This window comes from Schistosoma mansoni, chromosome 4 (genome assembly GCF_000237925.1).
Source record: "Schistosoma mansoni strain Puerto Rico chromosome 4, complete genome".
Lineage (NCBI taxonomy): Eukaryota > Metazoa > Platyhelminthes > Trematoda > Strigeidida > Schistosomatidae > Schistosoma > Schistosoma mansoni.
In genome coordinates, this window is record NC_031498.1 from 7799036 (window position 1) to 7860584 (window position 61549).

Sequence of the window (61549 nt, forward strand, 5' to 3'; positions counted from 1 at the left end):
ACTCTGTTTTTGTCATATTTTCAGCATCCTTTAGACTGATGAATTTGTCTGTTCTAATATCATTTATTTTTCTCATCGAACTGTTGATTCGTTTTTCATTTGGGTATTATAGTCAGTCTCCAGAAGCGCCCGGTTTTACAATTGTTATTTCTTTTTCCTATGAAGAACAATCTTTATATGTTTGGAAAAACACACGATGAAGTGAAAAATAAATCATAACCTATTAGTGTTGATCTACTTTATTGGGACGTCCCTAAAAGTTACGGCTGTGTTTTTAAGCTTATATTTAGAAAGAAAACTTCTGATGAGTCCATCGGATTTGTACGATTCATATCAAGGAGTGGAAATATCTGCAATGGGTTTCAACAGTCGCACGATGAAACTGTCTGACCAGCTGGCATTAATACCATTAAATAATTGTGACTTCATTTTTGAATTTATTACACTTGACATTTATAAACAATCGTTTCATACCACCATTAAGGTTAACAAAATGATGCTTCAGTAAGAGTTAACTTTTCACTGTCTGCCACTTTGAAGAAGTTTGCAATCATATCAATAAGTTTTTAAGCGAGTTGTGTCAGACCATTTATCTTGTTTGGTCGTGTCGATATCCAGTTTTCGGGAGCCAGGACCATCATGTTGTGAAATAGCCTGCGTCTGTGTCGTGAGAGAACTGCAGCTCGTTGTCGGAATCTAGAATTAGAGACAGTATCCAACAAAAGTATGAGTATGATTTAATTTATCCTACAGATATTCTACCAGAGTTGTAAATGTGATACTGAAGACTTAAAGTCTATGTGAAAGCTATGGTCAGAGCAAGAACAACTTGGCTTTAAACTTTGTTTGTTTCTGAATGTAGAAATAATTCAATTTGTACACTAATTAAAGGAATTACAGTCGTTAAGTGGAACGTACAAATATACCGACCAGTATTGATTATCTTATCAAAATGAGTAGAAATTATGAGTCACCAATCTGAAAGGATGATAATATCGTTCAATCGGCAGGTCACGTACAAAAGGGATAGTCTGCAGACACTCCAGACCAGATTGACGTGTTGAGCGTCTAATCAACGGTTCAATTTGTTAATTAAGGATATAACTAACTGTATGGAGACATTCATTCCTATTATTTTGTCTAGACACTTGTAATTGATATCATGACAGTGAGTGTGCTTTCTGTAATTGTCGAACAAACGGATTCTTATGCCATTGTTTATCCTCTAGTTCTGGTTTGACAGCTGTGGATATTTAATTGCACTGTATTTCATTCTCCACAAGGACGTCGGTATTTCGACCGCAAATTAACTGTAATCGAAATCGAAACATATTTTTGTCGCTATATCTGTAAGCAGAGATGTTAAAAAAGCTAGATACTTGTTATGACGGCGGCTGGTTTAATTCAGAAAACCAGGATATGTTTGGCCGTGACTGTTGATTTTCGCTAATCAAATAGGGTGATTAGAACAACTTATCATCCAAACACCCACAATAAACGTAACAATTATTGCACCAACGATAGACGTTTTTGTCGGTGTATTAGGCAATTTTATATAAACGGGATCATGAGTCAGTTGAAGCTAGGCCACCATGGAAAACCTGGAAGAACTGGACGGTCGTTTCGTCCTATTGTGGGACTCCTCAGCAGTGCACATCCACGATGCTGCCTCACGAGATTCGAACCTAGGACCTATCAGTCTATCGCGCGAGCACTTGACTCATGATCTCAACTACATAAAATCACTAAAATCTCCAGGAAACCCCTCTCTGATATTAAGCAATTGTAAAGTCTATCTTAGCTTACTGATAATGAATGCTGATGGGTTTGCTTGAAATTCTAGGGATAGAGGCTAAAACACACAAAACGAAACACAAACAACACAGCACTTCATGGATCCACTGAACTTATTAGCTCTTTGCCGTACACCATCATTTTTGTGGAAACTGTTCCAATCTCGAGCAATGAGCTCCAAGGGTCTACACGTGGTTATTCATAATTCCACAACTTAGCTTCCAATTCTAGTATCCTAACCCCTAAAAACTGAATTCGGTTCTGTGGGTTCACTCCGCTCTTTTTACTGTACTCTCTTCGGTCATAGGATCTCTGGTCAGTGATAGCTTTCACGATTATTACGCATCCTTGACTTTCTACACACCTCAGGAGTACGGTTTTAGAAACAGTCACTCATGAAAAACGAATCTGTTGACTGAGATAGATAAAGGAGCCATTATCCCTTGTCGTAAGTATGAGGTTGGTGTAGTATTTATTTGCCTTTCAGAGGCCTTAGACATAGTCAGTCACATTCATCTTACGGACAAGTCGAAGAAGATTGATACTGCGGCTATTATTAACCATCTGGTTTATATCATACGCATAGGAACAGTCAGAAATGATATTATCGTCACTACGGATGGCGGTTTAAGGTCAAGGTGTGTCACTTGCTATCTATTGATAAAGAATTTTATCAAAGGACTGCTCATGGTTCAGTATTAGAACATATAGTTCATCCATTTTATATAAAAGACCCTCTCCAGCATTGATTGACCAGAACACCGCGTTTGATGGTAATGTTGGCCATTCACGCGTGAACGGAACCCGAAGAATGTTTTACAGCCTCTTGAGGGTTGATTCGACTTCAGATTTCAAAGAATAACAATGAGCTAATGTTTAACTCTGGAGTTTGTAAACTATTCCAATCGCCATATGGTCAAAACCACAAATGTGACTTAAATAATCTTCCATTAAAAATTTACTTTGAAGAGAAATTTCAGGAATCTCGGCTGTTAGTTGCTTATTGGTTCAGCATGGCATCATTAGCTTTTGGTTAGTCTTGTGGTACCACGTTTTACCCACTTCCTACTGGTTTTATCTAGCCCCACTTAGAGTAAAGAGAACTTTCAGTGTATCTTAAGTGGGACCACCAAATTAGTTCATTATCTTCCATCATAATTGTAGATGGCGTCGAGTAGTGGTTGACCATGATCACCATCACAAGAAGATTACGTGCAAGACATCGAGTTGGATCCATCGGTCAACCAAAAACCAGAAGGCTGTTGCCTGTTAAAATAAAATGTATTTGTTTGCGATCTGAAGGTATTGAAAGAATACAGAGACGTGCCAAAGTTTACAAGCGGAACTACTGAGAGTACTCGAGTTCGTGCAAGGTCGCAGGCAACGGAAAGGAAAGTGTTTTTTGAACGCTAAAACAAACAAGCACAGTAAAACAATCACTGGTACAAATGGTTATTATAACAATTGTTTCCATCATACCAATCGCGTTCTCGTCACAAAAGTAGGTCACTACATAATTACATTGTGAAGACCTTGAGGAAACTGAATATCTAATCTCTGCAGCATTGGATATTCGAAAGCTATCTCGTTACAACCTATCAGGTTAAAAAACCACCGAAAAGTCTTACAAAGCACTCTCTTCAAGTGTCAGTACTCATTCCCGTTTTTACGTGATTTCAACAATTTCGTTCAAGAGCAAGTTAGATATAACCTTAAGGACTCAGAATGTCAATTTATAAATATATTTACTATCCAAAGCCACCTATAACCCATAGTTTACAGACATAAAAGCTCATAAAGCTCAAGCTTTTACCATTCCATTAACAAGCACTTAGAGCACTTCTAACCTAAGCGAGAAAAGCGCTCAGCACAGATTTGACCTTAATGACATGAGTTGGCGGGCTTTCATCAAGCCCGTATTTGTTGTTTGCTATTCTTTACTTATATGTATTACACTTCCTTTTCTGATTTTAAAGTTGTACGAAAAATCAGCTCCAGCAATTGTCAGCGCGTGGTTTGTCGCCGGACTCTTTGTTCTAGGGGCAATACCTATATCACTATGGACCATAATTGAACACATGATCAATTATACCAATCCACTTCTTCAAAGACATATTATCAGGTTTGTCTGATGGTTGACGAGTTTCATTACAGAATCTTGTGGATGGTTCCGATTTATGCTGTTGATGCGGTAAACGTCATACATATTATCTTGACACTTGACAATAGTGGATGGCACTGATTTTCCCTTCATTTGCAATTTACTTTGACACGTTAAGAGAATGCTACGAAGCTTATGTCATTTACAACTTCCTTGCTTTCTTGCTTAATTACTTGAGGAGCGAGTTTCCTGACTTACGATACGTTATTGAGCAGAAGCCACAAATGAAACACTTGCCGCCGTTTTGTTTCTTCAGCTCTTGGAAAATGGGAAGGTAACGTTTATCATCATAATTTTCTCAGACTTTTGTTAATATTCTACTCTTATGCGTAGCATAGATCGGCCATTTTAAGACCCATTTGTTTTAAAAGAATTTATACCATCCGTTCAGTCCTCGACATTTCAGTCTCATAATTCGATAACTCTTGTATTTTTAAATAGTAGTTGTGGCATTCCTTCTGAAGCCGTATTGTCACTGTCTGCTGTCACTTCGCAAACAAAATTCTGTTACCAGAATGACATAGAAAACAATTTTGACTGTGTATCTGTGGAGTTTCGTCTGTTCTACAAAATCTTCGTGATTGCAAATAACTCCGGGGTTATTTTTTCCCTTAAAACTCATCCGCATTTATCTGCTTTCAAATGTTTGTTTAAATTACAAAGGTCTTCATTTTTCACTACTTTTTCTACAATCATAGATTAACGAGAGAAAAGTTGAAATCACTTATTGAGTCAACCTCTCATTATGTACTCAGTCTTGATTTAATTCGTTAGTTCGTATTATGAAATTAAATTGTTTTTTTGGTTTGACCTCAAATAAAAAGACACTTCAAATATTTGTGGTACTCACACCATTACCTCAGGTATCGCTTTCATTGCCCTCATCGTTTACTATGCGTGCATATACCAGTTTCCCTCCTTGGTAATCTAAACAAATTTTAGAGGTTCATGTGGATGTGCTTTACTTCCCTTCCAGGGTCAATGATTAAAAGACATGTCCTTTGGTTTGGTTGATTTTCGTCCATTAGATCTCTACTTCTAATTTCTCACCATCCTAGGTTTGCTGAACTTAGATTTGTCGTTTACTTTTTTTCTGTTCAAAGTGTGAAGTGTTAAGACTGATCTGTTTCCTAAATGTGTTTATCTCCGGTCAGCCTACTTATTTTATGCATTACGCAAATATTTTCCAATTTGTGTATTTTCTTTCTTTAAATGAATACTCATTTTCAATCACTGTCCTGTCTAAATCTTACGTTTTGGAGACAATCATGACTTAGATTTCATTTGTAGTTTGTTTTCGTCATGATTTGGCATCATTTGGTAACCCAAGACTTTTATGGTACTCCAGCTGATGTTAATTTGTGGCAAAAATATGCAAACTAGTCTTTAGTTTAATACCCAAGGCAGGAGAAACCGCAAGTGAATCCTCATCATGGTACTCAATAACTGAGCCAGGAAGATTTTTTCCTGGTCTTTAGGTCTTTCATTGATGTTATGCTTCTTTTTCTTTGTATGATGATATCATGTTTTAAAAGTATAAAATATGTCAAATTAATTCACTTGTTAACATTAAATAGACACAAGAAGTACTTTTTAGTTATGATATCTTTAAAAACATACTTTTGTTGTTATAAAAATACCGTACTCTCAGCTTGATTCATGCCACACTATTCATATCTTCAGTGATAGTCCGAATAAAGACAATCTTTTTTTCTCTGTTGCAGAGTATTCATTGACCACTGTCGTCACGGGGCTTTGCAGTACACCGTCATTCGTCCACTAACCACTGCTATTGCACTGTAGGTTGGTTTTCATATACGCGCATTTGTTTTTTGAAGACTATGCTACTCAATAACTAACTTCTGGTGGATATCTTTCATTCGTAGTGCGGTTTTATCACCTAAGTTGCAAACAGTATATGACTTCAAGTGTTCATACTTGTTTCACTGAACTGTAAATTAAGAATTGTACACATGTCTTCAGCTTTCAAGTTTCCTGATTGTTATCAGCCTTCTTGCTGTTTCTTTTATTTTAATTCTTTTACTATTGGCTTTAATCTATTCTTCTCTGTACTCACTTGTACAGCTTTAGACAATCATTTGATCTTAAAACAAATGCCATATCTTTTCTCTTAACTCCTCTTCCAACTGCTATATGGAGCCACTTATGTTCTAGGTAAATATCAAGTCAAACAACTAAAACTGCTGCCAAAGATTTATCATCTTGCATTGCTATTTTATGCTTTGTAGAATATAATACCCATTTAAATATTCACATGATCTTACCTCCCCAGTTATATCAATCACTTTCATGGTTTATGGTGTTTCTGTGTTAAATAACAGTAGTTTTGTGAGGAGAGACAATTATTTTATGAAATAACCTGATAAGGTAACGGATCGTTATATGGGTTTACGTGTTCCGGAACGTCACTGCTCCCTTGGAGTCCGTTGTAGAGACAATTTAATCTGATGACTTAAGACAGCATCATAAATAAAGGTTTTGACATTAATGCTGCATATTTATTTCAAACTCTTAGTGGCATGTATTCTTTTGTTGAAAGGAGTAGAGTTTGTTCTGTTCATTCTGTTTTATTTGTTTATGAAAATTTTATTTTGTTTGGACGCACTCAGAATGAGCCACACTACATCTAAAACTTCATTTTATTTAGTAGCATCTTATTTATAAAGATCAGTTAGTGGAATAAATTCTCGACAACTAGTAGATGTCCACAGATTTTATGTGGTTGGACTTTTTTTATTTTTACGATTTGAAATTTCAGTTTTCTGATAAAATTATATGAAATTTATCTGATTACAGAATATGTGAAATGGTTGGCGTTTATGGTGAAGGAGACTTCAGCTTTCGCCACGCGTTCCTTTACTTGACTATTATAAACAATGTTTCTCAAATCGTGAGTAACGTACTATAAGTTTTTACTATTTTCCCTCATTTGAATTATCCACTTCATTTATCTTACTCAAAATGGATATTTTAAGAAACTAACTCAAGTTTGATGTTTATTAGTTATTCATAAAGTATTCAGTACTTTTGTAGTTCATGTGCATTCGAGTTAGTTTCTTGGCTGAAATTCAGGAGTTTTTACGTCACAGCTTTTACTAATCCTTTACAATTCCAAAATCAATTCAAATTAGTTGGTTTACACGGTTAACTTGAAAGGTGAATATATCGTTAACCTCGATGGTGGGCTTTTATAAAACTATCCTTTGAGTTAATCTCAGTCTAACCCTTAGAGTTCCAGGCAAAAATAATATCAAGGTAAAATATGTTATCATATTCCCTATTTTCCGCAATTTAGATTAGAACCGGTTGAAAAACAAATATGTATCTCGAAAATCCAAAACTTTTATAACTATATGATAATGTAACATTGATCTCATCTGGCGATTCTCGAGACCACATCCAATTGTTCCATCGTATTATGAGGTACTCTAATGCTCTCCTAATAAGTGTGATAGACCTTGCTTGGTTGATAAAGTTCCTCAAGATATTACGGTATACACTTACCTAGCCCGTAATTAGAGGTTTATTAACAATGTACCTGAATGAACTAATTAGATTTCGGACCTATTCATGATTGTGTGGATCACTTATTCACTTTAATAAATTTTAGAACATGAAAATACTTTTCAACACCTGACGGCAGTTCTATTTCTTGATCTCAAGACCACATTTCAACCTTCCAAAGTGTTTTGTGGCAGTATCTGTTATTAAAAGAACTACCAATAAAATATGTTAGCTCGTGGAAGACCTTACTCTAATACTGTCAGTTGATTCATGCTATGGCGAACTATCATGTGAATCTGCCATATTAATTGGGTTTCTTCAGGGCTGTTCACTTTTTCGTAATCATTCAATTTTGTCGTAGATATTCATTTAGGTTAACAATTGCGTCGTCCGACTGGATGGTGTGTTACACTTGTTCAGCCGGTCCAAACCCAACCTACAATGGTTTCTACGTTGTATGTGTGGTTGTTTACTGTCGTTAACACTATCCGTATTTTGACGTTTTTGATTTTCATGTTAGTTCCTTGCAGCTTTGGTGTAGCAACTTATACCAATGCACACGTATGTTGGGTGCAACATTGTTAACGACTGGCTGAGGTTCATAAACATTTCTGTTTTAAAAGAACTTCGTCAAAATATTTTCAGTGGTTCTTATAATGTTTACAAATGGGGGTGGAAAAATCGTCCCATATCCCCTAGTTTTTGAAAGTTCTTCACGTGACGACAATCAGTAGTAAGATATGTTTTCAAACCAAATAAAATTCTGCCAACCACTGACTAAATGTTGATCTTGTGTCTACAAACATAAGTTGGAAAATGTAGACTTTTTTATTAATACTTACTGAGTGAAATTTATTCAGCTATCTATAACACCTGGAAGTGTTGTGTTTTATTCAGTTTAGAGTTTATAGGTTTTTTAACGGTTCTGCCTAATGAAATTTATCTTCCTACTTACAATCACTGTCTGTTATTATCACTTGAATTTGTCTAGTTGGGTTTGAAAGATATTATATTTCGCTAATACAACTATTTAGGTTCGTAGATTTATAATTTTTTCAAAATACCTCTTGTTTCATTTCTCTGAAAAATCAGAATACATTATTTTTCCTAAAGTTTTTTGTTACTTTTCTTTCAGTGGGCACTTTATTGTTTAGTAATGTTCTATCGATGTACTCGACTAGAATTAAGTCCAATGAAACCGGTCGCCAAATTTCTATGCGTTAAATTCGTTGTTTTCATGTCTTTCTGGTGAGTTTAATTACTTTTTGTTGAAAATACAGTCATCATAATTTGAACTTACAAGAATTGTATTTTATAAATGACGGTTTTCTCGACACTAAATTAAAGCAATATGATCTTTTATTCTATAGACCATCGGATGTATTTCACTGTTAATATCTTACTCAAGGGATATATGCGGAAGTAGTCAACCTACTTTTAGGGCAATATAATGTTGACTAGATCAATTTAAAAGTTGGTTGTAGATACAAAACACTAGTGACCGATTTTAGTGCGTATTTCAGATACTGAGTGTGTTAAAACCAAGAAATCTTAAATATAACTTGATTGAAAGCAACAAGCTAATTTTCGCGAGTACCATGGAGACTATGGAGTTAATTTTATCGACGGATAAGATTAGAATGCCTTAAACCTGATGATCAATTCTTAACCCTATTAGCGCTTAAATGAACTACGAAAATTGCAATCTTCAACCACTTACGTAACAAATAACATTTAATTTTGTCTTTATTTGTGCGTTGTTCTGTTCATAAGTATATCATTTTCGTGGAAGGAAGGTTATTTTGATGGCCAGTTGTGTTTTGGACAAGAATTTATTTAGAGTCTTACGTAAATAACTTGTTGTTGATGGAGAATATTTGTCGCTTAGGATGATGATATTGGAGATGTTATGTTCTGTAATTTGGATGGTTTAGTTGTGAAGCTTTCACTGTACGTCTCAGAGACATCGTCAGCACATACTTTGACGAGAAGTCATGTCGCCAGCAGTTTTAAGCTGGTCGCATAGTATCATTATTCATAATCTATCGCTTAACATTCTGTTCATCATTTTATCCATAAACGTTGGCCGTCATCTAAGTAAAAGCTATCCTCTATCAACGCAATCTAATAAACAGCTGCTTTTGGTAGCTTTAATTATATCATACGGCAGAACTGCAGTATGATAAATTATATATATATATATATATATATATATATATATATATATATATATATACGGATTATGACTTACAACTATAAATTGTCATCTACCAGCCGTTGGACTTCAACCACTGCCTCTAATCGTATACCTCTGTCATCTGAAACTCTACTCTGACCTAGATGATGCTTAGTCGGTTACTATACTATTTCAGACAATGATGCTCGAATAAATCATAATGCCAACTTTCACCTGAGATCAATAAGTACGTCGTCCACCTACAAACACTTCCTATGATTACATTTCCATGATATGAGAGGTTATTGTTCGTTGTAGCTTACGTAATCAGCTAAGATGCAAACTGACCACAACGTTCAGTAAAGGAGGGTATTTAATTCAATTATCAATAGATTCCTAGTGTAAATGCATGATATTATTGCCTTCTTTTTTTATTAAATAAAGTTTGGTAACGGTTCGTATTTCTGTCGAATATTTACAAGGTTGAATCTGTGACTCAATATGTCCCTACAAATTTCTTTATCACTTTGGTTTGTCAGTTTATAATAATGCAGAATTCAACACGAAAGCGCAACGATCCACGTCTTCACAGTCCACCTCAATTCAAGATGAAACCATTTCATTCAGAGCATCATTAATGGATTCTATCATATAGTGGAATTAGAAGTTTCTTATTTATTGGCTACTAGTTCCTCTGTACTATGAATTCAGTAACATATCATTCTTATCATCTTCTTTTGCATTTTCTGCTACAGTTTTGTCGGCATTTTTTAGTTTCATCTTAGAAAGTAGCTTATAAATTGATGCTGTTTTAAATTCTGTTTGTTTTATCCTAATAGGCAGTCCATTTTAATCGCAGTACTTGCTGCTACTGGTGTTATCAGAAAAGTGGAAGCCTGGAAACTATATGATGTCCAATCTATTGGTATTGCATTACAAGTAAGGATGAAATTTTCATAATTTGATAACGTTTTGTTATATTGTTTATGCTACTTGTTAGTAGTTCAGAGTTTTTAAAAAAATATATATGTGTTTTGATGCTTCTTTGAAGACCATTTCGATGTTAGTAACAATTACACACTGTGATGTAAACTCTGCATATGCTAGCCAAATCTATAGTTTATGCGATTGATCATTTTCTTAATAAAATGTTCACAGTATGTCTTACATCACTTAAGTTCATTAGTAGGAACTTGTTTTCTGTATCCATAGAGGATAAACTTCTTCGTCTAGTCGCCTCCATATGCATCTACCAGTTCACCTGCTCTTGTGGAGCAAGGTACATTGGCCTTAGCCAGCGCTCGCTTTCAATCCAGATACGAGAACATGTCCCAGTGTGGTTCTATAAGGGTGATATGAAAGCCTTTAGAGGTTCCATACTTGAACATCTAATCAACTCTAATCATTCTGCGGATCCACAGGTTGATTTTAAGGTTGTATATACGATTCGTCCAAATCTACCTAAATTTCTTCGTTTCCAACTCTTGTAAATAGCAGAAGCTCTTACCATCCATGAGCTCAAGCCAGAACTGTGCGTACAAAAGAAGTACGTCCTAATATTATCGTTTCCTTGGCCTTAATCTATTATTATTATTATTATTACTTATTTATTTATTTATCATTACTATTATTGGATTCCTCCCTTTAATTATGTCTCATATTCTCATTATTTTACTCATAATTGCTCATGATATCGCTTCATTTATTTCGCACCTCTATTACCTTTAATTCTTGTAACAAAAATATTTTAATCATCTTACATTTACGTTATAATTCGTCATTAACTTATGAAGTCTATTGTTATTACTCACATTACGTAATATAGTGTTATAATCTTTCGATTACATCATTATGGTCATTCCTTGCTCATATATCCTCGTGAAACTAACACTTTAACGAAAATTTTCATATATATATATATGATTGTACAGCTTGATAATAAATTCGTTGAAAAGAGATCCCTTCGCTGAACTTCGTGTTTTTAATGTCCAAATAAGAGTTGTCTATTACTTAACTTTTTAGTTATGTAACTTATTTACATATGTAAAGGATCAAGTACTCGGCTTTGAGTCTTATGGAATTTTGTGAAGGGTAGTGATGCTATCCCACTAACCAAACTGTAGTTGATGGAGCGAGGTTTGTGCTATCAACCCAATGCTTAGACCTTCAAAAGCACATTCCTAAAATGTTTGCTTCCATTCTCCATGTAAAGAAGAAATAAGATATTTTTATGCATTCCATTTCACGGAGAGCGTTGGAATTGTTTAACGTGCAATCGAACGATATAGTTCCAGGGGAGATATTTAATAGCTTTATTTATACCCTAATTTATTTGATCTTGTTTTAACATTGTATTCTTTGGCCAGACCAAAACATGGCATAAATCCATGAAGTCACTGACAAGTGAACTGAGCCATGTTGGTAGGTGTAGACTACCTGGTTGGGATTCGCGAGATGATAGCAACCGATGGTTAGAGACCTTGAATGACATGGCTCAAAATCGTTTGCAATGGCGAAGGTGTATCCACTCTTTGTGTTCTCCCAAATTCTAATCTTCTGAATTATTTGTGTCCTTTTCCTTTTTCTCTTTCCAAATTTATTTCACTGTATTATACTCCTTCAATAACATCTTCAAACCCTTATCTTTCACATAATACTTATACTCTTACTATTTCTACCAATATGGGATTTGAATCGACAACTTCATCTCTGTGCTAATGTGGTATGGCAACTCGAACTGATGTACGTACGTACGAAGTTCTACGTTGTAACTGACTGACTGACTGATTCTTTGCTTTACTTTATTCCACTGTTTTTCCTTCTTGGTTTTTTATGATTAAAAGTTTTTTAAAAAGTTAGTCTACTCTAGCTTATCTCCATTTTTTTAATCAACCACTCAAACAACCTGGCTGATAGGATTGCTTAACTTTTTATACGAACTATTTTGTTTTGTCCCTATACAGAATTTCGCTATATGTATCGAGATGTTCATTGCCGCAATAGCTCATCACTTCTCTTTCACTTGGACGCCATATGTGGACCCTAATTCGGAACCAACGAGTTGTTGTTACTCATGGCGGTCTATGTGGGATGTGTCTGATATGCGACGAGATGTTGTAGAACATGTCAGACACATCGGTGAGTTAATAATATCTCGTAATTATTAAATCAGGATGGAAAGGTCGGAACTTTTAGAACTGTTTTTTAAATTGCTATGATTCATATTTTTATTGTATGGTTAATAGACAGCTGTATTGCTTCATTTTTATATTCCCCCTATTGCAAGTTTTCAGTGGACCTATTAACTGTCGTTATGCGTTTTAATATTCCCTAATTAATGATAATTAGCTACTTACTCTTTGCTTCGCTTCTCTTTCACTTGTGGCTTGATTCTGTTTGAAGTGTGAATTTTTATTTAGTGTACTGTATAGTCAGGGATCTCAAGTTTATGATTGTATGTGCTTTGAGTCATAATTGAACCGAGTATGATAGAGTACCGATCTGCTTTCTATCTTCGTTTTTTGACTGACTAATGGGTTGGTGGGGCTCTTGCTTGATATTTATCATTCGATGTATCATTTAGTATTTGGAAGGTTACCGGTCCCATTGACGATATAGGCTAACTAAACTAATCGGTAATCGGAATTCTGTCTTTTGAGTTTAGCACACGATACCGATTAGCGTCTCACAATATAACAGTGATTATCCCCTTCTAATTCCTTATTTTATTGCTGTGATGATATCCTTTTCCTAACAGCATAGTAGGATATGAAATTACTTTTTCTGGATTTCTTATATTTGAACAACTTGTTTAGAATTAAAATGATCTCGTATTTGTGTTTTATATTCTATTTAAGACGTTTTCTTTTTTACTCAAATAACGTTACACACTCTTATTTACAATGATCGTCTTTGCACAACCAGGTTGTCAGTTATTTTTTAATACTAATTCAAAATTTAAAAAGATTCTGCTGGCAGCTTGATGAATTGATCGAATTATCAATGAGTTAAGGTTTATTGAGTTCAATGAGTTATCTTTTAGGGAGTTGGTCAGTATGAATATCACTTTTAGCACAGATTAACATCATATGGAATATAATTTTAAACGAAGTCATGACTAAATACCTATTTTATCATAGCTAGGTTGCTCCCCAAATGTACAATCAAGAGTCGTTTAGGTCTTATGTTTGATTCGGCGTGGGGTTGTAATGTCTGTCGTTGTTTCCTAGTTCCTAGTCCTCTTTAAATCGATATGAATCCATGATAAAATCCCTTTTGAAATGAATTGTGATTGCAATATCAATTATTGCTTTTAGTCTAGAAAAATTTACTCGTTACTTACTTTGGGGTTATCTCCATATTTTTTTTCAATATCGAGTCAGTCATCCATTTTAAAAATATAAGTCACTGATCCTTAATGATGTTTATCTAATTGATCACATTTGATTTTATTTAACTACAGGTCATAGTGTAAGACATTTTAATTTCTCCTCCGACCGTCAACTTTCACGTTGTCGCAGACTTTCAGGAACTTATCACCAAGTTGTATCCCTTGACGCTGATGAAGTCGATTGTAATAATATCGTATATTGTGACAACGAAACTAACCCTCTTCTTTCAAATCAAGAATCCAGTTCTGAAGTAGGAAGTGGATCTGAATTACTTCGTGTTAGAAATTCCAGTGATAATATTCAGACTGAAAAGATGGTCTAACTCCAGCACTGAAATTATTCGCTACTAACTTGTAACAGTTCTTGTAATGCTACATATTTTAAATACTTTTTCTTGTAACCCTCACATTTATCTAATATCTTCATTTTATCATGTGTAAAACAGAGCCAACAATTATAACGTATGTATATCCCTGTCATTACTTTTTTATCAGAATATCCTTGTGTACAAAAGTTGTATTCCTGCTTATCTTTACTTGTAATTAATCTGCTTGCTAAATAATAAAGTTGTTGATTTTCTCTTTTATCTTTTATTCTGTTAAATAGTAAATACTCTGATCAGGTTGTTGCAAATTTACAGGAGCATAATGTGATATTTTATTTGTTTAACGTTTCGATAAAAATAAGCTTTCGTAATTAATTACAAATATTTGTGTAATTATTATTTTCGGTCACTTTACATTTGTACTCAACTTGTATTTCAACAATAACTTCTTTGAAAATACAGCATAAAATTATAATTTTGAAGGTGTTCTAGGTGAGGGTTAGCACGAACCTAAACTTGTTTGTTAAAACGATAGATAATTGATGTATGTTGATCTAGAGTTCGTTCTAATATACTTTGAGGTATGTAAATTGAAGAATATGAATTGACATTTCTGGTTATCAAGAGCGTAATTAAATGTTTTATTGAACAACCAAGAAATTACTTACCTTCATTAACTACGGGTCCAAATTCACTTTTAAATCTGTTAGCCAAATAACATCATCCTAAAATATAAATCAGGGTCCAGGATGTCGTTTAAGTACTGTTTATTGGTGGTTCGCTGTAATATATATGCTAATCAATGTCACGTTAAAAACAACTTAAGAGGAGATGTCTTAAATTACTATTGAACTTTGCTGATTTCTATGTTTGTGTTTGAGTAGTCATGGATTTCAAAGTAATGGTCATCTCAACGAATAAAGCACTCGGTTTCCGGCCATTGACCTTAGATTCAAAACCGATTCGACCTACTTCTGGTTGTGGAAAGCAGTGGCATCTGTATTTCTTACAATAGTATGACTCATAACTGAGAATAAACTAAACTTCACCTGTTTAGTGAGTTACGTTCGTAAAATAAAAAATAATGATATTTATTTACAGCATTGTTTAGCAAAGCCTTCGTATGGTTGGACTTGATGTCATGTTACTAATCTCCCTTTTTATAAAAGGGGCAGAGATCTACTTTGCGATGATATTTAGTAAATTATTTTGTTTAATCTATGGTCATTCTATGTTTAGGCGAGACTGGAATATTTTAATATCCATTTAATTTCGATTCTAAACTTCACTACTTTGAGTTTGAAGTAAATTTCGCGCCTATTTTCCGGCTATTTATAAATGTGGGATAGTTAGTTGATGGTAGATATCTTTTTTCTGATTGTGGAATCAAGAGACTTAGGCTGTATAAAAGTATAATTTTTCTGTAACCTGTCTTTAATCTTTACCTACATCAATTTAAGCTGTTTGCCCTGTTTCACTGTACAAGCTAACAAAGGTAGAAGACTTCAGTAAGTTACTAGCATTTGTTGACATATATCTCCAAAAGACTTATAAAATTATCAATTAAGTAATTCTGAGGTAAGGCGTAGGGTTCTGAGTAGACACAGTAAGTTGTTTGATGAGTACACAAACTTCCCATCTTTCGTTACTTTCAATGCCATCTGGAATAGAGTAAGCTGGTAAAAACTAGCATATGATAAAACATGGAATCAATTCATAAAGTCAATGACTTCTGGTGCGTTGTATCATCACGTCTAGTTTTGAAATTCCAGGTGACGATACTTGTGATAATCATAATCTATGATTATGAGCGTTGGGTGACGGTTTAAAATTGACCATGGTAGTGTCACCGCACTCATTATTTGTTGTCCTCATAATCTTAACTTTCGTGTCATTTATTACTTTCAGAATGTACGACTCTTCATTGTAATGAGTACTAGTTTCTCTCCTTTGGTTCTCATTCTATAAGTTTCACTTATCTATTTGATGATGTGAGGTGTGATGAGTTGAGACGATGCATATTTGTGTAAGGTCCCACATTTTCCATAACTGATTGACTGGCTAATTCTGAGCTACAACAAACGTAACTTGTTAACCTTTGTTTGTGCAATACGCATAATAAACATTTGTTGATTTCAGTGACCTGAAGTTGTAAAACGTGAATACTGGTATTGCATTTAGAACAAAGAATATGTTTATGTTCTTGAAAAGAAAAAGTCTGAATACTAGCTTCTAGTAATAAGTTAAAACAAACTGTTCATGTTTTTCAAAGTAAGTCGACGTTTATCATGCCTATCCTCACTTATAAATGAAGTTGTGTTCTCTCCAAGGTTTTGATGATAACCCTATAATTAGATTGACCATTAGGCAGATATTAATAATGATAAATTTCCACAAAGTTTGTTTATTCCACTATGCAATATAATTCCTGGTTCCATTTGTGGGTATTAGAATTAATTTTATCCTAAGTCGTCAGATGTCAATATGAGTACCGCAACACATAAACTCCGTAAACGATCTATGAAATTCATTGCTTGTGTGCCACTAGACTTGTGCATTTTTGCGTTCCATGATAACTTAGCAATAATGATATAAGTTGAGTTGACGGAATCGAAGGCTATCCATCTCAGTTCGAGGATATGATTTGACACTTAACTAATTGGTTTCAGCAGTTATTTCTTACAAAGTTATCTAGATTAGTTAATCTAAATCCATTCTTTTTACATTACTCCGTGTTTGCTTTTGTCTGGTAAAATTCTAAACAGTATTATTTTGCAGATTTTTTTGGCGGGATGAGACAATCGAGTCTACTAAATTTTTTTGGTAAGGTGAGTACACATCCTTTTCGTTGGTAGTTGAATTTTTGTGAATAATTTGTTTCATTTTATATGATGTATTTACTATTCACCATCAGTAATTCGTTGATTTTATGTTTCATGCAAATCACAGCTTGGTGCGAAAATCGTGCTTTCATCAAGTATATTATTGATCTTGTAAAAAAGTGTTTTTCAATCTCTACATCAAATGGATTCTATGCTGTTAATCCTGTAGGCTTAAGGACGTATTAAATACCCAGTTCGAATTCATTAGACTATGTAGTTTTGAAACGGTTGAGAAGATTGTTTAATCTTGTTAAACTATCTCATCTGTCATTTTAATATCTGTATGAATAAGCCGTTACCACCTTGATTTTATGCTTTTTATTTCCACATTTAAACTCTTGAAAATGGACTACACAAAATGGAAAGACATTACTTGTATGGAGTTGTCAGTAGATATGAATAGCCCTGTGAAAACAGCGAATGCTGGAAAGTATTGTATTTAGAACCGTAACGTTTCTCAAAGACACTTAAACTTTTCTTGCGATTTTCACGACATTTCATAGATACAGTCAAGTCTCATTTACTCTTTCCAGTGGTTTGACATTTAACTTGAGGATTATTTAGATTTGCTATGTCGTTGTAATAGTAGGTACAGCCAGTCATCTATGTCAACTCTTGTCTAATTAGCGGACAAGTTAACTGAATATTAGTGGATAATCAGAATACAGACAAGAAAAGTCATTGGTAGCTGGTCGCACTGTAATGTTTTAGAGTTGAAGCTTGAGTTATAGACGGGTCACACGAATACACATCGACGATGAATATTCTGGAAGTTGGTATTGTCTAAAAATAGATCATTGTTTACACATGCATGCAGATAAAGAACCTGTTTATTCAGTCTGTGTGCAGCAACTACCCACTAACCAATTAAATGACTATGTGTTTACCTTCGTAACGTGCTCATTCAAGTATACAATTAATATCACTTCAATTGAATGCAATTAGTTGTGACACTGATTATAGGCCTAACCTGAACCAAATAATTTCCGTAGAGTGGGTTCGTATGCTGTTCGTGTTATTAGGATAACAAACTCCATAAAAGCCACTCTCAGAGTTGTAGTTTACCAAGTACCTCAATTATACCTTACGTTGCTACAGATATGGTTTGTGTTGGATGATAACTTTCACTGTATTACTTGTATAAGAACATCTCCCAAAATGTGGTGTAATGTTGCGAATTCTGGACCTGCTCTCAGATACATATTCATTATATTACACACTTTAGATAGGGTAATTTATTTACTGTCATGAATTTCTATACAACTCTAAAGCAAGTCAAAAGAAAAATTTAGAGCTATGTAGAGTCGGAAAACGTCACTGCAATCACTCAGTTACCAATGTAAAATTTTATCCTCTTACCACTGTATATATTTGTGTTTAGATTATTCTATTATGATTTATGCTGTTATAAACTCTATCGTCTTTATTTCAACCTCAAGTTAATTGCTTTTTTGTTTTAATGAAATAGAAACCAGAAGTTTCATCAGTTACGTCCTTGCATGAATCGCCAAACACAGTTGTTGGACTCATAGGTATCCTATTGCTTATTTTTATTGTCAGTGTTTTAGAATTTTTCTCGCTTATTGTTTCAACTTTCTAAATTAATCTAATTAAATTTTGCAAAAGTTACTTAAACATGATGGTTGATAGTAACTCATTATTAAATGGTCCAAATTCCAAAATAAATGAACTTCCAGACCATCTTTTCGAAAGTCATCACTGAGAGTATGTTTATATTCTGGCCCGTGCTTCCTTTTGTTGTCCAAGATATATTTCATACATACAATGTCAGTGTTAATATTTTTATAATTTGTGTTTGTAGTGAATAGTTTGTATTAAGTAAATATAATCTTATAGAAGATAAATTTTCCCTAATATCTTCGCAAATTAGATAAAATAACAATCGTAGTTAATTTTCCATCCACAAATATTTCTAGTATTGTATTTATGAATCAGAATTTGACCTTAGATTCATACTTACTTTTCTAATGTTCGTTTCTTCATCCATAGAACCAAAGCACTCTAGTTACGATGAAAGCTTCATTATTCCTGGAACACCCGATTCTACTAACAGAACTTTGGGAGTTTCATTAAGTGGTAGAGCAGCTTTAGGAACTGTTAACATCGATAAGGTTTCATCTCCAAAATTATGCAGACGGAAAGTTGTTGCTCGTCGTTCATCGCTTACAGTTCGTCGTGATGAGATTTTACGATCAAAGCTGCATGATTTACTTTCTAGTGATCCCATCGATAACAATGAAAATCAACAAATGCGTTCTAACAGACAAGCACAAGTTTCCGCTAAGCTCCGTCGAGGAAACTATGACCTTTTAAATTATGCTCCTCAGGATCAAATTGTTAAAACAACATCAAAGGACAGTGAATTTAGTGGTGAAATATCTCATCGTTATGCGATTACTAGTAACCGTGCTAAAATGATGGTTTCCACCGCATTGCTTACTTGTTCGGCATCGAAGCGTAAAGCAACTGACATTTCAAATGCACATTCCTCAGATTCATTAAATTACCGAAAGCTAAACAAATGCAGCGTTTCTAATCCTGAAGATACAAATGTACCAAAAAGGGATACAAATTCAAAACATTCTGTTACTAGAGAAGTCCACCTAAATAATGAAGAATTGTCTGCATTAGATGACATTTTAGACCAACTTGTCAAAGGAGATAACCTACCTAGTCATAAGCATATTGAGAAAGAAGCAGTCACTCTAAATCCACCACAAATATATTGTCATATTGAAGACAATACACAATCCTCTGTACATAATGAGACATTTCAGTTACTGAATCTAAGTGATTGGTCACCTGTTAAGGAAGAGTTCACTATGTAAGTAGTTTATTGTTTTTTTTTAACCGGATCTATTAAGGTCGCTCTGAGTCTTTTCTTATTCACACGGTGAAGTCCTGTATTTGTTAGTAAGATTATACTAAGTTGGAAGTAGCTTCTTGTTATTATAATCGTTTTTAATTGAAAAAATTTGATAGTTAAATTCTTATTTGGTAATAACGTAAAGTCTTTGTTCGCATCTCTTTTCTTTTGTGCTTAATGTTTCTAAAGGGTAGACAAACAAGTTGGTTAAGGAGGTTGAAAATGGTTCCGACATTATTTAAAAATCAATTTGAAATCAGAAGTCCTGATAGTTATCGCCCTTTTTTGACAGTTTATTTCAGATATAATATTTTCGGATATATGAGAGTCAGTCAGTTCGTTTAGTACATCACTATGTGGTCTATTATATCCTATATCGATGGTTGGATGCTACCCAAATTACTCAGTGATAGTATAGTAAGAAAACTTATAGGTACCTCACACAAATATTATACAACTTCAAAAATAATGTGAAATAAATGAGATAAAACAGCAACAATTATAAAACAATCCCATAAATCACTACTGAATTGAGGAAGAATCACTTTCCTTTTGTTATTGTTTTTAGCAATCTTATCATGTTCATCCAAGAAACGAATGATTGTAAGGAAAATTATATTGTCTCGGATCCTAGTTCAATAACTCACTTTGATTCTAAGTATTTGTCTAAAAGATTACTGTGGACTAAAAATGTTAATCATACACAACTCACCTTTATTTTACATTACCATTTTATCAACTACCATCTATTCCAGCCGGTAACAATGGATGGGATAGTATCCTTAAATAATCAGACTCACTATAATCACTTCAGTTGTTCAACACTTATCCTTATTAAGTTGAAACCCACTGTCATACCCCAGGATTACTTGTAGAATACAAACAATTCTAACAGATTATCAGCAGAGGAGCACAGCCAGGTATTACAAATATAAAGAATAAATGCACACAGTTATTCATTGCTCGATTATCTACAGTTAAACTAGAGTGGGCTCAATGAAACAGATAGTTTTTAACTGCGTACATCATCCCAACCTTAGATTTAGAGTTGATTAATTTTGCTTATAATACTTACATTAGTGCATGTGCTGTCATTCAGAATGTGTTTTCTTTTAGATTGTAGTGGTTAACATATTTCCTTGAAAAAGCTTGGACCAGATTGCCAGGCGAAACGTTGGATCTACTTCAAATTCATTCGCTGAGATTTTACAAATATATTATTCCTATTTAATGTAGTGGTTAACGTTTATACGTTGTATATGTCATAATTACAGTCATTGAATTCCAACTGTGTAAATGCAATTTGTGGTGTTACTGTGCTATTCAGCAAAGTGACGCATTTTCCATAGTCAAGTTTATGATCAATTCCATCAGTTCTTGAGTAGGTTTTATGGTATCTTCCACCTAAATAATTGTAGTACATTGGCGTCCTTGTGATCTACTGAAATATATCAATGTAGTTGTAAGGAAACACAAGATTACTTTCTAAAGTTTTGAAGTAGATATGAACCAAGTGTGATGGTTGGTGACTAATGATACTAACCAAAGCTAGTTATTAAGAGATGTTTTCATACGTAATGTGCCATAACTCCATATTTCGTCGCTTGTTTCATAGCTTATCAGTAGAGTATTTCCTCATGGATTATGCTAATTTTTTCTGAGTGTATAAGTTCAATTTTAACCCTATGCAGTTTCACAGTGTATGGTAATTTTCTTATTGCAAGAATTATTGATTATCCAAATGTTTCTTTTTCTTAAAAAGGTTAAAGCAACAGCGTACTGTTGACGATCAATTACTTCAAATTCCGGACCAATCATTTTTACGTGGGACTGTTGTGCAAATAAATAACAAATGGTCGGTTATCATTAGTTTGTCTAATGAAATACCTTTTATATTTACATGCTTAAGTCATCATAATTTTTTTGATGAATAATAATTTTTTTGCGTTTATGTTGTTGCAGTTGATCTTTAAGCGTCCATTGTGTAGAAAAAGATTGTAAAACATACTCTGCGATCTTATATTGCAAACTTTATCATATGAAACATTTTTGTATTTCCTAATAATCCATTTGGTGCTATGCACTAAAACTAATGGCGTGGTGTATTATTTGGTACCTTAACATGGTGATAATAATAATTTACATTTTCATCGTTTATTGTACTCTGTTGTATATTCTTAACTACTTCCCCGTTCCTCGACACAACTACAACTCATAGGAAGACCTCTCTGTGAGTTGTAGTTGATCTAAGAGTATTTTAGAGGAGTTAGGAGTTTCCAATTAACTCGGTCTCAGGAATTAACATTCTCATCTAAGTGTTTCAGAGGTTAATTAGTACATGTTGTTTAAGGATATCTTCAATGATATGTTAAAAATTTCATTTTAGTTATGATATTTATAGATTGTATGCATGATTATTCGTAAGAACACTTTAGAAATGTTATTCAATCCACGAAGTAGTATTTAACAAACTACTTCGGAAAAATTCTAACTTTATATCAGTAAGGTCATACAACAACGACAACAACAATCGCATTTGTTTTACGATAACTTCGGCATCATTTCATACGGAAAAATGTAAATAGATGAAAATCTAAATACGTTTTTTTTCTTTCATTCAACATTTGTCATTACTGATTTTTGAAAATTTGCACGACTTTCGAATTATATATTTAAACACTTTATTAGAATTTGTGTGTAACTGACAGTTTAGATATATCCATCTATTTTTTTTTGTTTTTTGCTTCCTCGTTTTATTAAGAATTCACACTGTGTGAACAAAATTCACTAAGTTGAACCACATAAACTGATTATTTTTTTGGTTCACATACTAGATAGAATAGCATAAATAATACTTCATCTGTACAACACAATTGGATATGTCAATCTAATGGATTTATCTGTTAAAAAATTATCCATTTATAATTGTTTCAGTAATTGTTTTTCCCCCTATTGTACTGTTTCGTTGTACGTATTTCGCCTTGGTTACATATATTAATTATGTTTGATTAATCAAAAAATCTTTTTTTCTAAAAATCAAATGTAAGCTCTCATTGTCAGAATAAAAGATAATCATAGGCTTTATAATTTACGTGCTGTGTTTAAATCATTACCGTCATTTATTTTAACTTTTTTGAAAGACACAAAATAACGTCAAAATACGGAAGAAAAGAAGAAGCAATGATAGTTCAGTAACGTTTTCTTTTTTCTTCAGTGATTCCATTCTCTAAAAGTTACACGTGCTCAGTGAAATTAATGTTTTTCATTTGTTTGATACACCACAATTCTTTTGAATAAACGTCAGCAAGTTAAAGAGGTAAACAATCATGAAAGATCATCGAAATTCGTTTAATTTACACAGAAATGGGATAAAAGTAATCGAGTTTAGATAAGTAACTGTGTTTATGTTTTAGAAATAAAATCAGTCAAGTGCTGTCAGAGGTATGAAATCGGTTGTTACTTCTTAGTTGCTCACGTCTTGAAAGGATATTTCTTGAGGTAGTTGTAAATGAAACGGGTTTAGTATTAGTCTGAAGAAGTAACCACAGAGCCCAAGTGCAAGTGCTTGATTCTAGTTACACATAGTTTTTGTGCATGGATTTCTTGGTGTAGTACCTCCGTACTCTAAAAAGCCTTATCACAGAAAACGGAAATCTGCAGAATAAATTAAGGTGTGCTATTTTTAGGGCCCGATTTATAGTTCTTTAACCAATCTGACCTTTTTGACAGGACCTAAAGAAACAACTGTTCTATCAGTTAAAGCCCAGCTGGGTTATCTTAGTAGATAAGTCTGAGTACTACGTCACGGTAGCTGATATAGTCAGGTAACAAAATTTGTTCAGAAAAGAGTATAAGAAGAATAACTGAATAAACATCTGGTGAAAAATCAATGTTGTAATTAAAGTTTTATCGTGCTAAGTTAAAACTCGTATAAATACGACAAAGAAAGTGATTCTTTGTGCACAGCTCATGACTGTTTATTTAGAAGTTATAATTTCAGCGATACAATAAGTTTGAAGATATACAGTCTGTTTATATATGTTCGGATATATACATTTTAGTGTTATTGAATATAGTCAGTTTTTAAACATTTTTGGGTCAGTATTTCCCACTTCTTCCTATAGTTGTTCAAATTAAAAGCTAATTTTCTATTTATACGTAAACCTACTTGTTTATGTTATGTTTTATAGTGACCAAATTGAACTAGTTGTTAAATTAGATGATGTTAGTGGTACAACTGATAATAGAACCAAAATGAATGTCATACTACGTGATTCTTGGTAAGTAATTAACTGTTCACTTCTTATCGATTGTTACTGTCTTTTTTAGTAATACAATCCATCTTCAAAAGGTTGCGTTACATTTTTTTAAAAATCTTTATTTTCTATCGACTTTCCTTGTTCAATTTATCAAGGTTGCCCTGTAGTTTTATCCGTCAATGAATGACTTAGTAGGGGAACTTGTAGAGTTTGACATCGTTCACAGGTTATCGTGTATTTCTTGAAATTATTCTGATGTTTTCTACCAGTTGAATCACTCCTTGATAAACTTCTAGTAGGATAAGTTTTAATAAGTTCACAGTAAATTTTTTGACGATACTGTTTTAAGTAACAGTTAGATATTATATTATATATTTATCGCAACTCCTTCGATTTCTCTTGTGTATGACTATATTGAGACTTCGATAAAATTAAAGCAGTTGTTCTTCTCTTAGTGGTTATCTCGAAACCCATGTCCTGGGTTCGATCCCCGACAGGGTCGTGTAAACACTGCTAAGAATTCCTATATTTAAACACCTCCCAAACGTTTTTGACGTTCATTATTTGTTTGAATAAAATCAGTCTGTGATGTAGTCCATAAAATTTTATCCTACTTAACCATCGTAAATGTTTTTCATTCATTTTTTTGAAATAAGGACATTAAATGTGTGTTGTGTATTTTATTTTTTTCAGGTTCGATACACCTATTCGAATAAAAGACATTATAAATATCATTCCAAATGTATATGGTGATAAAAAAAATCCTGTACATAATAATTCTACTGTAATCATATCAGATGATAATAATAATAGGGCTCGTAATGATTGTACGGCTATATGTTTAAATCCAGATTATTTATTACCGACTACAAAAGTTGTTAGTAGTTTAAATTGTTTAAGACGTGTAGTATTGGAATACTTTTGGGTTACTGATGGTGGTTATCGTGAAGATAATGAAATTAATGTTATCAATTCAAATCAAATATATAATTCTCAATCTGATGTAATGTTGACCGGTAGTTTAGTGCATGAACTTTTTCAAAAGGTAAATGTTTCGTTATTTTGTTATAAAAATTTTAGAAACGCCAAAATGTGTATCTATATTTTTAATCATTTTTATTTGACTATTGGAATTAGTGAATTTGAATATCGTTAAATAATCAATTTTAAGAAATAAGTCATGGTTTTTGGTGTTTCATTCAGCTTTCTGTATACTCTAAGCTTCAATACTAATTTATCTTATGAATATCATAAATGCAGATTAGTTAGTGTTTACTTTCTTAATCTGTCCAATTTTTGAACTATTTTAGTAACGTTTAAATGTTTTGATATTGTTGTTTTAACAAGCATTTCTCTCTTGTAAATTATATATTGCAATTTTTACCTATATACTTCATACGTTACATGTAACTACATAAATTTTTTTTAAACTTTACGTAAATATCACTGTCATATTTAAAAAAATTATACACATGAAGAACAATATTAGAGAGGATTTCATTTTCAGATAATTCAAACTCTTTGTCGTTATAATCAGAAGGGGATTTGTGGAGATTTCAGTATTTTTCAATGTTGAAATCATGAGTCAATTGAAGCTAGACCACAATCGAAAACCTGGAAGCACTGGACGGCCGTTTCGTCCTATTATGGGACCCCTCAGCAGTGCGCATCCACGATCCCGCACTCGCAAGATTCGAACCCAGGACCTACCAGTCTCGAGCCAGATCCCTTAACCGATAGACCACTGAGCCGGCATCCAACGGTGTTAATGTCTAACTTCAACCGATCCTTGTCATTAATTTCCATGGCAAAATGATTTGCAAAAATATCATAATTTTCTCCACCTTTTTATACTAGGGCCCAATTCATGAGGGATTCTTATTGTATTATTTTATCTTTATCGATAGATCTTGTTTCTTATCTGGTGACTGTGTTCAGTAGTTTTTTTTAGTTGTTTTTTTGGTGTACGCATTTCGATCCTATTCTTCCAATAAAATAATTTCTAAAAGTTACGCGAAAGTTCAGTAACTTCACGTATTTTTTGATTATTTAGTTTTGTCTGTTTTATGCAGTTGATTTTTTCCGTTTTATTCTTGGTATCTATATTGAGCAATAGATTAGTTGTGCTTCCTGTTACCCGTTTTTTATTATATGGCTTAACGTATGAATGGGTTGCGCAATCATCGGAAGATATGGTTATCATATGTTGTGTTATGCCTTAACTTGTCTATCTGGTGCTCACTGTTAAGTTTTAGTATTATGACTTATATTATACTACTTGAACAAAAGTAAGATATCAGATTAACTAGTCTGCATATGATGTGCACGTATTAATATTTATTCATACCGTTTATCCAAAATTAATGAGATTTACTCGTTCTTACTTCTATCACTACTTATTTACTTATATTGTTGTTTGTTTTATTGTTTACTAATAGACTTACTTAATGAAACATATTTAAACATTCACTGATGAATCAAGAAAGTTTTATAAGACTGCTTATCGAGTAGTTAATGACTACAGCTGGAAAAGTACACTAATGTTATTATCCCAGTTAAGATCACCTTAGACTTCTCTCTGGTGATAACATCTGTTACTCATGCAGCTGATTATCGATTACTATGTATGATAGTATTAAAATGTACCAGCTCCTAAATTTTGTCTCGAATAGATTTCATTAAACCCAGTGACCAAGACTTGAACTGTATAATAGGCTTTGAGTCACTGATATTATATAATTGTTATAGCTAGTACATAGCTTCTGGAACCGAAATGTGTGGAGCTAAATTTAAGTTTCAGATCTGATTGTTGGAAAACAAGTACTTATAACATAATTAATCATACATACAGTATTTAAAGATTACCACATTGTTGTATTTACGTTTGCCATTTAAATTACGAAATTGTATATTGATTTCCTTTTCAAAGTTCGTCTTTTAATCTCATCATTTTCTCTCTAAGTAAAAATGTTTCTTTCGTTGGTGGTTTTTAGATAATTTCTAGACCTAATATCCAAAGAGATGATGCTTTACAAATTGTTTCGGGGCTCATCTATCGTCCTTCAGTAGTTCTACAAATGTGAGTTCTAATGGTTAAATCACTATAACTTTTTTCCTCATACCTTTTTGCAATGTTATACATATTTTTATTTGATGATGGCCAATTACACTGTAAATTGAATTCTTATACTTTCATTAATTGCTGAGTTAATTTTATTATATAGAGCCAATTACATTGTCATTGTAACTGTCATATTTTGCTTCGAAACAGTTGTTTTAACTTAAAATTCATTTTTGGCATTGATAACTTTTTAAAGTGACGCATAACGTGGTCATGTTGAGAGTATGTGGATTCAGAAGTTTAAAATGAATATAATTTATAAGGGAATTTTATTAATTTTTCATTTTGTTTACAAAATCTTGATAATATGGGAATCATCTTTTTGTTTGTTATATTTTTCAGGTAGAATATATTTCAAATGTATAGTAAAATATTGGAAGCATATGAAAGTGCTTAGATTAGGTATATTTTAACGGTTAAAATTATTTTGACAGATACTGCACAACAAAATCATTTTAATCTATCTATCCATTGCTTGTTCTCCTATTTAAGTAGTCTATACTATAATTTAGTCTTTAATTAATCATCAGCGATTGTTCTCAGTCTGGAAAACAATTCAATTTGAGAGTTTTAATACTGTCCGAAAATAAATATCCATTATTTAACCGTTTCTACAGGTTCTTTACATGTTATCGTTTCTTGACAGTTTTTTTTTCAATTTTCTGAGTGTAGTTTGATATCAGTTTTAATAGTTGAATTCATAAGTCGATGTAAGCTAGACCACCATCGAAAAACTGGAAGCACTGAACAGCTGTTTCGTCCTAGTATGGGACTCCTCAGCAGTGCTCATCCGTGGTCCTGCACGCGGGATTCTGACCCATGGCCTTCGGTCTCGCGTGTGAATACTTAACCTCTAGACCACTGAGACAGCATCCAACGATGTTAATGTCTAACTTCAATCGATCCATGAATTCAACTATTAAAATTACTGCAATCTCCATAAACCCATTCTGATGGTAACTATTTTACAGTTCATTTTGTCAAAATAAAATTGCCGGTAATTGCTAGTCTTTCAAATTCGTTGTACAGTTTTATTTCGTAATTATTATAAGAAGTAAATTCATAAGTCATTTGTGACTATTACTTCTAACTCTTTTTAGTAAAAAGCAAAAAAGAAACAATGTGAAGTTTTTTTTATCAAGTTCATTGTTACACTTTAACTTTTGTAACCAAGGTACGCTTCTGGTATTGAACCGAAAACTTTGTTTGCGAAATTGGAAGAGTTTGTTCCGAAAATTTTTGACTGGACCCAAACACACTGTATTCAACACTTACCTTCTCGTAATGGGTAAATTATTGGTTTTTAATTAATGTTTGTTAGTATTTCCTTTTTTTGTTTATTAATAATATGTCTAATTTATTATACTATTTTATAACAATAAGACTATTATTGTAATAATTATAATCTAGAACAATAAGTATATACTTGCGATTGTACAGCTTCGAAAATGAAATCTACCAAAAAGAGAACTTTCCACTCAACCAATCTTTTCTATTTTACAGTGGTTTTGGCAAGTAAATATCAGATTCGAACTGTACTCTTCTTACTTCAGACTATATGGTCTTGTAACTCTAACATAAACTGTTAACCTCAAAATTGAGTAAATAAACATGTACTTGGTATATCAGTTTGATATAGAGAGTCAATTAGAAGTAGCCTAATGAAAAGTCCAGTCTATGACCCAAAGGTCAAGTGCATTTTATTGGGTCAATTTCCTAAGGATATATATATATATATATATATATATATATGAATGGGTATTTGTACATTTCATTTGATAGCCCAATGCACGTACTCGCTCAAGTAGTCAGTTGGGTAGTGGTTGGCGCGTAGCATACCATGTATGAGTATCAGATTTCGGACATCGCACGTCACAGCACAGTTAGATTACATTCACGTTTCTGTATTCAGAAAGGAAGTAATTATACTACAGAATTTTGAATACTTGCAATTACCAACTTATTGATAAAGAAAATTATTGTGACAATTTTCATTATTTTCTCTACCAAACCTTAATTTTGATGAAATCATGGAGACATATATATATATATATATTGGACATTGTTAAACCAGTAATGAATTTCTGTTTCTAGTCTTACTTTTAATTAAAAAGAGCAATACAGGGAATAAGGTGTGTTTTATGATTTCAACAGTGAATTGAAGTTTAACTTGTATCGATCTGATAAATATGTTGAATTGATTTAGGTCATTTATATTACACTGATTTGATGATCGTTTTGTGATATTTATTATTCATAAGTAGTTTTTCCATATCTTTGACTATCCTTCAACATTTAATGTATCATTAATGTTAGATTTCATAAAACTGTTAGTATTGACCTCATAATTAAAATGAAAGTTTAATATTCTAGTATAATGTTACGAAGATTGTTGTAAGTTTTACATATGCTTTACTGTTTAATTGATCTTCAACTGACATATTGAACTCGGCAATTTGTTAATCTTACAAATTGTTACATAACTTCATAAACCTGGTTTTCTCATCTTTTTCTCTTATTCACCTCTGTTATCATAGTGTTTTATAAATTTTGTTTCTCATTTTCAGTGTTACGACAGTTAACCAAGTGAAGGTAGAAGATGTTATTGCTATTGAAGAAAATATTTGGTCGAATCGGTAAGTCGAGTGTATATATATGTATTACTTACGCCTGTTACCTCTTGTCGAGGAGTACAGGCCGCCCACCAGAATTCTCCATCAAACTCTGCTCTGGACAATCCTTTCTAGCTGCTATTCATTCTTTTGATGTCTGATTCCAATCCCAGACGCAGTGTGTTCTTTCGCATTCCTCTTTCCATTTTCCCTTCGGGATTCCAAGTTAGGCCTTGTCTTGTGATGCAGTTTGATGGTTTCCGTAACGCATACCCTGTTCACCTCCAGCTTCTATTACTAATTTCCTCTTCAGCTAGAACCTGGTTTGTTCTCTTCCACGATAGGCTGTTGCTGATAGTATCCGGTCAACGGACATTGAGCATCTTTCGTAGACAATTGTTCATAAATACTTGTACTTTGATAGTGGTTGTAATAGTTCTCCACGTTTCAGATCCGTTATTTATTTATTTATTTATTTAATCACATATATATTGGTACAAAGGGCACCAGATACATATGCGCCACACAAATAATGAGAATGGGAAGAGAAGGAAGATGTGTATATATAAAAGAAGGAAAAAAAGAGAGTAATGATGCGAGGAACTGAAATGTACAACCAGAAGAGCTCTCTCAGTTAGGAAAGTTATAGCCACTCTTTATGAAGAGAGTAAAAGAAGGGTACGGCAGGATCGCCACTGGCTTCTATTCTGAGCCATATCTGATAACGTCTCTAGCCACTGTGTTGCACCGTCTCTCGGACCCCAGCCAGGGAGTCGTGAAGGACCAACAGAAGCTAGCCCTTTGCAGCTTTCTTTCATGCCACGACACCATGTCATACACTGACCTCCTCTCCGCTTTTTCCAACCAGTCCCAGAGTCGGCAAATAATGCACGACGTGGAATTCTTTGGGACGACATTCGTAGAACATGTCCAAGCCACCGAAGTCGGTGTTTCAAGATGGTGACATCAATTGAACACACGATGCCGAACCTCTGCCTTCTCGTGGCGGAGGTGTTGTTTACGAAAGTGAGAGAACGAAAAGCGAATGTCCGGCGCTATAACCGGGTTGGTGGATATGAAGGATCCACCTAGGGGAGTTGGAAAACCCTGATTCCAAACCAATGGTGCACATGGGCTCCAGTATCCTGAAGGAACAAATGGCGTATAAACCAATTGTTGGTCACCGGCTACCATGGGACTGCATCTCCTCACGATGCTCCACTGCCTTGTGGGTTAGACCTCTAGGTCAAAGGCTCCGTGTGTGGCCCCCTAAGAAAACCACCTGCTTCGGTTTGGGCACCCGGGCAGTATCACAGCCCTCACGCAAATTAATGAAATGACACATTTCAGATCCGTACAGTAGGACTGTCTTGACGTTCGTATTGAAGATTCAGCTTTGATATTGGTTGACAGTTGTCTTGAGTCTCATATGTTCTTCAACTGTAGGAATGAGGTCCTTGCCTTCACATCTGCATCCGATCCTCCTTGTTTATGGATGATACTGCCCATGTACGTGGAAGTTTCCACCTATTCCAGAGTTCCTCCATCAAGTGTAATTGGGTTGGTGTTCTCTGTGTTGTATTTGAGGATCTTGCCTTTTACTTTGTGTATGTTGAGGCCTACTGGTTGTCTTGACCTGCGTTTGTTCGTGTGTATGAGATGGGAGGGCTAGGTGATCTGCGAAGTCCAAGTCGTCTAGTTGCATGCAAGCTGTCCATTGCATTTCGTGCTTTCCCTCAGATGTGGAGGTCTTCATAATATAGTCAACCACCAGAAGAAAGGGAAGTGGGGGGGTAGACAGCTTTTTCTGAATCCAGTCCTCACTTGGAATGCATCTGTCAGCTGTCCCTCACGTATTACATTGCAGTGTAGTTCGTCGTATGAATTCCGGATGAAGTTGGCGATTTCCTCTGACACGCCATAGTGTCGAAGAATGTTTCATAAGGTACTCTAATCCACACTATCAAATGATTTCTCATATTCAAGGACATTAGTGTTTGGTGACGAATTCTATTCAGTTGATTGTCTGACAAGAGTCCGTGGTGTCGCGATTTGGTCTGTGCACGACCGATCCTTACAGAATCCGGCCTGTTGACCTCGAAATTGGGCGTCTAGTGAGTTATTCATCCGGTTCCGCAACACTCTGTTGAGAACCTTTTTTGATACTGACAGTAGTGTGATGTCTCCGTAGTTCTCACATTTGCTCAGATCTCCTTTCTTAGGTATCGTGATTAGGTATCTTTCTTTCTAGTCCGTCAGCACTTGTTCCCCCTCCCAAATCCTCTTAAATAGAACGTGGAGTATGTTTGCAGTTACTTCAATGTTTGACTTCAGTGCTTCAGCTGGTATATTATCAGGTCCTGCTATTTTCTCACTAACGATTTGCCTGGTGGTCATCTTGATTTATTCGATCGTTGGTGGAGTGGCATCTATAAGAAGGTATGTAGATGTTACTTTGATATCCAATGGATTCAATGGAGCTGGTCTATTCAAGAGTTCCTCGAAGCGTTCCAGTCATCTGTTCCCCTATCCATGAATTTCAGTGATTGGTTTGCTTTCCTTGACCGGTCTCTCTGGTTTACTATATTTCCCTATCACCTTCTTCGTCGTGTCATATAGTTGTTTCATATTTCCTTTTCTTGCAGCTTTTTCCGCTGTCGTTGCTAGTTCGCCCATGTATTTCTGCTTGTCAGCGATAATGCTCTTGTTAACTTACTTGTTTGCTTCTGTGTATCCAGCTTGTGTCTTGACTTTCTTTGTTCTTGTTCGGCTGTTGTTAATTGCTGTCTTCCTTTCTTGAATCTTGTCTAGGGTATCGATAGAGATCCATACCTTATGATGATGCTTCTTGAGACCCAGCACCTCTTGAATTGGTTGAGTTTGTCAGTATGTCGAAGAAAAGCTGTTTTGAACCTTTCTAAAGCCGTTTGTCCAGTTGTCCAGTGTGTTTTTTTAAATTTCAGTTTCATCTTGACAACCATCAGCCGGTGATCTGAAGATATGTCAGCTCCTCTCTTGCTTCTCATATCTATCGCTCTTCTGAATTTTTTACTGATGCAAATTTGATCGATCTGATTCTGTGTTGAGTAACCCAGGGAGACACATGTAGCTTTGTGTATGCGTTTGTGTGGGAAAATTGTGCCGCTTGTGACCGTTTTTTTCAATGCACATAGGTTTGCAAAACTGTAACCACTCCCGTTCCTTTTTTCATAGTCCCCAGTCCATGTCGTCCCATGATATCTTCATACCCGGTGTTGTCCATTCCAACTTTGGTGTTTAGGTCCTCCATCAGGATGGTCAGATCCTTCCTCTTTGATCAACTTCAGCCCCCCATAAATTTGATCTTTGTTGTCTCCACTGCTATGATTGGTGGGCGCATAACATTGAGTAACAATTATTGTGATTCCCTCTTTCTTTGTTTTCAGGGGTGTTTTGATGATTCTGGATCCATGAGATTCCCATCTTATAAGTGCTTTGCGTGCTTCTTTGGACAGCATCGGAGCAACTCCCTGAGTGTGTGGTCATTTTCTTCTTCATGACCAGAGTACAAAAAGTTCTCTCCCGAATCTATCCTTTTCCGTCCAGGATGGTTTCAATGGGCTTCACTTATTCTGAGCACCGTCAAGTTGTATCCCCTCATTTCCGTAACTATTTGATTAGTCCTCCAGTCTCCCACATGGTCTGAATATTCCATATACATATATTAGTTGTTGCTCTGGTTGTTAGAAGGGGCATCGGCCTCATGACTTGCAAAGAATCTCGGCCTTCACCATGAGGCGTCATAACTGTTCTGATTGCAGATTCTTCAACTCTTAGGGCAGTGATAAATGGTTTAAATTGTTTATTTTGGTTAGCGTTTTTTAGCAAGGTTGTTTTCTACGGGATGTGGTTAATGATCTTCTACCCAACCCTCCTTTTTTATCCGGCCTCGGGGCTGTCAGTAACGCTAGTAAACTACGGGCGGAATTATATATATATATATATATATATATATATATATATTTATGCACTTATATTGTGTACAACAGTACGGTATACTTGTAAATCGTTGGGTGGAGAAAAATTTTTGTCGTTTTAATGGTAGGTTTTGGTATAACTTTCTATTAATGAAACACATCTTGAAAATCAACAGTTTAAAACAAATCGTTCTATTCTAACTCTATTTAACAATTGATATTCATGATTCATTTACAAAATAACTACCGAAACCTTTAAATTATTACTGTACAAATTACTCTGGTTTAAGTGCAGAAAGCTGACATAAACTCTTGATTGTATTGTTTGTAATACTTAAAGCTTATTGGAATTCACTTTATCGCCTAAAAATTAATTAAAATTAATCCAGAGTAATCGATTCTACATTGTAAATAATTAGGTAGTTTGTCCTACATTTTCATTTTATCTTTTATCCAGTTTGGGTTTAAAAGGAAAAATTGACTCGACATTATTGTGTGAAATTCCTTTGATTGGTGAATTGAAACCTACGTTGAACTTAATTCCTATGGAATTAAAAACTGGTAATCCAACTTATTCAATCGAACATAAAGGTCAAGTATGTTTTCTTGTAGTTTCATAACTATATTCATCACGTTTCATTAGATGATAATCACCTTTTAAACGAAAAAAGAATATTTTGAATATATAATAAAGAAACTTTCTTAACAACCATTGTTTTCTTTACTTTGTATTTAGGTAAAGATTATGTTCATTTTGTAACATAGTTGAAAAGATCCTTACAGAAGTTTACTACAAACGAGCCGTTTAGTGCTCTTCGATTTTTTATATTACTCTAACTCAAGTCAGCTGGTGATAAATTTCGCCTAAAGATAACAATAACTAAATAATATATTTTTTTGAATTATTCCTCCCAATATGGTTTTCTATTCCATCTCAAGTATCCCTCTCAACTTGATTAACTAAAGTATATCAGTACTATATTTAGAATTTTATTATTCATCATGACTTCAGGCTGTTTACAACTGATGAACAGATCTGGAATAGAGTATATTCATTTCATCCCGCATATCTTATAACCTTGTTCTGTCCAAATTTATCATAGAGAACAAATGTGTGAACAAGATAAAGTTAAACTAAGAAAACTTTTCCTTAGTTTATTGCACTTTTTATTTCTTGTTTTTCATGATTACTTCCGGAGACAGAATGTATATATTTGTACACAGTATCTGCTTGCCTAATTCATTCTTTGGTCCTTGCAAATAAAACTTTAGTGCAAGATTTTTCTTTTGTACTAGCCATCACCAAGAATTGGGAGTAAGGATTAAAGTACTTACTGTGTGCGAATCGAAGTTAGAAATTTCTCGCCCTAAACGTGAGTCATATATGTCTGGTTCACATGTATGTATTCAGAGTTTTTAAGACTTTCTCCTGTGAATATTGGATCTCTGTGCATCTCTTGTCTATGACATACTATATTTAGTCTTCAAACTTTTTCTTCTAAAACCACTAACATTTATGAATTTTCATTATCAGTAATCGTTATTATGGTATTGTCTGTCCAGTTTTATATGGTTAATTCACTTGTATATGGACCAACTTTGTAATCATTTATTTGCTATACTTTCTACATATTTATCGATCAGTGTTTGACATTTTATTTTCTAGGTCTACTTATACCTAATGTTGGCTAGAGAATTTTACGGTGCCTATTACAGTACCTCTAAATATGCTAAAGTTCCAGTTGCAAATGCTGGCTGGCTTGTCTACCTAAAGGAGCCGATAAAACAAAATTTTCAAAAACACATTTCCTTCACAAACCCGGGCATTCTCTATCCAGATATTAACAGTTTTCGAGGTCTTATACAGACGAGAAATAGGCTCGTTTCAGGAATTATCGATCTGTTAAGATCAGCTGATACTTCCCACGAACAGCTGTGTGTTAACGAACCGAAACTTAAGTTACCTGATTGTATAAATCAGTTACGTGTTTGTCAAACTTGCAGTTTACAGCTTACATGCAGCTTATTTGCAGAAAATCCTGCGAAACCGTAAGTTTAATAATATGTTAAAATAAGCGAAAAAAATACATAATTTATTATTATTTTGTTACTTGGCGTTAACTTTCTCCGTAGATAATGTTTACTTCTGGTTACCCGTATGTTTATTCCTCTTATATGTAGTGATAGGAGACTATGCAGATCGTAGTTATCAATCGGTGTAGTTCAATAAATCACAAGCTATTGTGAAATTTTGAGTCTTACTTTTGGCTGACAGGAACGTAACACTGATATTGAATTTGCTCATTCTTTAAGTAACTATTACCGAACAGAAAGCTGGATGGAGTTATGCTCATTTGATAATTACTACCCAGTGTTTAAAAGAGTTTTTCACGTTCCCACAAAAAAATTACTGTCATATTCTGCTTGATCCAAGTAATGAGTAACTTTTGATATTTTTTCATACAGATATTCGGGTGCATATGATTCATTTTCCAGTGTTCACAAAATTCTAATAAACCATCGGTCTCACCTTCAACAAGAACACATTGATTTTTTTATCAAGTGGTCTAAACTCTTGTTAACAGAATACTTGGATAATGAACGCTTCGAACATGTAATTGGAAATATTTACAAAACATCTTTAAAAGTTGACAAGTAATAATAAATATATGTTTATGTATGAATTGTCATTTTCTTTTTGAAAGTAGTTTCGTAATACTTTTCTTTGCTTTATTCATTACTTATAGATTCCTTACATCTGTTAAGGAAGTTGTATTATCGAAATTGTCCTCCCTAATGTCGTTAACTCAGTCTAACAATACAATCTGTTTATTACCCTGAATAAGTCCAAACAAGTTAGCTGGACGAAACGTTGGAATTATTTAAATTTCGGTCGATGAGTTTATTTCAAATATAATTTTCACATGCAATGACTTCTCTATATTCAGCACCCAATTTTTGTCAAGCTATTCGTTCTAATCTTGACGAGTAATCCTATAAATCTGTTTTACTGTTTGATCAAACGGCCGTTCAGTGCTTCCAGGTTTTTAATGATGGCCCATGATTTTAATGATATTTTACTGTTCGTTAGGTAGTTAACTCCGTGGATTAAGGGAGGAAAAAGAGGATTGTTTTGTCGTACTTTAAAGTTCTTTCATATCTTATAATCTTAAAAAGTGCTAGTTTGCATGTTAAAACTTAATCTCTTTTGTCAATATATCATTTGTGAATAAGTGGATTGGGCCTAGGTTGTCAGTTTACTTTTTGCATGCTTTATCTATTCATAAATTAGTGAGGAAGATTATTTTCTAGTAGCAGAGAGCCTCATTATAATAATTATTATTTAACCCAATGAATAACCTGCTCCTCTTAAATTTGAAAACGACCTCTATCAGAACATGTGCTGTTCATAGATACTTCACCACTTTACCAAATAAATGTTACGTAGTGAATAGTTATATAATTTATCATACTATATATTACTAATTACCAGAATAGATAAAACTTCACTTTCACATACCTGTAAATAGCATTAAATATTTACTTTTCTCATCGAACCAATATCATGAGTAGTATATGAATTATATTGTTTGTTAAACAACCCGTTAATGTTAATCTTTATTATTTTGTCACGTTTTTTGTGAATTCAGTAAATACTATCTTCATCCAACCTTTATAACTTAAGTATCATTAAATTATTCATGTTTTATTTTTGTCTACATAAAACTATATGGATTAATTTCAAATAATAGTTTGCATCTTTTTTCCGAAACCTGTTCCCATTGACATATTTCAATACACTAATAGCTTTTTATAGTTCAGTTTGATATCTAATAGAACTTTGTTACCTTTTCAATCTTGCAAACAACACATTTTTTTTAGTTTTTATCAAGTAGTTTTCATGTACGTTTTTGTTAAAATTTTAGTCAACTTGAAATAAATCATTTAGAAAGGAAGCAAACAGTAAAGTAGAATATAAAGTTAAGGTATTATATTACTACTACTTGTTCTGTCATTTCTGGTTGGATTGTCTTGAATAACCCTTTCAAACTTATGCTATTCTGTGTCTGCAATCTGTCATAATGTACTAGTCATAACGTTATAGTCATTTGGTTTCAGTTTATCAGATTTGTTCATTCCTATAATCTGTATGTAGTTTACCAGCCCTTCTTATAAAGATTTTTTTAATGAGGCTACTTCCATAATTTCTCTTTTTTCACGAATAAATGATTGTAATATTATCCTTTTTAAAAACATTGTTTTGTAGACCCATCACTAATGGTACTATTCGTGGTTTACGTTTAGTGAAGACGAAAATTTCACAAAGTTCATTATCCGGTGAATCTGAAGTTCAGAGTTGGTTTATTTTACACAAATCCATTGATCAACCTTATGAATCCTTACTGTATGTTTTATATAATTCCAAAATTGTCTACTTTACAATGATTTAATTATGTAATTGATACATATATTTACTACTTGTTTCGTAATATATATAGCCCAATAAATGCTGAATATATAGTAAAAACTAATCAAAGATATTTACAATATAATCAGTAGGAATATAAAGTACGCTTGTTGATTCATAGACACTTCAAAGTTCATTAAGTGTAACTCAAATGGGTTTTCAATTCAATATTTAAACTATTTTATTATCTAAAACCAGTATGTTGATTAGTACAAGTGACCTTCAATCAAAATTAGGGTTGAATATATCAATTAAATGAGGTGTTATGCAATCTCGTTTTCTTGGCTTATCCAATATAGACTCGCGCTTTGTTTCTTTAATAATAAGTGAAAGAAAATTTTACAGATAACCAAGATATAGTTTAATAGAAAAGAAAATTCAAGGACTATTTCGCTTATTTCTGCGAATTTATAGTACACATCCTTCATCACTTTATCATTGTTCAAGATTCTAATATAGAAAATACCAATCAATAACTGAATGGTTTGCAATATGCCAATGCACTAGATGTTGTTCAATAATTATTCAACGAATATGTCACTTCTTTTAAAGTAGGGAGATTCATTAATAAATATCTTATTACTAACTTTCGCTGAACTCGTTACTTAGTATAATTACAAACGATGGCTTTGTTCAAATTACAGCTTTATTGTGAATTTATTTTATTCAGCCGGCTTTATTTGGCGTCGCTTACCATACTATTCAACCAATTTTCTAAATCAGTTTTTGCATTGTGCTTATTTAATTTCATTCTCTTATTTATACGAGTTACCTATTTTCCTTAACCAACTTTATGAAACCATTGTTACTCTCGTCACTTTTTCATATTTATTTCAGATCCTTTTCAAGTCTGAATATTGGTGATTTTGTTATTGTCAGCAGTGATGATTCTCGTTTTATGGGTATTGAATTAGCAACTATAGCTCCAGTTGAAGGATTTCATGAAGTTGATTTTACTAGTCACGGATCCGTTTCACCTCTGTCTGACTATAAGAAAAATGTATTATCTTTGATTTCAACCAGGTAGTTTGATTCTGAATTTATACAGCCAAACATATATTTTATCAATTTTATTTTGTCCTGAATCTTTTGTCTATCTTTGTTTCTATCGACATGTGTACGCTTAGTTAAACGTTTGAGTTAGGTCTTAGAGTTTATCGCATAAAAACAGAGAGTCATAACTATATTTTTATTATGAAGAATGTTTTTGTATTGAAAGATCATTATGATGTTCGGTCAAAAAGCACATAAATAGTATTTGTATTTAGCTTTATATGTTCGTCTCAAATGTCCTTGGAAATACTCAATTCAGTTGGGAATGGAAGGTGAATAACCAGCGATAGCAATTTTTATAATTTCTTTGGTTGTTGATTTTTGTGATATTACCGAGATAAATTTTAGGACAATAAACTATGTAATTAGATTGTGTTTTGGTTATTTTGTAACATATGTTATTGAAACTCGCTACATATCATGGATATTTATTTAAATTGAAGATGACACTATTACCTCATTATTCTTAGGTCATTTCCTGATCGAATTCAATTGTTTCGTGTTGATCGTTATGTGTCAATGAAAACGATCCAGTTGAATCTATCGAACTTAGTGAGTTTAATGAGGAGTTCCAAATTATGGTAGGTATATATGCATATATGTTTTTAGTATGGGGTTGTGGAGATTATTGAATCTCATTGAAATTACTAACCGACCAAGGTTAGACTACCATTGGAAACCTGGAAGCACTAGACGGTTGTATCGTCCTGGTATGGGACTCTTGTGCGGTGCGTACCCACGACCCTGCTCTCGCGACCCGAAACCAGAACTTTCGACCTCGCACGAGCGCTTAACCTCCAGATCACTGAGCCTGACGATTTCAATGTTTAACGTCAACCAAGATATTGCGCGACCATCTCCCATCTTCTTCAGTGGATAACTGATTCACATCCAACACAGCTTAACCACACTAGTGACGGCGTGAGAGATAGTGAGTACTCACTTCTGAGCAGTCCCATACTGGGACGAAACGGCCGCCCAGTTATTCCAGGTTTTCAGTAGTGGTGTAACATTGGTTGGTTCGGGATTCCAATGAAGTACATATGTTTTAACTAGATAGTTATCATTGTTTATTTTCTTTTGTACACACTGAAGTAATTAGGTTGTAGTGATAGTATTGTTAATGTTCAAATAATTACATCATTATCATAAACTATGTTTAGGGTTTATCATTTTGTCCTTTCATTGGCCTTCTTGACAATAATGAAAACTTCACGGCTAAACCACCCAGCTAAGGGGAAAAACATCTTCAAAATTCCTATTCTTTGCTACAAATATGCTCAATCTAAGAATTCATCATGTTCGCTAGAATAAAATACACTTTAGTCAACTCCTGTATTTGTTGTTATGTATGTTTATAGTTTGTTGAAAATCAATCTCAAGATGACTTATAAGCATTTGTTGAATATTTATGAAATTGGAGTTCATTTTCTCCAAATATTTCAAAATTTTCCGTTTATTTGGAGCGACGTCTTAGTTGTAATGAGTTAGCTGTTTCGTTTTTCATTTATGGTCATTTTTGGATTGGAAAGTCATACTTTTTAGCAGCAGTAATAATTTCAGTTCTATACTCTATCTTGTATTTTTTTTTCAAATAATTAGCGTTTCTTACGGAAAATAATTTATTTTTGATAAAGTTCTACTTTTCTGGTCGAAATACAATCATAAATTGGACCTGAGTTGCAATAGTTATTAGTTGTGTCCTGAGATATATTACTGTTTGTGATTTTATTAGAACTAAGGATATCAAGTTTTGATGAGACGGTTAGTACTAGAGATTGATTCGATTATTGAATGGTTTTGATTACTTACTGATAACTTAAAACCATCACTGGTATTATATTAAAGAGTTTGAATCACGAAGATTTTGATTTTCCCCATTCATTTCGTGATGTGTTATGATATCACTGTATTATCAAAAGTGCTTGGTTAATATCGTCATTGCAGTAAATATCTCTTGAGAAGGTCCGTAAATAGGCATTTCTGTGCGTATTATGTGGTAAAGAGTTCATTTCCAAATATTTTTATTATTCTTGTGTAAATGACTTTTTAGCCTGTTTTACTTAATATTCTACCATTGTTTTTTGTTAATCCTTCGTTTTTCTAGTCATTTACTACGGGAGCTTATCATTGATGGTCGTATACCGGATATGTTAAAAACAATATCTAAAAAGATCGTCAAAGAAAGTAATCGTTATTTATCATGTGTGTTATTTAATTTTTATTTATTTATAGTACGCCCTATTCTGAAACCATTGAATTCAAATCAACGTGCGGCTATACTGCAAACACTTTTTTCACAAAGTTATATTCTTATCAAAGGATATCCTGGATCAGGTATCTTTATTTGTAAATACAATTTTTAGATATTCATGTTTAATACTTTCTTATCAGTATGTAGTACTTTTAATGGATGTCATTTATGAGCGTACAAATATAATTTAGATTCTGTGCTATGAACCACGATTTTATATTCGTGATTCTGAACATTAATGTCGTAGTGTATGCAAAGAAAGATAATTTTAAAATGAATTTGAACCATGGTCACAATAACTCTCCAAAAGTCAAAAGAAACCAGTTTTCTTAACATTTGTATTTGATGTTCAGTTTGATAAACTATTGACTTTCATCCAAGGTTTGTCTGTTTCTTAGTACTGAATGTATTATAGATGCTGTGGAGTAATTCATTTATAAAACCTACAATTGGTCAAGTAAACAGTATACAATTTTCACTTCTAGTTCAGTTAAAACAGGTAGATGGCAGTTCACTATAGACCAGAAAATATTCATACTTTGTAATTGTTATATTTTCTTTCCTCTTCGCAATACTATTGTAGTGTTACACCATTTTTTCTGGATATGTTAGTTTGTAAACCAAATTCGATTTGTGTTTTTTTTACATAAATGATGATGTGTATTTAAAAAAAAGAAATACGTTTACTGATCAAACTATGGGTCTTTATTATTTTTTTTCCATATTGTAACACTATTGCCAATTGTTCACCTTATCGAATGTCACTTCATTCTGTATCATCCGATTCTACTCCTACGTATTGTAACTTAAGGTTACTTACTTACGCCTGTTACCCCCAATGGAGCATAGGCCGCCAACCAGCATTCTCCAACCCAGTAACTTAAGGTTAACACAAGTATATTCCCCATAAGCTACTTAATACATTTTCACTGATTTTTTTTCCGTTTTTTCGTATATATCTCTATCTAATCTTAAGTTAATAACAGTTTTCTTTATTTCAAAATTTATCGTGGAGCTTATCATTTCTATTCGGTGTTTCATCATAGATTATATTTCATTCTACCATTCTGTCTAACAAAAGGTTGAAAACATATCCATCATATGATATTAGATGTTACAAGTTTAAACGAATACTCGTATAACTGATTGGAAACTAGTTACATTTCTCGTTTACTTAGTACACTATAGTTTAACTTTCATTACATTTTTTCTATCTATTGTAAATAACTTCCATGGAATTCATCTTTTTTGTGTGTAAGTTTTTGGGATTAAAGACCTAAATGTTAGTAAGATAAGAAATTATTCTGCATGATAAATTGTATCATGTCTAACGGAATAATTCCTATGGAGTCTTTTAATAAAAAGATTATTTATTTATGAAAAAGTTTAAATTTGTATGAAAAAAACTTTTCTTAAGTCATATTTACTTGATTAAAATGTCTGTTATTCTCATCTCTGTTTTCGATGTACTACAACAGTTCACAAAATATCTATTATTATTCATTCTGATTTTTTATTTTCAGGAAAAACAGAAACTTTGATAGCATTATTACGTGTCCTTATTCTGTTAAAGAAAAGAATTCTTGTCACAGCACATACTCATTCCGCTGTCGATAATTTACTTTTAAGATTATGTCAGGTAAGTGTTGTTTGTTTCCTGTGTGATTTATCTCCTTTTTATTTATGACTCTTGGTAAATGCCTAAATATGATCGGGCATTGTTACACAGACTTTTATGTCATTTTGGTATTAAATACATTGCTTAAAAACATATATCGTTTTTGTCATGAACTGAAATTACCCAGAAACAATAATTAAAAAATAATGATAACTGAATAATTGTCCCTACCAGGTTTAATTTGACGGAGTTCAAACCAACAATATCATGCAAAGTCAAATCTAGTCTCTTTGGATCAAAATATAATCACAATGGGGTTTTATGGAAATTGTGGTAATTTTAATAGTTGAATTCATGAGTCGATCTAAGCCAGACCATCATTGAAAACCTCGGAGCACTGGTCAACCGTTTTGTCCTTGTATGATACTCCTCAGAAGTGCGCATCCATGATCCCACACACGAGACTCGAATCCAAGACCTTTGGTCTCACAAGCGAACCCTTAACCTGTAGACCACTGAATCGGCCGGCATCCAACTATGTTAATGTCTAACTTCAACAAATTCATGATCTTTTACAACCATCCATCTATTTTATGAGATAGATACCTGTCTCTACCCTACACGAATTGAACTCCACTGGTCACGGCTTCTCACTAGAACTCTAGCAAACCCATCTTGAAACCAGGTTTTCAGTGGTAGTCTAGCTTAGATTGACTCATGAATCCAACAATCAAAATATAATCATTCGTCAACGTATGGTATACCGCAATCCTTAGCAGCTTTCAATGTAGACGTCTGACTTTTTAAGTGATTTATCCATATGCACTTCCTAAACTTGGGGATTACATTAAAGTTGGTTCATGAATTTACCAAATCACCCGATACACTACCAGATGTATATTTTATTACATGGTGTTTTCAAAACTGCTTACTGATCAAAAATTTGTTTTATAACATACTTTGTAACAACAATAAAATTGTTCTTTTTTTCTTTTTTCCTTAGACTGGTGAAACTCGTGTTATAAGACTCGGACAAATGGATCGAATACTTCCTGATTTATTAAATTATTCCTTTGAATACAAATTGAATACATTTCTAAAGTCTAATGAAAAACCTAAAAATAATATTATTGACTATATAAATAATATTATGGCAGATGCTGTAAGTTATCGCTCAAAACTTCTCTATATGTATTTACTAATTGTCTAACATATAAAGATTATGTGGCGTTACATGTTACAAGATAATTATTAGAATATATGTATCATGTTTACATTTGTTTAGTTTTTTCTAACACCTGTTTTTGTCTTGAAAATATTTTCTCTCCTAGTTACAAATTCGGTATAGTTGACATGACCTTTGTATTTTGTTTTAGATTAGACCATATGGAAAATTTCATGTTATTTAGTTGTTAGTTCGTGGTGTATTTGTATTGTAGAAAGAAAATTCATGTTTATATGTTCATCTAATGATGGACAGACTATTAGTTAAACGTTCATTGTCTATGTTGTAAGCATCTCTATTTATTCATGGTATGTTTAGAATCTAATACTTGCAAAGATATGACTCAGATTTCATTTAATTTGATAGAAATAACGTAAATGAATATTTTTATGTAGTATTACCAAGTACTTGGTTGTTAATGAGTTTAGTTAAATTAGGATTTGGTAATCTTTAGTTCCAAATTGTTCTAAGAGACCCGTCGATACTTATTGGATTAGTGCAATAATTATTGGCTAGGTGTTTTTTCCAGATAACTCATTTTTTAGATTGAAGATTGCCTTTGGTACTATTATTCAATGTAATTTGTATGTTGTCCATAGAAACTAGAAGATAAGCACATCATAATAACTTCAAGTTATTTATGTATTAATGTAACGTTGTTATTGATTGCAGATTTGTGTACTTAATGTAAGACTGGAATTTCAATGTAACAACTAGTGATATCATCTAATTATCCAAACTAAATTAGTTGTGTAGTAAATTTTTGATAAAAGCTCAATTTTCTTTTATTGCGATTTTTCTTAAAAGAATTCTTTGGTAATGTTAGTCCTTGTTAACTAGTCGTAAAAATAACAGTTGTCCGTTGTTTTATTCGTCTCACAAATATTATCGGCTATACTTATTATAATTCACTTGAAACGGTTTCGAAAACTACTAAGTTTTATGGTTGGTAATCTTACAGCGATTTCTAATTTACAAATGATTAAGATATTCTAATATGAACTTGATAGATCAAATTATTGACACACAGTTGTTCATTAATATAATCCCTAACGTCATAGAAGACAAGAAAAAGTCATAGGTTCAGGAGAAGCTTGGTATTCACAGTAACAAGAAGTCAGAATTTTAGTCTAATAACTCTATAAAGCAACCAACCATAAACTGGAGATATGATAAATTTCAGCAAACTAAATACAAGGACAACCGAATATGTAACAGCGAAGTTAATTGGGGAAATATGAATTGTGAATATGTTATCGTGTTTTTTTCACAAGAGATCTAATAATTATTCACTAAAATCTAAACAACATGAAGTCTTTCTTGCGAGTTTATACTAGAGTCTATTTCTTTAGCTTCCTTTAATCATCAGCACAATGGTGGAAACGATTGTTTTAAGGGTATTGACTCTCAAAAGCTTGCAAACGAAGAAAATAATGGTAGTAGGAATAATCGCTATTTGGATTAACAATACTGACTAGCGTCAAACTAATTTAAAATTGACTTTCAGTAGAAGTCGCTGAATGAATACATACCAGTTTTTTCCATTTTGAGGATCTTGCTATATATTTTTTTTCCCCATATTTACTAGATTTATAGTTACTTACGTCAATAAAAACAGTTTCAGCTTTAACTCACATACCTTTTTATTTTCTACTTTTTGCACGATGCTAAATGGAACCAACACGTTAAAAAATAATCTTATATAGTCTACGGGAAGTAGACAAAATAGATTATTCCATCAAATTGTATTTTCATCTTAGTGTTCAAGTAATAGCTTATTTTATTTGTCTGGTATTACTTGATTTAAATTTTTTAGTAGGTTATAGCCTGATTAACTTGTAAACCCGATTCTAAATCTTTTTTTGGGTGACTCGTAATGCATTATTTTGTATTCTCTTATTTTTTTAGGTCGTTGTCGGATGCACAGCTTTAAGTGCAAGTGGAGGGAATGATCTGCGACATTCAGCTTTGACATATCAAAAATTTGATGTTGTCCTAATTGATGAGGCTAGTCAATTAATGTTTCCTACTACTTTGGGGCCATTATTGTGCCTTGCTGAAGAGCAACAACCTCTTGACTCTATAAAATGTTGTCGTTTTGTACTGGTTGGAGATCCTTACCAGTTGCCACCTTTAGTTCGTAGTCAAAAAGCTAGGTAATTTGAGCAGTTGTTTTTTGCTTTCAAATATATTTCCTTGTCGACTTCGTACGTAAGATAAAATATTGTGTATTCCAGTGTACTTGTTAGTAGTCAGAAATTCACACAGTATAAATTTTCGTCATAACTCTGGTTGATTTAAATTAATCTGCTTTTTAAAATTGAATGTGTAGGATTGCTAATTGATTGATTTTGTGAATAACTGTAAGCATTCATTAAATACAAACATCGTAAGTCCATGTTCGGAATTCTTTTATGGTGTACATCTGGCAAAACAAGTCACTGGTACACTAAGATTGATTCAGGCCAAAAAAGTCAAATGAAAAATTTAATTATCGGTAATTGCTTATTTCGTCAAACTTATTGTTTGCTCTTTTGAATTCTTCATAGTCTCACTACATTTTCTATATTTACATTACTCTTGTTAATAATCGTTTAAATACGAACTACTCTTATTTGTTTACAAAACATTTTTCACGAAAGTGACTTGATTTATAATTTGGCTGTTCCTTCGCCTCTATACCTATATGGTTTAAAGATGTAGATTAGAGACATGAATTAGTTGATGTAGTTTAAAAACCTACGCTAATCTTAATGGTTTGATTACAGTCTCAACTGTAATACGAAATAATCCTCATAGTCTTCAAATGGAGAGATGACGTCGACTTACATAATCATTAATACTTTATTCTAGCGATATGAACAGATGTAAGACTCATGCTTAAATTTTATGTACGGAAGGAATCAATAGGTTTGTAACGCTTATCTTACTGCAAATTTCCTTCTATCTTAGTTTAGACATCCACTAGTATGATGGTTTTCTGATTACTGAAATAATTTCCTCTCAAATGTAGTTTGTTAGCTTTTGAAGGCTTTCCCCTTAGCTATCTTGTTGTATCTTGGTTGTGAATGTTTTCCACTAAGTTTCAATGTGTGTATATCCAAACATAAATTTTGGAAAAAAGAGAACTAGTTTTAACCCAGTCGTGGAGTACAATTATTTTTTAAACGATGCGGATTTGTTTATTGAGTACAGCTGACTCTATTCAGGCTAATTGAATGTACTTTTTTTAGTAGTTTTTTAATTTAAGTTTTTAATACATTTCAAGCATTTTGGTTTACTCTTTGATTAGACTTGGTGGACTGGATCAAAGTCTCTTTTCATTGTTACAAAGCCATCATGACCGTGACAATAGTCCATTAACAACAAATTCATCAATGGACCTTTCAAAAAAGGGATACGTGACTGAATTAACAATTCAATATCGTATGAATTCTAAGATTATGGCATTATCCAATCATTTAAATTATAAAAACAAAATGTCTTGTGCCAATTCATGCATATCACAAGCTACACTAAAGTTAAATCCTAATATCACCTCAGATGAAATATCGGACAAGGTAAATTTTAATGTAAGGGAAAAATAAACGTTAGATTTCTTCAACTTTTATTTTTTTTGTCACTGTTGTTTGCTTATCACATTCTGGCTGTCAATTTTTTTCTAATCAGTTACATATTGGCATTGTTTAATTAATTTTGAATGCATGTAATGTGAAGTATTTCTGTTTCGTCTGAAGACGCACAATATTGGATTGGAGGGGGTGGGAATTTATGGGAAACCGAATAAGATTCACTATCATAATTCTAACTAATCAACATAAAGGTAGCATTGTGTGCACCATTTTAATGATAGTGTTTTAGCGTACGAAAGTCATGAGGACTGTAGAATTTTTTGTATTCTAATCTAATGATTCTTTTAATAAATCATTATATGATTAAAATCTTCGAATTTACTAAACTATTCATCTCATTTTCACTGTCTACACATATAAAATCTGTTTTTTTTTCTGTTTGTTTTTACATATTTAACGAGAAAAGAACATTTGTCCGTATATTAACTATCGAGTTGTCTAACAAAACAGTTGGTTTGCATAGGAATTTGACACAATTAACAATACTATTATTGCTTGTATTTATTTTTCTGAAAAATTCTTTATTAATACTTTGCACTGACCGTAAATTAATTTGATTGCTATTCATTTACGAGAGCTTCGTCCCCTCTATCTCCCAAATCTAGTGCCTAACAATTCACCTTTTTAAAATTTTCTCTCATATATGATTCTAGTGGTGAACCAGTTGATATTATATTTATTTAAGATGTCGAATGGCTAGTTGATAAAATGCTAACATTTTTGTAAAATTTATACGTAAAAACCCTATGCCTTTCGGTAATATATATATATATGTCAGAGTGGAATCAATCACTACGTTTGATCAAAGATTATATCACTTGACCACAGTTCATTTTTATTTATGTTGTATACTCAAAAAATACCAGCGATTCTTGAAGTATAATATTTTCCCCGCATCTCCACTTTAGAGCTCGTATTCTACTGTTGCAATTACCATAGAGCATTAAGGTTGACAGATGCACGATGACAGTTCTAGTCCGTTGCACATCAATCAATATAGATTCATCTACGTTTTTTATTAATAACCTGAAAATGTAATTCTTTAATAGTTCTGTCAAGTGTAGAATAGTAAATTTATCAACTGCTAACACACTGTAATATTTACACACTCTTTACTTTATACAGTCATTCTTATAGTTGTTTAATGAAATATGAGTCTGCACTAGAAAACTATAGATTATTGATAATCTAACTAGATATAATATAAATACACACGTTCATCCTGGTTACGAGCCACAAGCTGAATTTACGTACATAGTTATCAGCGCGTTATTTAATGAACTTTTTCGAGCAGACCAAGCAGAAAAAATTATAAATAGGTGACATCAGAGCGTAGTGAACAAGAGCGCGGGTGTGGAGAATCGAATGTATTTAAGCACAAATTACAGACTATCTCACTAAATTCTGATAACCATACAGTCAACAGTTAATTTGCAAAATAACAATCAATTGTCTCAATTTGACTGTTTGTTCTACAAATATCGGTCCATAGTCTCCGATTATAATTGTTCATGCATTTTTGTACCAATTGCGTGCCGTTCCCGTTCTCTCCTTATCTATCTACTGAAATACATTCAATGCTCGATCATCACCATATACTACTTATGTGGATATCAGTAACTCCCACCACAAGAGTTGTTCATTCGGTATTCACCCAAAATTGACTACTTATATTATGGGGCGACGTTAACAGTAGTATGTTTTAGGATTGCTCATTAACCTAAAACCATATAAACAGACGTGAATGTTACCACAATTTCTCTCTCCTATTTTTTTTTAGTTTTATTTTGTCATCAACTTAAAAACATTGATTTATTTCCTAAAATGAAACATGAATTCTATTGTATTACAAATTTGTAACTTGTTAGTGTATGTTATGCTATGTTTAACTATTCAATAAATATACATAGAAAATGTGTGTATCCATAGATTGTATCTCCAAAAAATATACTTTGAAATGTGTGCTTTATTCTGTAACATTTAGAGATGCATTGATTTTCTGTCACTTCTTTTTATTACTTCATTTTGAACAAGGTATAATCTTTTTTTTACTTTGAAAATGATATTCATTAAAATGATAACCAACTAAATTATATAATTTATCATGTTTACATGTAAAAAAAAAAGGAAACAGAACTAAAATGATCCAAATTAGACATTTTCATTCATTCTAATACTTAAATTTAATTTTAATTTTCTCTTTTCTTTTTAAAAAAAATATTTATCTTCTTCTTAGTTGCCATTATGGATAAAACGTGTAAACAGTCCACTTATTTCGGATTCTGTATTGCTTTTAGATACAAAGATGGTAAGTACTCTTTTTGATTTAATCAATAAATCCATTCTATATTGACATTATATGGTTTAAAGTAAGATTACTTATGGATAGGACTTATTTGAAATCGGCTACTTTCATTCTCCTGATAAATGTTATCTGTACTATGATTGAATAATAACATAAATATAGATTCTGTTCTTAATCATATCGATTAGATTGTGTTCTCGATACAATAAAAAATCATTTTGTCGATATTCAGAAATGGGCAATATGCGCTAATCGAAATGAAAGTTTACTTAATCAAATACTTAGTAGTTTTCTAAATCGTTTCAGAGTGTTTTTGTACAATGCTTTCGCTAGCTCAGATCAATAAAATCTATCCATACTTCTGTTAACTTGAACCTTGAAGAAAAAAAAACAGCGGTTTGGTCCGCTGATCAACTTTACTAGCTTTCGGCCAAAGTGAATCAGTTACTGATATTATGTTGTCATGAAAATTGTTTGGAAGTATCTGGAGTTTAGGGTTTATTAACCCGGTAACAATAAATGGCACTGTGATACCAATGTCAAAAATGATTGTCACTTATTGATGCGAAATATTTCTATGATTCTGTACTTGTAAACAATTTCGTAAGTACTTCGTCAGCCGTAATATTAATATATCAAAATTCTTCTGTATTCATTTCTGCTATTATCAAGTACCTCAATCTTTTATCGATTAGTTGTTGGGCTCCGCTGAGATTTTGAATGTTTGTTTTTAATATTTAAACGAGATAAGTAGTACTTTTTTAAAGTAAAAATAATAGACTTTGTGGTATTCATTTCACCCCATATTCTGTACTCATGTTTCACATGTGCACTAATCTTGGAAATGAAATAAAGTGTGGTCTATTCATTTTTATACTTGGAACTATTTATTGCGTTGCTGAAATTATGAGTTCTGACATTCTAATGAATCTTTGTTCCTTTCCACGTCATTAGCTTGATTGTTGCAGCTTTTCTGCAAATGAATCTCGTACATCGAATTCTAATCCGACTGAAGCTCAGTTAATTCTCTATATAATAAAGCAAATCCATCATGTAGTAAGTTAATCATCCCGCTAATTGTAAAATGTTTTTAAGTGTTATATCATTGTAGAATTGAACCTGATGATGTTTGTGTAAAACATATTTCAGTGAACTGAACTCGTGTCTAGGAGTAGAAAGCGGGAATCTAATTTCCGGCATATATATATATATATATATATATATATACCACATTAGAACAATAAAATGAAGCTAACGAAATATGTAGTAAAAGAGTTTGGGATGATGTACCAGTGACTTAGTGGTTAAGGTTTTTGATTTTCAACCAGGTTTGGACCTCGCTCCAGATACTTCAGTTTAGACAACCGGTTGATATCATTAGTCCTCACACTTAGAGTGTGGTTCATTCCTAAACGGATTTTATTGTTATCATTATTATTTTGGTAGTAATGATTACGAAAATGGCTAAGCACTGATATCGTGATTCGGAAAAACAATGAAAAAGTATATGTGAGAGAATACTGGAATTTTAGACCGAGTGTAAGGTATAGCGAATCCATTAGAAATGATTCTGACCTATATCACCCAAATTCTCCCAAGGCTTATCGCGGTTGTTATGTGAGACCGAACGAAATAGTCTACCTCTTTCCAGACGGCTCAGATCAGCAGTCAACGGTTTATATACTAAAAGTCATTACAGAAATACTGTTTCTTATATTACTTTTGTGAAAAACGTGGATAAACGTTATCGAAACAATATTTCGATAGTGAAACTTTCTCATTACCATTTTTGCTATAATTGTCTAATATTAGGTAGTACTGCTGTGTGTTACTTTTCTATAAATTTTGTTACATTAGATTACATTTCCACTTACATTTATCAACAGATATTATTGTTCTGATCAATTTCTACTCCTATAGTTTCTTCTCAGTATGGAAGACATTGGCGTTATCACACCATACAGGGCACAAGTTTATTTATTAAAAAATATGATGAAAGAGAATTCATTTGGAACAATTGAAGTAAATACAGTTGACCAATTTCAAGGTCGTGACAAAAAGCTGATTTTACTCTCACTTACCAATTGTCCATCTTCATTTTTAAGAACAAGTGAAAATGAGGTAACCTTATTGAATTTTCAATAAATTCATTCAAAATGGTTTCATTGTTTTTTGTATATTTTTCTAAAGTTTTACGACATAAAATTCTTTGTCATGAATTTGTTTACTTTCTGGTTGAAATACATTTGTGTCGATAATCAATTTAAGAGTGTTTTGAAGTTCATGATTTCATTAAAAGTGTTCATGGACTCTCTTTAGCTATTCCTTGTTTTCATTCATATTCCAAATTATTTTCGTATTATTTGGTTATACAATTACTCTATTTTACAGCAAATACTCACTTTAATTGAATTAGTTTTATGGAGATCAGTTTAATTTTTTGGCTATATTGGTCACAGATTAGTCTTTTGACATGTAGGCCCTGAGTTCGACTCCCAGCATAGTCGTGAGTGCACTATTAAGGAGTTGGATACTAGATCAAAACATTTCTGTAGCGCTACTTGATTTTCAATGGTTCTCTGAATAAGATCAGTCTGTGACGAACACCATCTATAGATATGCCCGTTATATCGAAATGTACGTGGAAAGACTATTGGTATGATAAGATTAATAATTAACTATTTATTTTTGTATCATAACAAAAATCATCCGTAGATTTTATTTTTAGGTCTGCTTATCATAGGATCAATTGGCCTAATGTAATATTTGTTAAAGATAAGTCATGGATAGATTTCCGGTACCAAATATATAATATGAATTTATCTAGGGATATTTTACGGTTATGGCTTCGTCTTCTCATTGCATTATCGAAATATATCATCAGAGTAAATTAGATTATTGATTCTGTTTTTTTCTTTTGTCCAACGTTTTTCATTTATTTTTCTGCTTTAAATTGACATTTTAAAGATCATATATGCATACATATATACGATGACCTTTATCAACATTTTCTGTAATCTAATCTGATTTTTTTAATTTTTCAATATTTTACAAAATATTTTAGTGTAATGAATCAAATCGAAATCACTTACTCGATGATCTACCTCGCCTAACTGTTGCTTTAACTCGTTCTCAGCATAAACTGATCATTATCGGTTGTACTGGTCAGCATAATCTGCCAGAAAACAATTCAAATCAGATAACAAACCTTCAAAAATTATTTTCTTTTATTAAAGCTATGATTGGTGGTTATGAGACTTTACCTTCAAATACTGTTAAATGGATCAATACCAGTGAATAATGTAAAGATTTTGCTCATAGCTTTTTTTAAAATGTCTTGTTTTGAATGTGCTCATATTTGTATACATTTTTTTAATGTGATTTTTTAGAGATGAATTATTTTTATACTTGTTTATTAGGATTTTTTGTTCCAGATGATGTAACCTTTCAAACTAGTTTCTTTCAACTATTTTAGGTAAAGTACTTCTTTAATTTATAAAATAAAATACAAACTTGGTAAATGACATGTTGACATTTATTTTCCTCTTTGTGATTGAAACTCTTCCAATTTAACATCCAGACAAATAATATTGAGCGCTCTGTCCAAGACCTGTAGGTCTTAGGTTCTATCGCTGGTTGATGCACATTGCTGACGAGTCCTATACTAGGGCAAAGCTCCTACTCAATGCTTCCTGGCTTTCACTAGACGTTTGACTAAGATCAGTCAGCAAAATAAATAATCTTTACAAACCCCCTATGGTAACCATAAATAAAGTTCACCGAAGTGCGTATAACTGCTGGTTACTCTATGTCAGCTATTATTTTGATTTAATAGTCAGGCTTCTCCGTCTTAAGGATCTAGTTGAGCTATTTTGGGTAGAACACGTGTTCATTCTTCTCTTACTATCCTTTGAAGGGTAGCTGGATAGTGGTAATACGTAAATTAACAATTATAAAGTCGAATACTGTCCTTAACCTAGTTCCTTTTCGATTACGTCGAAAAGTAGTCATTGACAGTGTGTGTTAAGGAAGTGAGGACTACCTTCATACTTGTTGAAATACTTTATGCTATGTGTTGCACCAAAAGTATAACATTGAATAGAGCTATTAATAATAATGCCTTTAATTACACTTGAGATAATCTTGTTCGTAATCCTTATTCTTTCTTCACCTCCTAAAACTTCTATTCTAACTATCAATCATTTGTCCTCGACTTCTTCCACATGTGCCATCAGTGCTAATCATTCGAGTCTACAATATGTTATTTCAGTGTTCTGAAACCACACTCTTTACATGTTAAAGCTTTCAATTTCCGAATCTTGTGGCTAATCGGGCAACGGGGTTGACTAACTAATACCATAGGAACCCATCCCATCGATATATGTTGTCTTCAAAATACACGTAGGATTCAAGCGTTCTCATTTACTTGATGTCGTATCGTCAGTATAAAGAGCCAACGCTACTTATCCTTCATAAATGTGAATGTCTAATAATAACTGAATATGTGCTTGGCAGAACATGTTCTCTTGGACTGGGTTCTCGTCAACAGTTGCTCATATTCTGTCAGATTGCATATTACAGTAAGAAATCGGGAAGACATGAATACACGTCGTTGTTTTTTCATCGTCTTTACCTATACCTCTACTAATTGCAACATAGATGAATAAAAAGATAAGTTCCATCAGAATTGAGTTGACCGATTAAATGAGAATGTTAAAGTTCTTTTTGAGCTCACTTTAATGATAACAGTTGCTGTCTCTTGAATCAATAAGATAAACTTCTAGATCAATAACTCAACACAGTTGTAGTTCTATACAATGTCGGATGCAGTAAACTTATCATATTTCCTATATTCTTAGTCTCTCGCATAAGCAAAATTTCCATTTTAAAAATGTAACTTTACATATTTAATTTGGGATAAATATTATAAATTCATTATGCTCATTAAAAGGAAATAAACATTTCAATCAAACAAAATATTTTAAAAACCAGTTCACCTTCAAAAGCTGTACTGTCGGAGTTATGTAAAACAGTTAGTGTGACAAGTTAATGTGTCAATTTTTATAGTTAAAATACATGCGGTGTAGTTACTACTAATGGATAAACAAAGGAAGTTATTAGACCGAATTGGATTTCTATGAAATCCTAAAGGAAAATTGTCCAAAGCATTTGAATGTTGAAAGGTCATGTCCATATTTTTAAATAAGTAAATAAAGGCTATTGTAAACAAATTATTTAATAAACGTAATTAGTGAATTCTTGTTGATGTTTGAGCGGAGTGCAACAAGAAGGATTGGACTTTATGGAAATTTTGAATGAAAAATAAATAAATAGAAACACTAAAGGAAATTTAAAAGTATAGAAGGGACTAGGTCGATGCTTTCTTAAATTACGTAAAATGTTATCCTCTAATATATTACGTTCAAGGGTTTCCTGTTAAAATTAATTGATTTCATTTGTTATGTTTTTATCATTCTTATCAACTGAAATCAAACTTCATTATCATCTAAAAAAAATTTTCATTTACCTACGTGACTTATATTAACATAAGTATTCACTTTTTATGTCCTTGACCTTTATCATTTCTTGCTGGCTTGATGATTGATTTATTAACTTAGTTCATCCACCAATGTTTGCTGCCCTCAACAAATTTCCCTTATGGACTTTCAAACAAGCAAAACTATTACTATGTTGTTTGCTTCATTTATATACGATTGTTCGTATTGCGGAAATGAAATCGTCTCAAAAAGATATGTACGAATTAATTTATTTCATTGGCTTACATACTTTTCATGATCATACTACATAACGCAACTGATCACATGGGAAATATGCAAAGGATTAACAACTTCAAAGACAAGCCAAGTTAACTCATCGACAATCATACTAAACACAAAGTCATTGAAATAATTGTGAACATGATCTGACTAATCATGAAAACATCTATAAACAGTGTTAGTGGTCAGACTTTTTCTCAAATAACGGAAGCAGTCGAATAGCTATGACAAATTGTGGGTTATAAGGTAAAGAGTGATAGGGAGGATAAAAAACTTTAGTAAGGATCATAGAGCGAAGTAAAATAGAATAATGAGTTGCAGATTAGGATTTAGCCGTCGCGTTCTCACTTTTCAAGTAATATCTTATATATAAGACTTCCGGTCACTTTTCCGTTTACATATTAATTGGATGCTGCACATATGAGTGTAAAGGTTTTAATTCAAGCGTCTGGAGATATCTGCACCTATGTGTTATGAAGATGTTAGTGAGCTGTAACCCAACATACAGGATGAAAAATATATCAATTAAGGTTTAGGGACTTATGAAGGAATCTCTAATAAAAGTTATATCAGTATACAGCCCTCACCCATTTTTTAAACGGATAAGCGGCCGAATATAACATTACTTGAACGTTGGAGCGTGATGGATAACCTCAGCTAATTTATTCTCAGATGGATCTTAAACGTCTCTCACGTTCCTGAGCTAGAAGGACGAATTGCCACTTCGGATGAAATTGATCTACCTATTAGCTACTCAAAAATCCGTATTTAAATTTAATGATTGGTCAGCATTGTCATTGCTAAACAGACACTATAACTAGTTCTTTAATATTAACTGTTATCCTAATCTAGTTATGTGGAAGAAATAAGTTATGACTGTGACTAAGATGCTTAAAGTGATGTGAATTTTCCAAGGAGATACGAACACTTTGTGATCTGTTGAAAACAAATATAGCATCACTGGATTTAATTTAATCGGTAAGTGTCTTCAGTAAATTTCATGAAGCCTTTCGTATCTACCCTGTATTCATGACAGGTTTGTTGAATTTTCAAATTCCGAATAGCCAACCTAACGATTGTATGCGTTGGCTGAAGTAGAGGGTTTCGGTTGACTAAAAACAAACTCAGCGATTAACGAGATCAAAATATAAAGTGGGAAGCTTAAACAATTTGTACGCGCTGCACCACATTGGTTATTTTTGTTCATGTTGACTTATTATCCAATCTAAACATATTGTGGTGGTGATTATAGTTGGTAACAACTGTAATTAATGCCTTATCTACAGAATTGTCTATTGAATATTTTATACTAGACCGAAATTCCTTATCTACGTAGATATGAAGTTTGGGGTTAGAATTTTCTTTGTTTGTTCACTTATTTATCGGATAATGTTGTATACCATAAATCTCTTTTTCTTTGACATTTCAAATTTATATAACCATCTTTTACAAATGTGCGCCTTCTTCAATAGTTTGACATAAATGAATATTGAAACAAACTGTGGTACATACCTTATTCATAAAAAAATTTCTTAAAATATGTGTTACACTACAATAGTTGCCCAAAATATTCAGTACTATGAACCTAATTGATATTGGTAGTAATGTAGATGACATATCTGTAGGTTAAAGTTAATTTACATCAAGAACTGACACCAATTAGAAAATCGCTGTAAAGCAGAAATAACCAAGTTGTTCATCCTAGTTTTAGACTCGTCACTAGTGTGCACCCAAATACACCCTTAAATTAATCCCGATAATTCCAATTTCCGTAACAATTGCAGTAGTATTTATACCAGTGAACCAAAATTGAATGGTTCATGTTATAATTTCACTGAGCGCGTTATGTAACACGATCCTCAGCCAATGTCAATTTTAAGTTAAAATCCCACTCCCGACTCAGTTAACTGCACTGGGTATAAGTTTTTGTCGGAACTTAATTTTGGAATATCAGTTTTTAACTAAAGGCTTAAGAAATGAGTTTACTAACATTGTGACTATAAAACTAGATTCTACCACAAATGAGAGTCAACCGCCATAAGATATATAAATAATGTATAGTAAGAGCTCTTTCCATGTGAGTCAAACGTTTCTCTAGGGCCATCAAGATTGCAATTATAATACAAAGACACGACGATGATGAAAACATCGATCATGTGTAGTCCTGTGTGCTTTCTGTTCTTCGTATTGTTAACGAATAAATAAACCTGTGTACATGATCCTGATTTTAACCCACAAGGACGTACAGAGATCGTTTAATAAAAGAAAAAAGGGATCTCGTATGACCATAAATGGATAGGTTGTTCGATGGATATAAATTCCATGTAGCCTGCTTTCATAAAATAAAGATTTGATGACTTAAGTTTATGTTTCTAACGAGAAAAGTAATATGATGAGTATGAATAGATTATATGGAATTTATATACCAGCCAGGTAATCTATAATCGTCAGCCAAGAAGATTTGGATGTACTTTCCTAAGTGGAGCGTTCAACTTTGGCTTTTCCTAACAAGTGTTGGGAACTAAATTGAGAAAGAAAAGACATTGGTTTGATTTACTTTGAATGCTATGTATTTAAACTACTCCAGACGTTTTACCACCGGAACTCGTTAGATTCGCAATGTATGTAATAAAATATGATCTCTCATAGCCAAGTCATAATTTCTATCAAAGAAAATTTGATACTATAAAATACAGACGTTTCTAATTTCTAAAAATATAGGTAGCACGGGTTAACCTTGATCAGTACATGATAAAATGATGCTTCTGAAGGTTTACGCACTTCATTCAGATCGTCCAAAAGTAGTATCATTATCTGAAGAATCATCAACCTTCTAAATGTATAAAATAAGTACATCAACGAGTTGATTACTCCAAAATAGGTTTATATAATGTACGACAATAGACTACAAGCCTGCGTGAAGGGCATTCAACTGATTAATTTACATAAACTAACGTCTAATGATTCTCCAAAATACTATGACACGGTTCTATTTTTTGTGTTAAATGCATCAACTCTGTTAATGAAATTTATTATGCGTTATCCGATTGGGTATAATTTACGTTAGGTAGTTATCATTCTTTGTTTTAATAAGGATATAACCTTGACAAGTTGAAACAGTCAAGGTAAAATGTTGGAATCGACGATGGTAAATTTTAACTTGTTTGATGACTCTAAATAAATAAAGGTTTTACAAGACTATTACTGAGTATGAGCTGAATGAGTGATGAAGTCTAAATGTGGAAAGTTATCTATTATCATTGGCAATTACCTTGGTATCTAAGTATAATAAGTTCAAAAATATTGATATATTTCTGACTATCTTCATTTGGTTACAGTCGTCTAATTTATTATTATATAGCCACCTTTAAGTCTTCAAATGAATTCATAGTCCACAATAGTATTTTCTTTGGACTCTTTTACCTTCAGAGTTTGTATCAATGAAACACTAACTGATTAACTCAGTGATACATAAATCGTGAGATATAAGAGTCAGTCATGTTGAATCATTATTATACCTTTAACATGCATCACTAATCTCTACGGACTCTCACTGTTTTTTACTTAAAAATAACGAATTTGTAATATGTATATTGGACTATAGTTTTCATAAATTAAGTTACTGCTTTTTAACTAAAAACGTTAATCTTTATGATAGTAAGTTTTTTTATTCAATCTACCAAATCCATCCATAATGTGTTTAGGATTGAGATACTCATGTATCCTGAGGGAATTCATCCAACTGTAAACTGTGTAATATACAAGCGTAAAACTATTTCAAAAAAGCTAACTAAAAGTAAATCTAATCTTAATAACGTAATAATTAATTGTTAACAATTTACTTAGATTATTTCTTTAGATTTGTTTACTAGAAATTCTATTTATGGTCTTTCTATCGTTTATTACAGTGGTCTATCTTATATTTTTGTTTGTGATAGATTCACTCTTTATTACTTTTGTCCAAGATATCCGTCAAACTTCACAATTTAAAATAAGGAACTAATAAGTTTTTCACTAAGATTTTGTAAACTGGAGTTTATCGAGTATACAGCAGTCAATTATCTAACTAGACCATTACTGTTTATACGTAAATGAACACGAATGACAGTGTATCCTATGTCAAATTCTAAGTAACTTCAACTTATCGTTATAGCAGTCAGTAAATTCAAATCAAGGAAGTATGATTGTTTGATATAATTATATTGGACTGATGTACTAAAAACTTTATTTTTTTTTACATTCAAATCAATAATTTGAAGCTATCAGTAGAACTTCCTCCTGCAAAGTTACGCTTTCTGTAAGGTAGTTATAAGGATCAATATGTTCATTAGAGACTTCAAGGTATGAAAAATTTGCCATATTAGATATCAGTGGTAAACATCAAGAAGTTCATCGAAAGCTTAATTGGTCAAACCATTTCATTAAATTATTTTTATTTATATTAATTTGATTGTAGACAAATAAAGGGACGTGAAGTAAAGCAATAGCCATTACTTCCTACTTCGCCTCAGAAAAAAAATTCTATTTTTAAATTCTAGGATAAGTTTAATAACAATAAGAATTCCTCAAATTTACTTATTCAAAATGTAAATATTATCCGTATAATGAAAATATTCGGTTTAGTACACAAAGACAAATTACAAAACTGAAGTTTTACTCTGAAAAGAATCATAATATTAACCACGTTTAAATAGTATTACATCCATAACTTATTTTGAATTTTATTCCGAATAAATTCTTGAACATATGCTAACAAATCTCACTGTTCCTTTGCAAGAATTTATCCCGTATTTCTTTTCAGTTTAACCAAGTCAACGGTTACCAGTTTTTTATATATAGTTGAAATCATGAGTCAATTGAAGCTGGACCATCATGGAAAACCTGGAAGCACTGGACGACCGTTTCATTCTATTGTAGGACTTCTCAGCAGTGCACATCCACGATCCCGCACTCGCGAGATTCGAACCCAGGACCTATCAGTCTCGCGCGCGAGCACTTAACCGATAGACCACTGAGTCGGTATCCAACGGTGTTATTGTCTAAGTTCAACCAATCCACCAAAGGCCGTCCAGTGATTTCAGGTTTTCCATGATGTTCTAGCTTCAATTGACTCATGATTTCAACTATA

General features: G+C 32.7%; 2 protein-coding genes across 2 annotated transcripts; both read left to right on the forward strand.

Annotated features, from left to right (window-relative positions):
• Nucleotides 1-3683: 3683 nt before the first annotated feature.
• Nucleotides 3684-14633, forward strand: Smp_126920 (putative organic solute transporter; the record flags this gene model as incomplete). The annotated part of the gene is made up of 9 exons (XM_018796695.1): nt 3684-3916; nt 3949-3985; nt 4024-4229; nt 5680-5754; nt 6773-6866; nt 8616-8728; nt 10496-10595; nt 12620-12794; nt 14119-14633. The coding sequence occupies 9 exons, from the start codon at nt 3684-3686 to the stop codon at nt 14367-14369; spliced, it is 1284 nt and encodes a 427-aa protein (XP_018651812.1). The 3' UTR covers nt 14370-14633.
• Nucleotides 14634-19242: 4609 nt separating this feature from the next.
• Nucleotides 19243-59258, forward strand: Smp_197880 (putative dna replication helicase dna2; the record flags this gene model as incomplete). Its single annotated transcript, XM_018796696.1, has 22 exons — nt 19243-20099; nt 24332-24421; nt 25094-25445; nt 27394-27479; nt 28696-28809; nt 30089-30157; nt 34547-34685; nt 35756-36138; nt 36556-36744; nt 38357-38494; nt 39395-39580; nt 40081-40191; nt 41718-41797; nt 41846-41947; nt 43388-43503; nt 44486-44644; nt 46616-46863; nt 48000-48267; nt 50576-50647; nt 51599-51700; nt 52565-52765; nt 59193-59258. 22 exons carry the CDS (start codon nt 19243-19245, stop codon nt 59256-59258), a joined length of 4128 nt encoding a protein of 1375 aa, XP_018651813.1.
• Nucleotides 59259-61549: the final 2291 nt, after the last annotated feature.